Source organism: Poecilia mexicana, unplaced genomic scaffold (assembly GCF_051168715.1).
Source record: "Poecilia mexicana isolate PSO_F unplaced genomic scaffold, ASM5116871v1 scaffold_19, whole genome shotgun sequence".
In the NCBI taxonomy this organism is placed as follows: domain Eukaryota; kingdom Metazoa; phylum Chordata; class Actinopteri; order Cyprinodontiformes; family Poeciliidae; genus Poecilia; species Poecilia mexicana.
The window spans coordinates 25,014,070-25,086,158 of record NW_028263388.1 but is presented as its reverse complement, the minus strand read 5'-3'; the positions used below and the strand labels follow the sequence as shown (position 1 = coordinate 25,086,158).

The following is a 72,089-nucleotide window of genomic DNA, read 5'->3' as shown; positions in this document are numbered from 1 at the left end:
CTTCCTCGTTTCTCATGTTCTTGTTTTCTTATCGGCTGTCCCACCTAATTTGTCTGCATCACTCGGCGTTGTGTTTCTGGTTTGGCAGCAGGCAGGTTTTTACCTGGCATCCACAACCGTTTGTCTTGCACACAGCAGAGCTTGAGTATCTCTGTTATCAGATCATAAAAACTTTGAAGGTCTGCAGGATACATTTCATTCACATCTCACCTTGTCCGTCTTATGATTACCTGGAATGTTTCTAGCCTTTTCACAGAATGCAGCTAGAATATTTAAAGGTCATTTATTATGCTTAGGATAATCACAGGTGACAAAAAAAAGTTACAATTTTTCCGTCAAAATCATTCTTAGATAATGAGATTTCAATCTGCTCAGTTCTGCCTGTTTTTAGCTGTTTAGTCACTTTAAATCCAAATGAGCTGCTCAGGCCACGCCCCCAACTCAGCATTTAGACTCACACGTGAAAATAACTGCAAACCAATGAGCAATTATATAACCATACATCTTTGAAAAGCAGAAGTGGAGCTTCCTGCACAGCCAATAAGAATGCAGGAAGTGGTTTCTGGATGGTAAGTCAAAAACAAAACACTTTAGCTGGTCCAGCAGCCATTATGCAACACATACGTGGTAAAACCAGCTGATGGTTTGTACTGTGCAGTTACATTTACTCAATTACAATTTACTTGAGTAACTTTTTTTTTAATTTACTTTTAGAAGTATTTATACTATGCTGTACTTTGAGTAATTTTATTATGAAGTATTTCTACTCTTGAGTAAAATTTCTGGATTTTCTGCCCGCTGAATGAAAACCAAACATGTTTTAACCAAAACCCAGACACAGACCTGGAGATTTTGTTAAAGTTTCATCATTTTTTATTGAAGGAAACTGATTTGGAAACATTTTCTTCTTTTTGTGTTGCTTATATAAATTATTGCCATTTTCATCATTAAAATGCCAAAATTTTGACTTAACTTTATATTTTGGTCAATCTGATGATGTAATTCTTAAATATTAAATGATGGATCATTTGATCAGTTACTCAGTACTTGAGTCGACTTTTTAATAAATACTGATTTTCTCTTACTTGAGTATTTTCTTAGATGGCTACTTTTTACTTTTACTTGAGTAAAAATAAGTTGAAGAAGTGCTAAGCCTACTTGAGTAAAATGTTTGGGAACTCTGCATGTTAAGATAAAAGCATTTTTAGAGGGAGTCTGAAGTATTTGTAGATTTTAACTATTTATCGGGGGTCGGAATCGGGCCGTTCAGACTGAAGAGAAAAAGTCAGATTCGGATCCCATTTACCTGCTGTGTGAACGAATCCTAAAATATACCCTACAGATTGTTGGAAATATTTCAGGGAGGGATGCGAGTCGAAGCTGATGGTGAGATTGGTTAAAGTCCTGCCTAAACATGAAGATTTCCAACAAGCACGCCTCAGTGTGTAAGACTGCAAGTGTGTAATGATGCATGTGTCCCTGGTGACAGGCACTCTTAGCGACTTACAGTGGCTGTGTGTGTCTTATGAGAGCGAGCGGGGGAGGCGGAGGGGGCAAGCACTTATAAATATGCATCTTAATGGCTGCTCTGTTCCCACCATTCACACCGAGCGACGGCGGGAGCCAGAGAGGCACGGGACGACAGGGAGAAGTGCTGCTGCAGCCACACAGAAACGCATCAGTCAGGGCCGTCCAAACTCGTTTCTGACTCTTCAAGTAAATATTATTCACAGGACAAAAACGTTTAAAAAACAAAAAAAATCAAGCAAATAAAGTTGTCTTTTTTACGTAGGAAAGGGACGTTATTGATCATAGATCCAAAAATCAAAACAGGATTTTTCGTGTTTGCTGTAGTAAAAGAAAGTCTTCAAGTTTTCAACTATTTTTTGGCTTGACGTAAATCATTTATTTTCATATAAGAACAGGACTTGGATCACTTTATTTCAAAGCACTTGCTATATTTAGCTGAGTTCAAAAGTGACCCATTGGTTTTCGTTAAACAGGTTAGGATAGGTCAAAATGTTTATTACACTTTTTAGATAATTACAGAATGAGCTGTTTTAGGGCGTCCTGTCACTTTAAGTCCAAGTAATCTCCTGCTGGCCACGCCCCCTAACTCAACGTTTACATTTGCACGTCAAAATGGCTGTAAACAGATGTACAACTGTACATCTTTGAAAAGCAGAAGTGGATCCTCCTGCACAACCAACAAGAATGTAGCAAGTTGTTTCTGGTTGGTAAGTCAACAACAAAACAGCTTGTCTTGTCCAGCAGCCATTGTACAGCACAAGCAGCGAGAAGATCAGGTGACCAAATGTCACAGAGCTCTGACTGGGTTGCTAGGTAACAGGTGGGGCTTCGCTGGGGTTGCTAGGTAACGGGCTGCAAGGTTTTTGAAATGGCTCATTTTCCAGACACCAAGAAGTGTTAACTTACTGCTGGATATTTTATTAAGTGCTTTGTTTTTCAGAAGTATTTGTTTGAATAAAAGCTGATTTCACAAGGTTCTACTGTTATAAAAGCTGGATTACAAAAAGACAAAAAACTTTGTGACAATATAAGAAAACTATGTTGGTAATGATTTTACCCCGATTAGAAACAAAAGTCTCCATCTGCAGGGAACAAGTTTGAGTCGTTCTTGAACTGCAGCAAAAATCAGTCCAAGGTCACAAATGGCCCCCGGGCCACACTTTGGACACCTGGGGTGTAAAGAAACATCCACAAGAGACAAGCTATGCCATACCTGACTCCTTCAACCGTGGCCCTTTTCAATGGACACACACACACACACACGCACACACGTGCACATGCGCGCGCACACACACACACACACACACACACACACACACACACACACACGCACACACACACACACAGGCCTTAGTAGCTGTAGTATTGAGGAGAGGAGAAGCAGCCTCCTCAGGCAGAAGCTGTTTGTCGCTAAATGAAGGCCAGCATTCTTTGGTTTCCCAGGGATCTGGGTGCCTGCCAGTCCCCCAGCCACTGAGTGCCATTTTATTAAGAACAAAATGGAGCCCCTATGAAAGGAGCCCGGCGCTGAGCCTGCACAGGTCTCACAGAGCCCAGCCTCGGCATAAACAAACATCACCTTAAAGAGACAGGCCTGCAGAAGACAGGAGACGGCGGGGCCCCTCGAGGGCCGTCTGAGAGACACAAGCAACCCCCGGCAGAGGCGGGGCGCGTTATTGATAATCAGGATTCACCTTACAGAGACAAGATGGCGGCCGAGTGGAGGAATGCAGTGATAACGATGTCAGAAACAGTCAGCAGGACGCCCAAGATAAAGAGACGTAGGGCTGCAACGAATAATTATTTTAGCAATTAATCTGATGAAATAAATTGACACATTCTGAAAATGTTTTATTTAACATTAGAAACACATTAAAAGATACTAATAAACTATTAATCAAATCATTTTTAGACAAGAAAATAAACAATTTAACGTCTAAAATGCAACAACAGCATTGGATGTTTGATAGTTTCCAGCAGCTAAAAAACTGTGTGGAAAATAAGTATACAGTCCTTGGCTGTTCTAATTATTATTTTTTGCATTAGCTGGTTAATAATTGGAAAGCAAAGTTTTATTTGTTATTTTTATTTTTTTTCTTATTATTTTACAGATTTTGAACCATTAAAGCTAAAACTGCCACAAGAAACGTTCTGGGTTGAACAAATGTTTTGTTTTTTAACTTAAATGCAAAATCTATTTATTTTTGTACATTAGTTGTTCCTCTCAGGGTGGTGTTTTTTTAGCAAATGTCTTTTTTAGTCTGTATAGTCCAGTTAATGATTAATCAATTACAAAATTAGTAGAGGATTATTTCAATAACTGATTAATCTGATTAATTATTTCAGCCCCAAGAGATGGCAAATAGTCACAAAGCAAATAATTGCCCTGTCTAGTACATTAAAAAAGTCACAATTTACTGTTAAACTGAACATTAAAAAATCTTTAAGTCAAATGATCCTGATCTGGTTCGGCGATTCGTCCGCAGAGTTTTTATCTCATCAACGTTCAAGATCTGCTGCCCTCATGCAAAAGTTCACAGTGTAACCAGGAGGGGTCAGTAAAACAGACTCAGCAAGGCTCCCTGTGTGTGTGTGTGTGTGTGTGTGTGTGTGTGTGTGTGTGTGTGTGTGTGTGTGTGTGTGTGTGTGCGTGTGTGTGTGTGTGTGTGTGTGTGTGAGACAGAGCAGGAGAAAGAGAGAACCTCTCCGGTTTGTGGACACAAGCACACGAGAGGCTGTGGTTTTTCAACAGTACGTGTGCGCTGATACACAAGAGCCTGTGTGTCTGCATACTGTATGAGTGAGAGTGATGCCCTGTCAACCTGAGAGATGACCTCTGACCTCTGGTTATGTGATGGTTTAACAGAAATGACAGCGCTGATAAATGAGCTCACCTTCTGTGTACACACATACAGTGACGTTAAACACAGAAAACAAAACAGCCTCTTTACTTTTGTTTAAGTTCGGAAAAACGTGTCAAATAGGTGATTATCTTCAGCTATTCAAGAAAGATGTTCAGTAAACATGAATGGAGCAACTTTTACATTTTTAGCAACTTCATATTCTATGAAAATGTGGCGGTGCACTCAAAAAATAAATCTTGGTGTCAATATATGATAAGTGTACATCAGTTAGATGATTTTATTTGAAATTTGATACTCACAGGGTTTAGTTATTCATATTAGAACCAGAATTAAAACTGTCAATTGAAATAATTTGTGAAAAAAAGGCTAAATAAAAATAATATAGTATGAATTCCTTTTACATCAGGGATTTTTTCTACTCCACTCCACCAGGGGGCAGAGCTGCACCTGCATGTTAGTTTACCACAACCAAGCAAGCATTGAAAACTGAGATTGGGCCCCCACTATTTCCAAATTTATTTTTTATTATACATTTCTGTTAGCTGAAATCGGAGAATACTTGAATGATGCTAATGGATTGGCTGCTCTGCAAACGCCAGCCAATAGGATGTCAAGTAGCATTGCGCAGTAGCTAGTTACTACTTTAGCTTGTTTGCTTGTAAACTATTAGCAGCCTGTGAATTAGCTATTTTAGCTAAAGTAGTTTAGCTAATCTGGTTTACAAGCTAAATTAGCTAAAACAGTTTGTACAGCTATTTGAGCTTAAACTGCATCTTTTATATATATTCTAGATAAGCTCTTGGAGTTACTTTTTACAGGGGAACCTACAAACTCTGATCTACACTGTAAAAGTAGGGATGCAATAAAAATTCAGTAAAACTAAATTTCCCTTCAGCTCCAGAACTCTGTCTTTTTTCCGGTAAGATTTTGGCATTTCTCCTGGACTGACCCAGAAAAACACTTCCCGACTCCAACAACTGCACAAAATGTGTCATGTTTAAAACGACTTCTGGTTCCCCCATGACTTCTGTGTTAAGGACAGAAGATGTAAACAACAAGACCTCTTAAAATTTTGTGAAGAGAATGAATAGAAAACATCTTTAAATGTTATTTTAAAGTTGTTGGGTTTGCTGAAATGGGCTAAAAGAGCCAGATTTCTTTTTACATCTTTGTTTAGTTTACATTAAATAAACTTTGCTAAGTGTGTGTTGTAGTTTCTATTCCTGCATTGCTTTTATTTTTCACTTCAATGTATTTGTTTTTACATTTCTGTTCAGGACTTTGGTCAGCCTGGGTTGTAATTTTTAAGTGCTTTATAAATAAACTGTTGTCTTAAGTGTGTCATGTTAAATCTGGACAGGAAATACAGGCTTATTTTTCCGGGCTAAAAAAAGACCAAGAACAGGTTGAGCCAAAACATGCAAAAAAAGGAAAAAATATCCGGTTTGATGTTGGATGTGTGTCGGTGCAGATTGCTGTCAGAATCCGTGTCTTAACTGATTTATAAACGCCGTCAGTTCTTTTAGTCATCAGATGCCTTTGGACATCCTGTGTAAAACATGTGTAACTCCAGACTGCAGCTCTGTCTCTAAGTGACATTTCATAAACAGAAAAGTAGCTTGGCATTATAAAAGCAGATCATAAAGTGTTGTTTATAACCTAAGCTAATTATAAATTAGACTGGTGATGGTAAGATACCTGAGACTGGCGCCACGCGTAATGCGGTCCCAAATTTTCTCAATAAGAAGATTTCCCAATGTCTTGACTTGTTCCATTGATCATGAAAACTGAAAACAGATGGACACATTAAACTTAAACTGGATAAATTATGACAACAAAACCATTTTTTGCTTATTCTGAAGCAGTTTCTAGCCTAAAAGGCCTGCAGGAAGGTGTGCATGCATAGGTTTTCTCTGGGCTCTCCGGTTTCCTCTCAAGGCCCAAAACATTACAGTTCGGTTACAAGGCTTCACCAACTCAAATGTAAGACTTTTTAAGACATTCCTACAACCGTTATGAACCAAATTTAAGACCTATGCACCAAGCAGGGTCTCCCCATTAGTGCCTTCACCAGGCTAAGCAATGTTTGTGTATTTATTATACATTTTTTAAAAATAAAACAGTAAAAGTGATGGCAAAGACAAGCTAACGAGTCTCTGGTGAAATTATGGTCAGTGTTTGAACACATAGGGACTCTGAGGTCAGGTGTTTTTTTAATTCATCAGAACGCCATAACCACTTCCTGTCTTTACCAATCTACACATTAACAACTGTGGCTAATAAAGCGATAAGTCACAGATAAACTATCATAAAATGTGGACGCTATTTAGGATTGTACTTTTTTCAACAGAAGTGAAACAGTGGAGAAAGCAAATGTCCTCAAGCCAACTGGCAAAGGATTTGCACTCACCCATGATAGCTAGCTAGCTAACTAGCAAGGGTATGCTAATCAATCAATCAAGTTTAGTTGTATAGCACATTTAAAAGGCAGTTCAAAGTGCTTTACATTGTGAAACCATAAAAAAGTGGGAGCCAAACACAACTTCCTAAGGACCTACATTTGTGCTCTCAACATTTCTCTCCAGAAGACTTTGAGACATTCGTACGAGCCAAACTGACAAAGGCTCTAACAAGTGATCATTACCTTAACAAGCTAAAAGCAAATACCTGGCTGACAGTTTTTATCCACACAACGCTTATGACAGAACATCCAGCTAGAGAGCAAAGAACACTGGGAGGAACATCAGACAGCGCTGAGAGTTCCTTTAAATGCTAACTGAGCTCTGCGATAGTAGTACCAGCGGCACGTTTATGTCCAGATGAAGACTGGACCAGCTGTTAGTGGACTGGACACAGAGCATAGCTGTTTTGGCTGGACAGAGCAAGCACAGCTGGACATTCAGATGCCATTTACCCAGAATGCATTGCAATGTGAACAACATGGCAATGTTTGTGTGACAATATTTTATTAAAAATTATAAAAACTAAACAGCCTACAGTATTATTACTGTATTGTAATAAATATTTCTCAAATAAAGTCTATTGCTACAACTAATAATGGATCCCTTTAAAAGCAACTGACGTTTCTTTAAATGAATTTACGACATTTTAAGACCTTAATTTTAGATTCCTGAATTTTAGACTCTTTATGGCTGTGCGGGCACTTTATGGGTCTCTGCCGTAAGTATGAGAAAATGCGTGTTTGGTTATTTGTCTGTGTGTCGCTCTGTGATGGGTCGATAACATGTCCAGGGTGTATCCCGCCTCTCAAATAAATGACTGCTGTAAATACACAAACCGCTGGAAAATCTTACCAACGCAACTGATCTTCCTTTCAGATCAATCACGTTAACGTTAATGCATGTCAGGTGTGAACTCAAAAGGACTGAATACTGAAACTTACAATGTAAGTTTAGGGTTGTGAACACTTGTGCACCGTTTTATGTTTTCTCCCAAACAGATTTGTTTGTTTTTCATAATTTACGTCACCAAACCCTTGGATTTTAACACTTCTGAGATGCACTGCTAAAACGCAGAACCACAACTGAAGCTCCACTGACATGTGATCATTTTCAGGCGAACATGTGTTCCCGAGGAGCCGCTGCGTATCAGTCACACACACAATAAAAACACACACAGAGCGATGGGACCGGAGCCAACATCTGTCTCTGATATTATTTAAGCAACCGATTGTAGTGGGAGCCCACCAGAACCGCGTCTGGCGCTGAGCGTTAAACGTCCGTTCAGACGTTCCTGCAGGCCGACGGCGTGCTGTTGGCTGAACCGTGTGAGTGTGTGTGTCTGCATTTCTCAGAATGTGACTGCATACCACCGTGCTGTGTGTGTTTCCACAGACATGTGAGAACAGTGTGAGTGTGTGCGGGCGGCTGTCCCCCACCGCAGCGAAAAGCCGCAGCCTCAGACCACATCAGAGGGTGTGTGGGAGACGGAATGACAAGGCCAGGAACCAGCCAGCGTCGGCCTGCAGCCACACACAGACACACACACACCATCACACTCGTGCATTTACGACACCAGCTCCATCTACTTATTGACACATACTGTCCTTTACAGCCTGTCTCCTGCTTTCCCCCCGTTCTGACACATGCGAATGCATTTAACACCAGCCATCGTTACACCACAAACCCGATCCAGTGGCCACCGTTTAGGCCGGCGTGCCGCTCTGTTGGTGTTTGCATATTTTCTCAGAGGCCGACAGAAGCTGCGCTTCCATTAGCTGTTATGGGAATAAACTCGCTTAATGGAAACACGCTAATTTAAAAAAATTTTTTTTTTTGACAGAGTTGCTGCGTTAGGATGATTTTTTTCCCAGCCACAGTAGAGCAGTTAGTATTTTTTTCAAACAAGTCACGATACTACTGGAGAAAGCGACAAAGAAGATGACAGGAAGTAGTCAGAGGATGATAGTTTGCACTGCAAAAAAACTAAATCTTACCAAGTATATTAACCAATAACATGGGAAAATGTTGTTAAAAGTGAAATAATCTGCTAATGGAACAAGAACTTTTTCATCTATTATTTACTTAAATGCGTACACCTAGCTATAAAGCTACTTTTAAGTTAGTTTTGTCAAATTTCAAGCATACTGAGATATTTGCACTAGAAACTAGACCAAAAATACTTTTTAGTAATACGTTTTTTCAGATAATCTATACAATATATATCATGACAGACGCGATTAAAATCAATAGATAATACAGCTGATAGAATATTCACTGAACTCTGATCCAGAACCGCACAGCATTCTGGGAGGTGTAGGCAGAGGAAAGGCTTTACCTGCTCAACATCTCACACCCGCTAAGCAAGACTGGCGGCATCAACCACCTCACTCTTCGGTTACCTAGCAACAACCTTCTGGGTAAGAAACACCCAGGAGGCGTTTCTCCCTCCAACCGTTGCTAGGTAACGACCTCAGAAGGTCGTTGCTAGGTAACGACCTTCATAACTACTTAAAAATAAAAAACAACGGTGTGGAGTGAAAACTGTGGATAAAACAGGAAAAGCAGCAGTTTGGCAGAATTTATAATTTATTACATTTATAATCAATAATTATCAATATCTCATGTCGGTGCCATGTTTCTTAATGATTTATCGCATAAACAAGCTTATTTATGTGATTTTGATTTCACGTCTCATTGTAACATTCTATTTTTTTTTTACATGAGAGGAGTATCGACAAAGATTTGAGCACATTTGTAATAGAAATGCAGGTACAGAAGGAAGAGAGAGAAAACAGGCCTGTTGAGTTTTCAAACTGCACAGTTCAGTCGTAGTTACATAAAAATATCTGAATTAAATTTAACCTGGTGGAGACAGAAATAATCCCTGAAAACCGGCAGGAACACAGAGGAGAGCGACGAGACGACTGCATGCCTCTTTGAGAACACAAACACATTGCTGTGTCCGGCCGATGCATTTTCTCACGCTGACACACACACACACGCACGCACACACACACACACACACACACACACACGCACACACACACACACACACACAAAGACGCAGGTCATCCATGGGTGAGTGAAACCCAGACGCGGTGGGTTTTTTCTTCTTCTTCTCCTCCCTTGCGGTGGACACATCACTTTTAGGGAAATTGCTCGGCCCATTATTGGAAAGTGTTACCGGAACGTCAATTAAGGGGGAAGTTTTTAACCTCGTGCTGCAAAAATAAACAGAACGAGAAGCTTATTAAAGGCAGGGTCAGCGCAGACAGAGAGTCTGGAGGGATGGATGGAGGGAAGGAAAGTAGGAGTCACAGAGGGATGGAGGGATGAGATCTGGACTTTGACTAGGCCATCAGTCTGGAAATTGCAGATCTTAACTGTGGCTAGCTTAGCTTTTGCTTCTGTGTTTTTGTACCACAGAATGAAAAATGATTTTAAAAAATCAATTAAGTTTAGTTCATTTTTATGTTATAAGGGTGAACATGACATGTTTTTCATTTTTCATAAATATGAAATGATTCAAGAAAATAGCTTCAACTCTTCTGATGAGTTTGACATCTTTCTTTGTCATACTGAATTTCTCCTTTCTATTTCATTATGTTTTGATCTCATTGCATCGTATCTCTTGCTGAATTTATAGTTTTATTTGTGAAATAATTTATGAAATCACACCTTCATCACTGAGCAGCTGAAGCGGTGACCTCTCAAGGAAATCCACCAAATGAAGTTGGTGGATTTGATGACAACAAATGCACAGATTTTCCATCACTAATCATTATTTTTAAAATTACTTATTTCTCTCAGACATCACAATCATATGTTGGTTTGTAATATAAAATCTCAACAAAACAAACTGAAAATTTTAGATTCAACATGAAAAAAAGTCACAAAAACGCTGTGAATTTCTATGTAAAACTACCAACAGAACAGAAAAGGTGGATGCAAATGGAGTTGGAAGAAAAAAGAAAAGGTGTAAAAGTCTGCAAACAACATGTGTGTAAGTGGAAGAACGCAGGTGGGTGGAAAGGGTGAAAAATGTGAATTAAGGAGGAAAGGAAGGTGAAGGGCAGATGGAGAGGGGCGGCGGAGCCGAGGCGCAGTTTGTTCTGTGCAGAGTTACTTTGAAAATACAGTGGGTTCGGAGCAAATAAACACTGTGGGCGAAAAGGAGGCAGAGTGGGGGCTGCAGACAAAATGCTAGCAAGCATGTAGTCAGAAATATGACTTTGAGAAATAACTTCAAACAGGAGAGCAGAAGATGAAACAACCAGAGGGAAAAAACAAGTAAAAAAAAACTGACAATGGAAAAAACACAGAATCTCTCGGTCAATAAACGTCACTGTATGCTAAACAACAGAAATCATTCGTTCCACATCACTTCTCTTTCTGTTTTTGTTACTAACAGTTGAATAACTTCATCATCTCTTTACCCTGAACTGTGTTCAGCATTTACCTAAACACAGCTGTGGAACATGGTGGTGGCAGCATCATGCTGTGTTAAAGCTGTTCCTCATCAGGGCAGCTGGTCAGAGTTGATTGATTTAAACCGTCTAGTTGTAGCTCTGGCTGTATGCTTAGGATGGCTGTCCATCTCCCAAAGGACATTCGTGTGTTACATCGGCCTAGTTAAAGTCCAGACTTAAATACAACTACTTTTTACCCATAGATGCTCTCCATCCAGTCTGACTGAGACTGAGCTGCTCTGCATGGATGAGAGTATAAACTTTCATAACTGTAATAAGAAATCAGGGCTAAAATGATTAATTGTTATTAATTGATTTTTTAATTAATTGTCAACTAATTCAGTAATCGATTAATCATTAACTGGAGTATCAAATTAAAAAAGGCAATTTGCTGAAGAAAAAAAGCATAAAAAACAGTAATTTAGTCAAAACTGCATAAAAGTATATATGCATTTTGTGTTTCAGATAAAAACACGTTTGTCTGTCAGGATGTTTGACCCAAAACTTGTCAGGTGGATTTTTTACATTCATTCGGTTCAAATTCACCAAAGGAATGGTGTTAATGTTTATTTTCTTATTTTAAAAAGTCTGATTATTTGTTTATTTCCATCTTTTAATGCATTTCTAATATTGTACAGAAAAAAACTTGAGGTTTAATGAAAAATCTGGTGAATGTGCCTTTTTTTTGCCAGATTAATCGATTAATCATCAGAATAATTGATTACTAAAATAATTGTTTTAGTTGCAGCCGTAGTTTACAGAGCATATTTGTGGTATTTTAGTTTGTAAATGTTGCATGGATGATTTGTGCTAGATTTTAAAGATGTGTCTTCATCTCAATGGTGATGGACAAATATCAGTTGTTTATCCCATTAATTGATTAATCGTGAGGATAGTCAATCAATAAAATAACGTTTGTTGCATTAAAGTTTGCAGTTGTAAAGCAACAAAATGTGAAAAGTAAAAGGATAACGGTTATATCTGCAAAGTTTGCCTGCACTTTATTAAGGCATCTGTTGGTTTTATTAAAGAGCATTAAAGGTCCAAAATATCCTGAAGGTGTTTACAGAGCAGGAACAGATTGAATGGCAAAGAAGCTGATGCTTTACTGACTCGAGCCTCCAGAACTGGGTGGAGTGTGATCAGATGGCTCCAGGGGGTCTAAGTCTGCAAGCTCACAGGCATGTGAAATGCCTTCACACAGCCAGTGTGTGGGCCTCTGTTTAGAAAAGGGCCTTGCCAAGAGCCCCATCACCATAACAGACCAACAGCTGCTGAGAGGCGGCCTGTTCCATACAGCTTGCTAGATTACACATTGGACACAAACAATGAATTTCTCCTCTCGCTCTGAATGGAAAAAGAAGAGGCGTGAGTGTAGCTGAAATAATAAACAAACCGGCTGGGAGCAAGCATTATCTCCAGAGGGAGACAAGTTCCCACTGACACCTTCAAGAAATATTTCAATGTCAAGCAGATTTAGGTGGAATGGGACATTTTTCCACAGCAGCAGCAGGAAAAACTAAAATTAACTACAGCAGGAGTCACAGATCGATAAAAAAATACTGAGAAAATGAAAACACAAAATAAAACCAGGAGGAAATAAAGTGGTGCGGCGCAAATTCACTGAACTGGGTATAAGGTGAAAATCTTAAGAAATGATGAAACTCAGATTTTCCTGCTGACGCTGCGATCCTAAAATCCAGTCTGGTAAATGAAACAACTTCAGGCCAGGAGCCGTTTTCTGTACGAATATCAGCACATAAATGACACGTTCTTCCGATATTTCCCATTTTGAGGAGCGGTTAAAAGAAACGGTCCTTTAGTTCACATTATATTTACACTAAATGGAGGCAGGAAGTCAAATTACCTTTAAAGCTCATCTGATTCCCAGATCAACTTTAAAAACTAAAGCTTACATTTTAAAATATGTATTGTGTGTATTATAACCTATGGAAGACAATCAGGGCCACAAAAAGAAGGAAATCTGACTTTAATTACAACATTCTGAGTTTTTTCTTTTATTGTAATTCTGACTTCAATCTCACAATTAAGACTCAGATTCTAATGTTTTATAGCTTTGGCTTTTTTTCTGGATAAATTTTGAATTAAATATGAAAATTTTGATTTTAATGTCAGACTTTAGTCTCTCAATTATGACTTTTTACCTCGGAATTCTGAATTTTATCTCAAAATTTTGACTTTTTTCTCAGATTTCATAATGAGAAAAAAGTTTGGTCTAACAATTCTAGAAATTCTGACTTCAATCTCAAAATTTTTATTTTAAATCAGCTACTTAAAAAAAGAAATAAAAAATCACTTAAGTCCTGACAAGTTCCTCCAGGAAGTTAGTTTCCTCTCGTCATCTCACACTGACGCTCCTCCTTCCAGGTGCTTCTCTGTGTCTAAATGCACGAAAATTAAGGTCTGAATGTGTGAATTTATTCTCCAGAAAGTATTCTAGTTTCAGGATCAGGTTTGGTTGAATACATTTAATATCCCCAAAAGGGCAGGAGATGAAAAACGACGTGTTGAAAATAGTTTACACTGAGCAACACTCCTCAAAGTCCGGTCTCAGCTCGGTTGCACTTGTTTGTTTATGCACATTAATCATCTTTACCGCCACATCCATCCGTCTTCCATCTGTAACTCGAGACGGACAGAACAAGTCGATTCAGAACCACATGTCTCCCAACTTGAAGTGATTGTCAAGCTGATGTTCAGCACAGGAATGCTGAGCGGACAGAAGGAGCCGGCTTCTCTCTGCTCCAAGCATCGTGAAGAAGAAGAAGAAAGAGGAGCAGAAGAAGAGAGCGCAGGCGAGCCGCGGTTGATGTGGTTCGGACTGCGGTCGTCATCCCAGGATGAATGAGTCACCAGGTCCAAACGCCACCCGGTGCCGCTCAGCCACAGCTGCTGCTGCGGGGTGCAGCGCGGCGTCATGCTGCCACCATGTGGTCAAAGAGCAGAATGCACATGAGCTGGGATTTCACATTTTTAGTCACAATGCAATTCAAACAAAAAACAAAATAATTATTTCTTTAGAATGAAATGTATCTTTATTACAAGGATTGTGCATTAAAAGTTGACACTTTTAACTGACTTTTAATGCTATTTTTAAGGGAACGGCATTAAAAAAGTGTCTATTTACTAAATAATGCAAACAGTGACACCTTAATGCACCTTAAAGCCTTAATTTTATTTGAATTTTTTAATTTTATTTGAATTTTCATAGAAACCATTCATACATTTTTATGTTTTTTTTTAAATACATATATGAATGATTTGTTTGAACCATTCATCCATTAGTGTTTTAAGTAATAAATGTATGAATGGTTCCTTTGAAAAGTCACATGTTTGTATATGAATAAACATGATTTAAGCATTCAGGTCAGGAATAAACAACCAACCAACCAGAAGAAAACAAAGAGAAAAAACAGATAAAGGCTCTCAGACAGCCACAATAGAAACCAATTACATTTCCTTTAATCTTATTTACCAGGGTCACACAAATCTTATATTTAACCTTTTAATGGACTTTTAACTCAACTTTGCATTAAAACTGTCACTCACCGAATGGCCCTTCATGACTTCGGCATTATCATAAAAAGTGTGGGAATCTGTTGATTTTCTATAACCATGAAATCACAAAAAACCGCAGAGATGCTTTGATTTGATTCATACAACAACATTTAAGCAGAAATCTGTTCTGAGCTGCAGCCAAGTTTGGCCACCAGGCCTCCAGTTTGACACGTTCATCAGATATTCTGCATCATTTACAAATAAGGATTTTGAATAAGAAGAAAATGGATCTCATCATATCATGTGGGAACATAACTGTTTCTTTTAGCCTCGTCAAAATGGGAAAAACCGGAGAACTGAGGCAGATGTGTGCTGATCTCCATAATCCAGGAAGAAGAGCTCCAATGGAACAACAGCTGAGGAAGGGCCCAGTTGGTCTTTCCAGCTCACAGTCTGGGGAGACTGGGAGAGAGAACTGCAGCAAAGAGCGCCATCTTGAGGTCACAGAGTCGCCATAACCACTGGGTGCTACCTACATGCTAAGCTTTTCGCAGTCATTTTAACCAGTGAGACTGAAGCTGCACATAATTAGATGAGCTGAAGTTTATTTATTCTGCACTGTAAGAGATAATAACACAAAAAGATCTGAAGAAACAGGCGTGTTGAGGCAACAATAACATCTCTGCAGACCACACACATCCTGGACACAAACTGTATAGACTTTCACCTTCGCCCTGATTGTCTCCATGATGAACACAAAGAACATCTTACTTTCTGAAAAGTCTGGAAAACAAAATATGGTCACAACTGACCTTTTTTTTGTCTTTGCCGAAAGTTAATCTGCGCTGTGAGCGCTTGCAAACCAAAGTCCAATTCCTCCTTTTGTGCATCTACTTATGCAGATTAAAGCCATTCTGATTCTGATTCATGTGGGAAATCCTCAATGGAGCTAATTACGGCTAATTAGCAGCAACAAGTCAACACACAATATGACAACTCAATGTGAATAATCATATGTGCATCGTTCCACTTCCTGGAGAACGACGACAATCCTGCGACGGCAGACGGGATCGAGCTGGGGCAGAAACAGCCCCGCTGGCTGAGCTGGGGCAGAATCAGCCCCGCTGGCTGAGGTGGGGCAGAATCAGCCCCGCTGGCTGAGGTGGGGCAGAAACAGCCCCGCTGGCTGAGCTGGGGCAGAAACAGCCCAGCTGGCTGAGCTGGGGCAGAAACAGCCCCGCTGGCTGAGCTGGGGCAGAAACAGCCCCGCTGGCTGAGCTGGGGCAGAATCAGCCCCGCTGGCTGAGGTGGGGCAGAAACAGCCCCGCTGGCTGAGCTGGGGCAGAAACAGCCCAGCTGGCTGAGCTGGGGCAGAAACAGCCCCGCTGGCTGAGCTGGGGCAGAAACAGCCCCGCTGGCTGAGGTGGGGCAGAAACATCCAGAAGCAGTGCAACTCATTTCACCCATGCAGGAAAAAAAAGTGTTTTTGTTTCTACAAGGCTTCAAAAATCCTGTCAGCACAAAATGCATCAATCTCAAAGCTTCACCTCAGAGGTTAAACTGCGTCAGTCCAATGTTTCACATGAATGTGTGTGTAGCACGTAAAATATACCAGGGCTGATTAATCATGATTAATCGATTCTTCAAATAAACATCAACTAATTAATTTAGTAATCGATTAATCTCTAACTGGAGTTTACAAAATATACATTTAGCATTTAAGTTAAAAAAAATTTCACTGTAAAAAAAAAATTCAAGCCAGACATCCTCATGTTTTAGTTTCACTTCATTCAAGTTCTGAAAAAAAACAAAACATTTCCTACAAACCACCTTTAGCTATCCAATTATTAATCGATTTATCTGAAAAGTAATCAATAGATCAGATCATCAAGCAGAAAGGGCTGAGCTTTTCACATGTTGACGTTAGAAATATTTTTTCAGCTGCAGATACATATTTTACTACAAATGATCAGGAGTAAACTAAAGGAATGCTGGTGATGCATTTTAGGCAATAAAATGTTTATTTTCTTATTTTGAAAATGAACTAAATTATGTTTACTTTATGTCTAATACTGTATTAAAAAGGCCTAAGCAGTTAAATGAAAAGTATGCAGAATGTATACATTTAAAAAATCTGATTAACCATCTGAAAAATTTATAGAATAACCGATTACCAAAATACTCGTTAGCTGCCGCCCTGGAATAAAATAAAATGTAATTTTTCAATGCACAACTTTTAAACTTTATATATCAGATGTTTACATTGGTAAAGTAACATGCAGCTCCTGCATTCGCACAATAATATAATGTAGAAAAAAGCGTCCAGGTCTGAGGACGCGCTCCGCATTAGACAGAGTGGACAGCTGAGTCTCTCCATGTGAGACGATTTATGGAAATAAAAGTCACGTTTCAACAGCTTCACATTAATGCTCAGCAGTGTAATGGCTGGACTAGCCCTCCCGTATTACCCAGAGCACACCGAGACGAGCCTGTTGTGGTGCGTGATCTGCTCGGCATGTTAACGGGGAAACTGGGCGAAGGGAGTCGTTTATCTCACACAAGCAGAAGCAATTTTGCAAGAAACTGGTGAACCATAGTGGTAAATATTAAGCTTTCATTCTGTGATGAGAATTAAAATGCCATGTCTGTTTTACTGGGTCGGGTTATTAGACACCTTCATCTTTCTCAATGTGTGATCAATTCACAATCAGAAAATGTTATGTGTGAAGAAGCTTTTTCTGTGAACACAGCTTCAGTTTTTTAAAGGTACATTTGCATGTCTAGAGAATAATGTTCTGAACATTTTCTTTCATAAAATAGCTCAAGCCAAGTCAGAATACATGGATTTTTAAATTTTGCTACAAATCCAGTTGAATTTATATCTATTACTTTGACTAGGCCATTCTTAAACAGAGCTATATCTATTAAAAGCCACTTTTCTGAGAACCACTGCACGAATACACACATTAATACTAGCAGAAATGTAAAAAAATAAATCCATTATCCATTGCTACAACTTCACTGGTGTGAATGTGTTGAAATTTTACTGAAAAATTAAAGTTTCCAAGTTCAACGTTTGAGTTTTTTTCAGAGAAAGTCTGAATTTTCTCACCAACTTTATTGGTGTCTTTATTTCAGATCAAATCTAAATATTGTCTTCAATCAGAGGCTTCTTCAAATTCGCTGTAATACAGACTGCTACAGGAGCTCTTTCCTGCCCACAGCAATATCCATCCATCCATCCATCCATCCATCCATCCTTTTCCAAGATTGAAAGAAAAAAATCATATCCTAATCCACAAATGTAAAACAATGTTATTGTTTTAGTTGTGACACCAAATGTTCTGTTTGTTTTGAATAAATCCATTTTAATGTATTCCTCCTCGTTTGTTTATTTTATTCTTGTTGCTGTTTATTATCCGGTTATTTACTTTGTAGATAAATACAACATTTTGCTTTTTGTGAGTCCGTAATGTTGGTGAGTGAAAACATTTTTTAAAGTCTTTAAATGAATTAGAACATCATTTAATTTATTTATGATGTTTAAAATATTTTTCAAATGTTTTATTTGAAAATTTTTTTGAAGTGCATCACTAATAATCCTTTCCCTCCATCTCACAATGATGCACTTTTTTCTGCATCTATCAGACAAAATAAAATAAAATAAAAAAGTCAAAGGCCAAAACCGATTTAGCCGTTTAGCTCAGAGAAAGTGAAATTGCAGCTTTCATTTATTTGACTTGTCTAGTTTAAAGGATGATTAGTGTTTATCTGCTGCTCATGTTGGATAAGTGAAACTGAATCATCTGAGGGGAAATCAGATGGTGACTTAGCAAAGAAAACAAGCAGAAAGCTCTGAATCACTGAAAACGGCACATCGGGTCCAAAACGAGCCGCGGGCTGGACGGTTTTCCAGAGACGCTGCTCCGTCTAAATCCTCAGACATGTAAAAAAGATGATCTTATATTAAACCAAACTGCAAAAACACAACATTTACTGAGTATTTTTGGTTTGGTTTCTGCTAGAAATATCTTAATGTACTTAAAATAAGACAAAACTAACCAAGAAGTAACTTTCAGCAAGATATAGGAGATTGTTTTAAATAAATAATTCCTTACTATTGATAAAAAACTAAAAAACATTGGCAGATGATTTAACTTGTAAGTTTAATTAACTTACAAGTTAATTAAAATGAATTATTCCAGAATTTATTGAAATAAATGATAATTTTAAAGTAATATAATGATAATGGCAAAATAATAAAGCAAAAGCAGATTCTAAATGGTCAGTAAACTTTAAATTCAAATGAACATTTAACACTGGAACTGGAAGACATTTTAAATGTCCAAAATAAAAAAAATAAATAAAATAAATATTTGGAAATAAGATTTCCTTCAAAATAAGAGCTGGTTGAGACCAAAACACCAAACTGAAAACTTTTATCATCCAGTTGTTTGTAGAAAGAGAGAAAAAAACAGAAACTATAAATCATACCAATGGAAAGAATTTTGTTTTAGCGATTAATTGATTTATTGATTATTGTGACCGGCCTGCTCCTATGTTTGCTGAAAAGTTGCTCATATGTTAGTTTTGTCTGATTTCAAGCAACTAAGACGTTTGCAGTAAAAACTAAACTAAAACCACTTTGTGTTTTTGTAGTACAAACAGATGACGGGTCAGAGTCAGAATGATGGAGATGAATGGAAAACAACAGCTTAGCAGAACCGAAGTGAAGGAAACGTTCAGACGTCAGAGCTCAAGTTGCTTTATTCCTCCTGCCAATATCAGATATTTGAATGAGTGCAAGATGCTCTCTGTGTGTGTTTGTTATGTCACTGCAGGCTCTGCGCTCGGCTCTTTACGGCAGAAACGATCCCAAACAGAGAGCACTCAACCACAGGAAGCCTTCGCCACTGCACAAAACTCCAACGCTGCTCTTATCACCAAAGTTAGGTGCTGAATATGATTTAGTTTATTAATCGGTGGTGGAACCGCTGAGCTCCCCGCTTGCAGTGCATCACTCAGTCCTGGATGTGTCTGAGGTTTTATTTCTCCAAATGATTTGTCTGATAAGAGTCTTGCAGTGTTTCCTGTTGCTTTTCCAGCAAATCAGGAAGTCGTGACAAATTGCTATTTGCATTCGGTTCTTCCGTGGGTAAATTGACTCCCCTTGTTTCATTTGTTTGAGAAACTTTGTGAGTCATCAGAGGATGTGTCAGACTGAGGCGCAGCAAACAGGCGAGGACGGGGCATTATGTCGTTACAGCCGTCCAATCAGCAGAAATTATACGCTCCGTTCTTTGATTAGGAGCTTTGGAGAGCATTTGCACATCAGACGCGCCTGTGCATAAATAAAACATCCACGCAGAAACCAAAACACACTTCGTCTGCAGGGAGTCGGCAGATTAAACTGAGATTTGGACATTTCTGTTAAAGATTTCTGCAGTTTGTGAGCAGCACAGCATTCCAGGTGGACGATATAATAAAACACACACACACACACACACACACACAGTCCTTGAAGCATCATCAGGACAATTCGTGGGTCTGGATGGAGATCTGAGCCGTGTGACGCACTGTGAGAAACTTGCTTTGCGTCACAAGTCTGTTAATGTTCGTTTCATAAGTCAAGGCCGAAAGGTGATGAACTTCTCAGTCGGTGATTTCTTTAAAAAGGAAGTCAGACTTTTAAAAGCAATCTGCATTTTCCACACGTTGGTCTTTGATTCAGAGTTTCTGCACAAAGCAGGAAGATTTTCAGGTAGAGAAGAACTAATAACTAATCAATAATAATAAAAAGACATGTCGTTAATTTGATTTTTCTCCCACTTATGGTGTATTTGTGTCTGGATTTCCCAAAATCATCAAAGAGGATCCTCTGTTCTTTCTTTTCTTTCTCAGAGATTTAATTTGTTCTTCACTCATTTGTCACTTTGTCCTGAATTTCCACTAAACGTCCCACCAGAGCTGAAGGAATGAATGACTGGAAGCAAAAGATACGTGGATGAAAAGTTACTTAAAAGTCAGTTTTAACTTATTTCAACTGTAACTAGATTTTATGTTTTTGCAGTGCAGAGAATGATGTTTTAGTAATCAAACTAAAACCATGATAATATTAAGTATAGGATGCTAAATTGTGACTTTTAAAATTTTTTAAATAAAATAATATTAAAACCCTTTTATGCATTAACTACTCTGGCTAACACAATAAATACTTTTTACAGAAAAACCAAAATAGGCTCAAATCAGCAGCTTTGTAAAATCACTTAATGAAACCTGGATGTAAACTGCAAAACACTAAATCTTACCAAGTATTTTTCTTTAGTTTCCAGTGAAAACTTCTGAGTAGACTTGAAATAAGACAACAGCTTATAAGTAACATTTCAGAAAAAATATATGAGATTGTTTTGAGTCAATTTCTTAATTTTGATGATAAAATACCAGTTCCAGTGTCAGAGAAATTAACTTGTAACATGGGAAAAATGTTTTGTTATAAGTGAAATAATCTGCCAGTGGAAGTAAAACTGGGTTGCTAGGTAACGGGCTGGGCTTGGCTGGGGTTGCTAGGTTACGGGCTGGGCTTGGCTGGGGTTGCTAGGTAACGGGCTAAGCTTGGCTGGGGTTGCTAGGTAACGGGCTGAGCTTGGCTGGGGTTGCTAGGTAACGGGCTGGGCTTGGCTGGGGTTGCTAGGTAACGGGCTGAGCTTGGCTGGGGTTGCTAGGTAACGGGCTAAGCTTGGCTGGGGTTGCTAGGTAACGGGCTGAGCTTGGCTGGGGTTGCTAGGTAACGGGCTGGGCTTGGCTGGGGTTGCTAGGTAACGGGCTGGGCTTGGCTGGGGTTGCTAGGTAACGGGCTGAGCTTGGCTGGGGTTGCTAGGTAACGGGCTGAGCTTGGCTGGGGTTGCTAGGTAACGGGCTGGGCTTGGCTGGGGTTGCTAGGTAATGGTGCGAGCGGAACTACAACTTAGTACACGCTGCTATTTCCTGCTGAAAAGTTGCTTGTAAGTTTGTTTTGTCTTATTTCCAGTGAACTAGGATATCTGCACCAGAAACTAAACCAAAACTACTTGGTAAGAGTTTGTGTTTTTGCAGTGTTGGATTGTGGTCAATGCATTTTTAATTAGTAAAAACAAAAACCTGGCCTGTGCAGGTGAAGATGGAATGACTGTCACCAGACATCCTGCAGTCTGTGAGCATGTTGACGTGAAAAGCAGCTTAAAAAATGTAAAAGTGAAAATAAAAAAGCTTTACTTTTGTCACAAACCGCTGAGGCAGCAGCAGAGACAGACACATGGATAGTTCAGAGGATGGATTTCTGGAAAGGAGATGATACTGTTACAGAAAGTAATTAACTTTTACCATAATGCACAATTTGGCAGCCATACAAACACAACAATACATTCACTCGCTGTTACCTCACTGCCAGCACTTTCTCCTCCGTCTGCCTGAACTGCACACAAATCATCTCACCCAGCCGACCACGTTTCCTCCCAGATTGGAATCTCTCATTAAATTCAAGGAGATTAAGAAAGGTCTTCCCGATAAGACGAGTCCTCTGCGTCTTACCGGTGGCTTCCTTTCAGGCCTGCAGGGCCGTTACGCTACAGTAACGCTCAGTCCGCTCTGAAAACACGACCAGCAGGCGGTGAACTCAGCAGCTCGACCTCTGCAGCTACCAGATGTTGTCGTGCTAACCAGTAAATCTTTACGCTCCGTTTTGATTTGTCGTCTTCGCTGCACACAATAAAACAGAGTTTCAATGGGAACTGATTAATCGATAGGCAATTATCAGAGAGAGAAACACAATCAGTGGATTTAATTTGACTTTGATTTAGTCGTAAACTTGTGTAATTTCCATCCTGTCAGTGATGCTGAGCAGCTGTGGAGGCTTGTGGCGTGTTGGAGGAGCAACGAGAGGCAAAACAAACACAAAGATTCCTGTTTTCTTTATGTCATTTTTAAAACGACACAAGAAAAGTTCACTTTACGAAAGAAAACCTCAGCGAAATAAAAATCAGATATCTTTAAGTCAAGGATGGATTACCAGGTAAAAGTTGTGAATAATTTACTCCTTTACGATTAAATACAGTTTGTTGAATGTCATTATTACCATTGTGTTACTGGAACAACAACATTATCATTTATCACAATAATTTATGGAACAATTTACCGTCCAGTAAAATATGTTATCATTTTAGGCCTCGTCATAAGTTCAGCATTCAATTCGACACAACTGGAAGATAAGACGCGTTGTTGCTCCATGTTGTGTGTTCATGTTTACACGTCTTCCTAAATCAGATTATTTAGCAGCCGGGCGTTTCGGCCGTCGGCTCCGCCCAGAGCGACCGCTGCCTCCGTGAGGCTGAGCCGAGTTTTCATCAGAGTTGAGCAGCAAATAAAATCCTGCTCCCACTGCAAATTTCCCACACAAAAAGTCAATTTTTTGGTTTTTGCACCAACAGAAAGAAATGAAACGTAGTTATAACCGACAGGAAGTACAGATGAATTATTAAAGACATGAAAGATCTATCCGAGGATCAGTCTGGAAAGAGTTTTAAGAACAGAAGCTTCCAGTGGTTTTACTGGTAAACGGAGGGAAACGTGATGGCCTTATGTAAGCTGGATAACGCTTTTATTTTTGCCGTTTCTCCCAGGAGAGGTGCTGTTTTTGTGCAGATGCACAAAAGGGCTGCATGAATAAAAGCATCACCTGATGCATTATCCTGCGTAATGCTTCAAACCAATTAACGTAATGCCACTGCTATATTAAAAACAGGATTTATGCATTAATAAGGCGTCTCTGTAAGAGCCTGTGATGTTGCCTGGCTGAGCGCTCACCCCGAAACACCGGCGGCAGGCCATCACATCCAGAGCCGTTCCCATTCCTCCCTCCACAAATAAATCCAGGCTGCTCCGAGAAAACACGAAAAATAAAATGAAAAATCCGTCTGAGGTTCAGTCAGCAGAGAAAAAACATTGAGTCCAGCAGAAACAAGCAGCTGCCGTCCGCCTGCGCAGGTGTCCTGTTGCTCTTCTGCCTTGAAGAGTCGATTACGAAGTTTTTGCTGGTAATGAGGTCTAAAGTTTCCTGATTAAATAACCAGAGGACAATAAAAAGGTCTTTAATGTTTAATGGCTGCAGCAAACGGAGCCGAGTCGCCCAGACGGCCCAGAGCGACGTGCACGACGCTCGTTTAGACTCCTCATTAATTACAGGAGCCCAAACGCTCCGGCTCTGCATCTATACCACATTAATAAGATATTTTATCATTTAGAAGGAATTACCTGCAGATTACCTTCACCAAAACTCCTGGGTTCCTACTAATGTTTGTTTTATCTCATTTTATTTGGATTTGTGTCGAAACATTTTGCATACGTTTAATTTTTCAGTTTTTCCCTTTAAAATCCTTTAAATTACATGGAAAGATTTGCCTATTCAGCAGTTTTTAAGATGCTGATTCCCACTGAGATTCCAATTTTAGTCAGATTTTATTTTCATTTCCACCCGTTGCAATCTGAATAAAATGTCCCGTCTTACTGGTTTCTGCTAGATATCTTAAAATTTACTGTAAATCAACGTATTTGCATTTATAGAGAAAACTTTTTTCCTGATAACTTAAATATTTTTGGATTAAAAAAATTATAGTATTTGTATTATATAAGAGAAATATTACAAATTAAATTCATGGGACTGGGCAAAAAATTTAAGTTAGATTTAAAAATGAGAAGACTTTAATCAGTAAAACTAAAATTAAAGGAGTTAAAACTTCATAAATGTTTGTTTTGAGGACGTTAGCGCTGCTATTTACAAATAAGACAAAAATATATAATATGCAGTAATATTTCTACGTTTCTTTAATCCAAGGGATAAAGATGGAGCGATAAATACTGTGTACTGTAAAAGAAAATCTTTCGTCTCCTGCCTACAAATGTTTAAAGGACTTAACGTTCTGTTTGCTTCATGCAAATCGGAAAACAAGACACACATAAAGCTGTTTAAGCAGCAAACAGCAAGTTTCTGCTCATTATATCTGAAACGGCTCAGCTGGCTTAGTGTTGATCCGAAGCTGCAGCCAGAAAATGTTCTGGACCCGACCACCTGCATCCAACCGGCCAACAGCTTCACTCAACAACAACCATCAGGAAACTGCTTCATAAAACTGTGTGTGGTTCAACATTTCATTAAACCAGCGACTTTAAAGCTGCTTTTTGAATATTCACTGTTTAAAATAAGATGCTGAAAATCACAGGCCACAGCGCTGACTCATCAGTAAATAAAGAGATCAGGTTTATCAGGTTCCCCCTTTTAATATCTGCTAAATTCATGACTTCTTTCAGGTAACTGAACTCAACAAGTCAGCAGACGACATGGAGGAGGTCCCACCCATGTTTGAAAATACAAAAAAAGACTTTTATGCATGTTGTGTCCATTTCCTAACGCATTTTTTCTGACTGATGCGACTTAAACTCCAGAGTCAGAATCCCAAAATCAAAGTAATAATTCAGAGGGAAATAAAAGTGTCATTTCTGAGATTAATTTCAGAATTTCTAAGAAAAAAAGGGAAAGGGAAAAAACTTAGAATTTTAAATTTAAAATCAGAATTCTGAGAAAAATATTAAAAATTATTCAGAGGAAAAAAAGTCTGAACTGCAGCAGAATCAAACATCTAAATTTGAAGAAATGAGAATGCTGAAAAAGTCAGAAATCAGAGAAAAAGCTGTAATTCAAAGCAAGTCATAATTCTGATTTAAATAAAAAGCTAAATTTGCCAATTGTCACAATTTCTAAGAAAGAAGTCAGAATTCTTGAGTAACATCAGAAAACTGAGATTAATGTTAGAATTTCAAGGAAAACAGTTAAAGTCAGCATTCTGAGAAAAATATCAAAATTCCGAGAGAAACAAAAGTCTAAATTCAGAAATTAATGCCAGAAATTATAAGAAAAAATTCTGAACTATGAGATTAAAGTCAACCTTCAGAGAGAAAACAAAAAATCAGACTCCAGAGTGACTAACAGTTGGGAAAATACTGTTATCTTTGAGTTTTGGGCACTTATAGCAACGTTCTCACTGAAGAGTGCAATGCTGAATTATGTATTGCATTTAATACAACAGTCATTTATCTCCATTTCTTTTGCAGGCCACATTTTAACTGTAATGCCTTTTATCCCACCTGAAATCAGAAACAATCAAAGATCCGCACCGAGCAACACTGAAGCATCTTCTAAACAAAAACCCAACAAACCGCGAAGCACTCACACTTACAAATTTCCTCTTGAGCTTGCCCTTGTTGCCGCGCGCCGTCTTGGCGGAGCTGTAGTCCAGGCCCATGTCCAGGTGGTCGTCGGCCGACATGCTCTTCCGGAGGTAGGCGGCCCGCGCCCGGAAGTGGGAGAACGGCGACTGAGAGCGCGGCTGGGCCTCGGTGCCGCCGCTCTGCTCCGTCTCGTCGTCTCCCTCCACATCGTCCTCCAATCGCCACAGCTCCCCTAGAAGCAGAGGGGGAAAAAAACAGAGACAGGTAGATAAATGAGAGCAAGACAAATTGGACGACACAATTATCGGAAGCTGTCATCCGACGACGGCCTCCATAAAACACGCCTGGAATGTAATTTAGCTTCCCTTTAAGCTCAGCTGCTTTCTAACCATATTATTCTTCGCCTCACTTATGAACAACTTGATTATGATTACAGCTGCTGGACAGAAATGATGGCTCATTTACAACAAAGGAAGAGTTCTGCAGCAACGCTCGCGTTTTTCTTCCATGGCAGAGACGGATCTGTGCTGTCGGAGCGAAGCTGTGCTGCACCAATCGCGTCTCATCGCTCTCCATCCGACGTTTGTCAGACATCTTCCCACAGCGCTCATTAAACTGTTAACGAAGCCTCTTCAGCCAATGCCAGCGTCAAAAACAGTCAATATGTTGTAACAACACAGCAATCTGGTCTCTATAAGGACAAACGATGCAGAAATTATCGTGATAAACAATATTATTGTTGCTTTGAGATCATTTCCAAGTAAATTATTGAAAAAGGTTCATGTCACATTCTTCCGATCAGAAGGTCTTTAAAACTCGACAAACGCCATTATTCTGCGTCCTGATACCAGAGGATCTAGTGAGGAAAGATCAGTCAGGATCAGAGCTGGAGCTGCTGTTCCTGTTTCCCAGCTCAGCTTCACGTCGGTATTTAGCTATAAAGATGCTACGAGTCAGAGCCCAACATGCTGAAAATGTATTTTTCTGAATGTGAAGGGAATATATATGTATTTTCTATTACACGTTTGGATAATTTCTCTTTTTTCCTTGGCTTTAGCCTGCAAACCAGGCTGTCTCAGAAGCCATTGAGTTCTCCCAGTGTGACCAGCAGACTGAAGCCTCTGCCCAGTGTTCCCAGTATAATAAATAAATGTTTTATTCTTTCACTTTTTGTGTATTTTAAATATCTCAATCTGAAGTATTAGTGTATTAATACAGCTTATGTAACAAAATAAAAATAATTTACTCTGTTAGAATTATTTTCACTCTTTGCTGTCAGTAGCAGAGTTGACATTCTGTAATAAATATTTTTCTCTGGAAAAAAGTAAGAAAATTATGTAGTTTATTGTTTGACAATGACTGATTTATAAATCAAAAGTCATTTATCAATAATGTATAAAAATAAATACAAGAAAATAATTTGTTTCTTGTCTTTAAACATTAAATGTACATTAAATTATGGAATTGTGTAAATATGTTCTTTAATTAAACACTGTAAAAGCGTCTGTTTATCAATATCATTATAAAAATGGTCAGAATAATTTCTATCAAATAAAAACATTGTGCTCTTTATTCAGAAATGCCCCAAAACAATTAAATAATCACATCAAAAGTTAGAAACTCTCTTTAGTAATTTCTCTGTTTACCAAATATATTAATGTTTGTGAGAAAATGTATCAATGACAGGTAATAACTTAAAATACTTTGTAGAACGGCACTTTGTGAAGTTCGGTCCATTTACTTGTATTAGCTTACTGGCACATATGCCACATTCAATATGGCGGACGCTGTTACGTATCGCAGCAACGGGCCGACCCGCTCCATGAGGCGTCTACGTATTTATGTCTATGGACAAAACACTGAGCGCACTCTCTATGTGTGACATTATTGCGCCCTCTACTGCACATGCGGGACACTTTCAGGTCGTTTGCAGTTCACACACGAGATCACATACAAGTAGAATATATTTGGAAGTGTGAACGTCCACGCAGAAAAAAAATAATAATAAAAATAATATATATATATATATATATATATATATATATATATATATATATATATATATATATATATATATATATATAAATTACATAATCAGACGGACCAAAATATAAAGTTAAGTGGAAATTTTGGTATTTTAAGGACGGAAATGACAATAATTCATAACAAAACATAACAAAACCACGCAAAACAAAATCTAAATCAGTTTATTTCAATAAAAAACGTATGAAACTTTAATAAAAACCGTAGGTGTGTCTGTGTCTGTTAAATATGTTTGTTTTTCATTCAGTAGAGAATCCAGACATTTTACTCAAGAGTAGAAATACCTAATAATAAAATTCCACAAAAGTAAATCTAATTGAGTAAATGTAACTAAATGTAAATGTAACTAAGTTACTACCCAACTCTGGAAAAAATAGTACTAAATTTCAAACTTCTGCTTTACAGTAGGCTGCTTTTTCTTTCCAATATTTTACATAAACGCTATATAAAATCTGGAAATAGCTAAATTCACAAATAATTTTAAGTACAGAAAAATCCATGAAGAGGTGAATCTGTGAATACTGAAGTGCTAACAGGCAGGGGTCTAAAACTTTCCTTAACATCTGTGCATGAGACCCGGTATGGGGCAGTTTATGGAGCAGAACAGTCAATTTAGAATGACGAGCTACCCCAGGGTTCATCTGTTTGGACAGAACAAGGAAATGGAGAACCTGGAGAAAACCCAAACAAAACAATGATCTGCAGACATGTTGGTGTGTGTATTACTATTGTTCTGGTTAGTTAAAGGTGTTTTTTATCTGTGTAGTACATGTATAATTCAGAAAGTATTCGACAACATGCAGTAAGATGTATTTTCGTCTGTCACAGCTTAGTTACGTTGATTTCCTGAAGCTCTGCTGGCATCTGCATGTCAGCAGAGCTTCTGTCTGTAGACATAAATGGCAGTAAATGCTGCGGCTGCTGCCTGCGCTGCTGTCAGCGTGAAGCGTCCTGAGAGAGCAGCTGAAGGGAGGCTGAGCAGCACAAACATGGAAATTAATGTGTAGGAGAAACGGTTCCTCTGAGAGGCGACGCTTCCTGAAAATCTGGAGGAAATTAAGATATGAAACCAAAACTTTTGAAGAAAATGGTGGTAATTTTTATTTTTTTTAACATCTTTATAAACAGTTTAAGGCTAAGATATACGAAATGGTGCCTAGCTAAATTTTTACCACAAACTCCAGTGTATTTTAGTAAAGGGAACCTATTATGCAAAGTTCACACTTTGCACATTTTTGTTATTCAATTTGGGTCTAAACCACTCCTTGTTTTTTGGCAATAAGCTAATGTTTTTTGGTGTCTGGAAAACAAGCCCTTTCAAAAACTTCCTGATCGTTGACTCAGACTGTGCTGTTACCTAGCAACCCAAACTGTACTCCAGTTGTGAAACTTTAATAAAACATGTTTGTTTTTCATTGAGTGGGTAGAGAATCCAGAAATTTTACTCAGTAGAGATACCTCATAATAAAATTACTCAAGTCAATCAATCAATCAATCAAATTTTATTTGTATAGCACATTTCAGCAGCAGGCATTTCAAAGTGCTTTACATGATTTTCAAAACATCGTTTGACAAGGAAACAGTGAGAAAGAAAAATAAAAAGAAAGTAAAAAGAAAAGATGAAATCGTTAAAAAGATTAAAAACATCAAATACGTTGAAAGCATTAATTGCCATAAGCAACTCTAAACAGGTGGGTTTTAAGCTGAGATTTAAAGGCACCCAGTGTTTCAGCTGTTTTACAGTTTTCTGGAAGTTTGTTCCAAATCCGTGGTGCATAGAAACTGAATGCTGCTTCTCCTCGTTTGGTTCTGGTTCTGGGGATGCAGAGCAGACTAGAACCAGAAGATCTGAGGGGTCTAGACGGTTGGTACAGCAATAACAGATCTTTAATGTATTGTGGTGCTAAACCGTTCAGTGATTTATAAACTAGCAACAGTATTTTAAAGTCTATCCTCTGAGCTACAGGGAGCCAGTGTAGGGACTTTAAAACTGGTGTTATGTGCTCTATCTTCCTGGTTTTAGTGAGAACAGCAGCAGCAGCATTCTGGATCAGCTGCAGCTGTTTGATTGATTTATTAGTCAGACCTGTGAAGACGCTGTTGCAGTAATCAGTGCGGCTAAAGATAAATGCATGGATGAGTTTCTCTAGATCGTGCTGAGACATTAGTCCTCTAATCCTGGAGATGTTCTTCAGGTGATAGAAGGCCGACTTTGTGACTGTCTTAATGTGGCTCTGAAGGTTCAGGTCAGAGTCCACCACTACTCCCAGGTTTCGGGCCTGATCGCTGGTTTTCAGTTGTAATAACTGAAGCTGTGCATTAACTCTAGTTCGCTCCTCTTTAGGTCCAAAGATAATAACTTCAGTTTTGTTTCTGTTCAGCTGGGGAAAGTTTTGGCTCATCCACACATTTATCTGTTCTAAGCACCTATTCAGTGATTGGAGGGGTTCAGAGTCACCTGGTGACATCGTGATGTAGAGCTGTGTATCATCCGCGTAGTTATGGTAGCTGATCTTATTTCCTGCTATAACCTGAGCCAGTGGGAGCATATAAATATTGAAAAGAAGGGGTCCTAGGATTGAGCCTTGGGGTACCCCACATGTGACCTGTGACCTCTCTGATGAGAAGTTTCCAATTGAAACAAAGAAATCCCTGTTCTTTATGTAAGATTCAAACCAGTGGAGCACTGGACCGGAGAGTCCGACCCAACTCTCCAGTCGATTCAGTAAGATGTCGTGGTCAACAGTGTCGAAAGCTGCACTGAGGTCCAACAGTACCAGCACTGTGGTTCTCCCACTGTCTGTATTTATATGGATGTCATTGAACACTTTGACTAGGGCCGTCTCCGTGCTGTGGTGAGCACGAAAACCAGACTGGAAGGAGTCAAAGCGATTCATTGTTGTTAAGAAGTTATTTAATTGTTTAAAAACTGCTTTTTCAATAACTTTGCTGATGAATGGGAGGTTGGAGATCGGCCTGTAATTCTGCAGTAGTGATTTGTCTAGATTGTTTTTTTTTTATCAGTGGTTTGATAACTGCTGTTTTCAAAGTCTGGGGGAAAACACCTGAAGACAACGATGATATTGATATTGATCAAGTAAATGTAACTAGTCTAGGGCTGTTGTAAACGAATATTTTAGTAATCGAGTAATCGGATAAAAAAAAATTATAAAATGAAATATTGGTAAATCTGGCATAATACCGGTGTTACTATCAGATATCAATATCAGTCCAATTTTTCATATTTGAGCATCCCTAACAGTTGCTTTTTTGTAGTTTAGAAAACTAACCTGTAACAATAATAGCTCACTTTCTAAGTTAACCAGAAGAAAAGTTATAGAAAAATCTGAAATTATATTGAATTTAATAACAAAGAGGCAGGCTCACAAATATGCTTATAAAAAATGTCTACAATCCAGCTTTTAGTTTATGTATTCATCTTCAGTGAGTTTAATAGATTAATTAAACTCACCTTGCCACCTAACCTGTCACGCTTTGGGTTTGAAAATACGGGAAATGCCGCCTGGAGTGGGAGGAGAGGGCGAATGAACGAACGTAAGATGGGGTGGAGGGGAGGAAATAGACCAGCGGACTGACGAACCGTTAGACCGGGGGACGAACACGGGGGAAGCAATACGGGATATTTACGACACCTTCACTGGTCACACTCAGAAACTCATCTACCAGCCATGTACGATGCGCTCCGCCACCCGTTTCTTCAGACCGGGATATGAAATTTATTGTGTGGTTCGTCGGTAAAGCTACATGTACACGGTAAGCATCAGCTACTCAGCCGCCCGCCCTGTTCAGGCTATCCGCTCACCTCAGCGCTCTTCCCGCCGTTCGCTTTCAACCAGCAGCCCCGGAGGAGAAATGCTGCCGTACTCCAGGCATTCCCCCAGTCATTTTAAGGATGCTTATTGGTTCTCCAAAAACGATAAAAAGTCGGGCATTATCATCAATCAATAAAATCCCCACGGGCCAATCTTGAAGATTGGACTTTATGCCGCTGAGACTTAGCTTTTGTCAACAACTCAGGCGGAAGTGAGAGCTCCGCGCAACGCAAATGAAGTCCCGGCCGGAACACGGTGCGCTAACTAATAAAACATAAATTAACGAAGCTTCGAGGCAGGTAAATTTTCCTCGAGGAATTTTAGTAATCGAGGTACTCGAATCATTCGAGGAATCGTTTCAGCCCTAAACTAGTCACTACCTAACTCTACTGGTGTAATGTCAATAAGGATTATCCTATTTCACAACTACGTGTTCTAAAAATCAGCAAACTTTGTAGTTTGAAAAATGTGAAACAAATCCAAGCAACTTGAATGGATTTTGTAGCGGAAGCAGAGACAAAACCAGACGGACCCTGATAGGTACTTTTTCTCGAACCTATATAAAAGAACCACAGACAACATATATGAATTTTATGACAAAGCTTTTCCAAAAGGAGAAATCTCCATCAACAACTTCTCCAAGCCGTTCACAGAGAGTTCTGATCTCCTTCCACGCGAGCCCCTGTTTTATTGTCCAAGCAGAACAGCCAAAAGGGGCAGTCAGGAAGAACAACAAAGGTCGTAAAACTTCTAACCTAAACAAACCAGCCAGGTGTGATATCTGATCTACGGTCTGAGAAACACAGAGTTAACTGTTTCACATGAAGATGAAACAGACAGTCCTGACCTCCAGGTCAGTTTATACACACATAAGGAAGAGAACACTTTAAACAGAAAATCACAATAATCTATAGACTGAATGTGAACTAAAGTAATAACAAAATGATAATACCGAAAATTCTCTAACAGACCTGTTTCTTCCATGTTAGCTGAATTAACTATATCCAGAAGTTCTGCTGCTGCACGCACTGCAAAAACACAACATTTCACCAAGTATTTCTGGTCTAGTTTCTACTGCAAATATCTTACTACACTTGGAAAAAGACAAACAAACTTAAAAGAAACTTTTCAGCAAGACATACAGCCATCGTTTTAAGGAAATAATTCCTTAATATTGAAAAAGTTCTAGTTCCTTTGGAAGATAAATTAACTTATAACTTAGTGAAACAATTTGGCAATGGAACCAGAACTTCTTCATCAATATCAAAGAATTATTTACATAAAACAAGCCTCTATATCCAGCTACAAAGATACTTTTAAGTTACTTGAAATAAGATAAAACTAAGATACTTGCTCTAGAAACTAGACCAAAAACACTTGCTAAGACTTTGAGTTTTTGCAGAGCCAAAACACCAGTAATTAACAGATGCGTGACAATTCTTGTCCACCTCTGTAACAAACTGCAGAACAGCTGGCTCAAATTGTTTGCTGTATTTAAAAAGGAAATAAGAATAGATTGCAAGGCAGTCAAACATCAAACTGATCGTAATCACACGTCTTTGTAAGAAAAATAGAAAAAGAAATGTTTTTTGTTTTTTTTCCCAGTTGGATCAAATGCAAAACATGTTCAAGTACACACCTGGCTTCCACAGCTGGATTACACTGTGAAACCAGACAGAGAGGAAGAGAGAGAGGCTGGTGAATTACTCTCACTAATATCAGCCGCGGCTTAAATCCCTGAATGAAGTGCGGCTCGGTTATTAAACCGAGGAGCAGCGAGGGAAGGAAAAAAAAGAAAGAAGTTGTCTTCCCACTCCTGCAGGGATAAAGAGTGGTGGAAAGAGCGAGGTCGCATCATGGTCGATGACAGTAGTTGCTAGGCAACAAGGAGCCACGTGAGACCAGGTTCTTTAATTTGATATTTGCATCGGAGCAACAGCCGAACAAGAGGAAACAGAAGAGAGACAAAGGCGGTTAGGATGTTCATAAAATGGCAGAACCTGGGTCCGAATCCGGCGACGGTTCGGTCTGGGATCGTTAGAACGCAGCGGTGGGAAGGATTTATTGGATTAGGGCATTGATGGATGGAGCTCAGGCTCCTCTAATAAAGTGGGTTTATTGATAAAATAATCAAGTCGTTGTTCCAACTGAAGGCCATGATGGTCCAGACAGAAGCAAAGAGATCATTTCTCCTTACATTTTTTTTTTTACAAAGTATTAAGCATTAAAATTACCAAATTGCTGTGGAATGAATCAAATATTGGCTGTGATATTTTTAGAACATAGAGGGAAAAAAAGCCATCAGAAAAGCTCAGTGAGGTTAATGGAGTTCTGCTTGTCCTTGGCATGTCTGAGCGAAACCTGTGTGGAATGAAATTAATCTCTAAACAAGGTCATGTCAACTTTGATTCAAATTTAGGCCAAGAAAATGAGAAGTTAAAAATTATTTGTCTACATGCTGCACGTAATCCCACCTTATGTTGGGTCTGCATGACTAATTCAGTTAAATTAAGCCTATTTGGATAAAGCACATTGATTAACATTTTTGTAAATGCGCCAGAATTAGCCAAAGTGATGTTCCTGTTCAGAAGCCAAGTCAGTATAAGATGCATTCGTGTCACTCTGCTTGATTTTGATACTTTATTACCACTAAGTCTTTTTAGATATTAGAGTCACCCCACAGCATGATTCTGCCACTGCCATTTTTCACAATGTGTTAATGTTCCATATTTCCCAAAAGTCTGAACTGGAAGTGATCTGCGCCATCTTGGTAGACAATCACATGCACAATCCATAGTGGAGCCATGCGCGCTGAGACCAACAAAGAGAAAATATGGGGACATTCTCAACCAATGTACGAGAAAAAGATATATGATGAACAAAATGGCTGCTGTCAGGATCGACAAAGAGTCGAGATATGAGACAGAGAAGGAAAATATGTCAAACGATGTGGAGAGGCTAACAACTAGCATGCCTCAGCTGGTCTCACACAATTCGTACTTTTTTCTTTGCTGTGTTGTACTTAGACTCGGAAGTCGGAGCGTTCCAGTTAACTAACGTTTAGCTTTACTTTCCCTGAGAAAACACCACTTTGACTTTGCTCAGTTTAGAGTTGGATGTGGTACATGTAACACTGATTTTAGACGTATTCCTACATGTGCATAATAAACGCGTTTCCGCCACAGCTTATTGTTTATCATGATTAATCTGATTTTAATCAATTGACAGCACTACAGATGCATCTCTGCTTCCAACAATCAAAAGGCTGATCAATAACTTTTGCAAAGGTTATTAACCATTCGTTTGATTCAGATGCGTTTGTGCTAAAGCATCATAACCCACTGCATGTAGGTCAATACTGAAAAAGAACACCGACGCTTCCCACAGCATTCATTACGTCTCTCACTCTTGGGTTAGGAATGTGTCTTCTTGAGAAATAACAATGAAAAAATTTATTTTCTCTCCAATAATCTGTTTTATTTATGAATCCCCGCTGTACGCAATCCTTTCACATTACCTGTAAGTGTTTTCTTAACAAGGATGGATTTTTCTTTTCAAATGAAAGCACTCTCTGTCAGGAGGCTTCAGCTTCAAGATTCTCCATGACATGTTTTCCCTCTCAGGTAAGGGAACGCCGTTTGATTTACAAGCAAGAAGGAGAGGGAGAGACGAGAGATCAAAGAGAGCGAGATAGAGGGTGTACCACATCTGCTGCCTCTGAGACAACTGGATGCTGCGCGCTCTGTCATGTGAAACAAATATCAGAGAATCAGAGCAGCAGACGCCAGAAAGGTGAAAGAAATGGGTCATGTTTGGCATATCTGAAGACTTTAGTTTGGGCTTTTATGTACTTTACAGTTTTGTACCAGCAGCTAAAGATTAGCACAACACCATGTAGCCCCAAGTTCAAGATGCTATTACTTCATGAGTCAGTGCTGTCCAAACGTTTTGGCAAGGAGGTGCTGTGTTCATTAACAACATTTAGGGCTATTTGTAATTTAGACGCACAACAAAAAGATAGACTTGAGTCCTACTGCTCATAGCATAGAGTTGCTCAAAAGAATTGAATTGCTTGTGAACGATACAAAACTCGCAGCAGGTCTGACTTAGCTTCCTCCGATTATATAAGTATTCCTGCTGTTGTTTCCTTTCCACCGGTATCTTCATCTTTTTTTGAGTGACCTGGTTTTAAGCCACCTATCAATTGTTTTTTTTAAACACAATCCTTTGATAAGCTAGCTTTAGCGTCGCACTTTCAGCCCAAGTCATGGCAAATAAATGGTCGTCCACACAGCAGTAGTCCATGGACTTCCAGTGGTGCGGGGACCTCCGGTGGTGCGGGGACTTCCGGTGGTGCGGGGACCTCCGGTGGTGCGGGGACCTCCGGTAGTGTGGGGACCACAGTTTGAGAAAGACTGAAATAACCAATGCTCACTGACTAACTGCATCTTAACACCTGAAATAAAATCATTTATGTTGGGCTATCTACTGGCTGAAATAAAATGTTTGTTTTTCCCAAAGCAACTCAAGTCTATTCTAAACTACAAATAGTCTTAAAATGTTATTAGTGCACACACTGGTAGTTAAGAACTTTTTTGATTTCCATGTGTTTTATATCGTTGGAAAGTTTGAAATCCATAAATAACTCAAAATGCTCTGAATCCACATGTTCATGAGTTTGTTGTGGCCAGTCACATTTACAATACATCGTCACTCTTCACATTCAGAGGACCAAAGACAACGAGTTAAGAGACTAATATTTTTCCTTCAGGTTGTATATATTAAGATGCGTTATTGCAGGGGTGAGTGTTTGTTAAATGAGGTAAACTGAAAAAGTTGGAGAAAATGCTGCTGTTTACCTGCAGGGGGCAGAGTGCAGGCCTTGGATTGGCTGGTGGCAGGTGGAGGGTTTTTCCTGCGGGGTGGACTCCCACCTATCAAGTCCGAGTGGTGGACCCTGGAGACGGTTGGTGACTGAGGGATGCTGGGGAGAGTACGCGACTTCGCCAGTAGGGGTCGCTGCAGCTTCCTTTCCAAAGACCTTCATAAATAAGACATGAAGAATCAATCTGTTTGGTTTACTGGTATTTTTGACAAGAATATAATTACTGTAACAGAGAGAGCTGCAAATTAAAACTGAATATGATACCATTTTAAATATACAACTAGGCCTGTAATAATAAATAATAACTCAGTTAATTGCATGATAAATTAAAATGAGCTCAATAATTTCCATTTGTATGATTTATCATTTTCTCTTTTCTCTCTTTCTACCAAAAACTGGATGATAAAATCTGGCACTTTGGTCTCACCTAATATTGTTTACAGAGACTCCATAAATAATCTTATTTGTTTTGTTTATTTATTTATTTTGGATATTTAAAATGTCTTCCAGCTCCAGCATTAAATGTTCATTAAAATTTAAAGTTTATTGATCTTTGAGAATTTGTTCTGCATCATCATTACATTATTACCACTATATTACTTGAAAATGGTCTCAAAACTTCAATATAATTATCAAAATAACTTCTGGACATTTTATCATCAAGAACAATTTATTGTTACATATCTACAAATATACAGCAATGCATACGGACTCCTATTAATGACAAAGAGCATCGTCAGGGATCAATCGGTTCCAGCTCTGCTTAATCAGACCCAGGTTATCCAGATGACTAAAACTATTGATCCGTCATAGCAGCCAACATCATCACATCAGAAATCAATAGAAACAATCAAGCGAACAGCTTGGCAAAGTGCTACAACAAAACACATACACAATGCAATTTATTCATTTATTTAGTTGGGTTTTGCACACAAATGTACGGTTTTAATTTATTTCTCTTCACTGTAACTAAAAACCTCAAGCTGGAAAGCGATGGTCCTATAAGGAAAACATACTGACGCCACAAAACATTTCAAGAAACAAGTTATATAAGAAGAGAAAGAAAGAAGTGGGAAACAAGAATGTGAGATTCTACACTGTGGAGGAACACTGGTGATAAATATTCATACACTAGGTTTTAGAAATTAATCTGTATCTTAGAAGAAAGATAAAAATATTCAACATGATTAACTACTCTGCCAACCGATTCAGTGTTGAATAATTATTTCAAAGAAAAACTGCAGAAGACATTTTTTCTGTGTACATTTCACTTGGAGCTGCAGAGATCCGGGATAAAAAAAGCATTTAACTTTTTATGAATGTTAAATATCCTGGAAAAGGCTTATGAAATATACATAATAAATAACATGAGTGTAGAAATGAAGCAGAGCTGTTAATGTGGCTGTAAGCAGAGGCTCTTTAAGACAAAATGCCTGATGATCTCATGTAGAAAACGGATCAGAAAAGCTTTTAATGGCTGCAGCCCTGTTTTACATTTATATGGCAATAACAGGTTTTAATACCGCTTTCTCACAATTCAACCACAGGCTTCCCTTTATTTCAATGGCCTTTTATGTGATAGACCACCAACAAGTCAAATTTCACTCAAAAAAATCTGAACAGTGTGGTGTGCTCCTCACACACCCCGTTTGGTGTGTAGGCCAGAAGGTCCCCACACTTCGACTCTGGAAACAGAACTTCTTCTGACTTTCTTCCAGTCTCTCTTCTCTGAATGCCAGATTTGTTGACACTCTCACATCAAGAAAACATATCAGTGTTCCCTAAAATCAAGCTTGTTGCTGCTGGATGCAAACCGGTGTGAGGCAAAGTGTTTCCACCACAATTTAGCGAAATACACAAATTTAAATATGGCCAAAAAAAACCCACCTCATCCTTAAAGGTGACATATTGCACTTCCTGAAAGAGGTTAGATTTATGGGATACACAAAACACGTTTGTTACATTTTTTTGTCCAAAATCATAAATCCGCCCTAATGAGTTGTTTTAGGGTGTCCTGTCCCTGTAAATCCAAATAAGCGGCTGCTGGCCACATCCCCAACTCACCTTTAACACTCACACATGAAAACAGCTGCAAACAGATGAGCAATTATACAACAGTACATCTATGACAAGCAAAAGTGGAGCCTCCTGCACAACCAACAAGACTGCAGTAAGCATTTCATAAAGCCATTGTAAAGTGCATACAGAGGTAAATCCAGCTGACCAAAAGTGCTGGATCTTTGCTGGGGTTGCTAGGTAACGGCACAACGACTCAACAATGACGTTTTTGAAACAACTCGTTTTCTAGACACCAAAAAACATTTAAAAAAAAAACAGCTGGATTTTATTTTTAAGTGCTTGTATTAATAAAGTACAAAAATGTAACACTGGTTTTTAAGTCCAGTCTTTATTTTTCATAAGAAGATATGTTTTCATAAGTTTCCCATTTATTTATTTATCCTAAGTTTTTTGTAAAAGTGGGCAGCGAAGGAAGCAATTCTTTTCCCTCCTCTCTGTCTCTCTGTGTGTTCTGCAGTTTATATTGCAGGCTTAAGTTTATCTAACTCTGGGGATCAATTAGATAAACCGAGAGCAGAGATCAGCACATCCACGGGTCTCAGAAGCTACGCCCAGACATCAGCGATTAAACTCCAACCTAGTGGGAAACGCAGGGCTGGAAATATTTAGACCCACCGAAGGTGAATCCTGCTTTTCAGCTTTCTGTGCACATGTAGGGAGGAAACACTTTGATAACAGCAGAAACCGACAAGTTTCTCACTCCTTGGCGATCCATACAGACGTGTGTGAGGGAAAAAAAGTATCTGCCTGAAGCGCACTCACTCACTCACTCTCTCTCACACACACACACACACACACACACACACACACACACACACACACGCATACACACACACTCCTTGAAGCTGCCTGGAGGTGAAGCGACTAAGACTCAGCTTGTAAACACTTACAGCCAGCCGCACTCTCTTCATTTGCACAAACACAGTTGTTGGCCTCCCACCGGCACAGCGTGATGATAACGCACACAGGGTTGAACAGTCGGCCCAGGCCGCTCTGACAATTTGGGTTTCACTCATCCAACAGACCTGTTGCTAAGCGACACTGACTACAAAAAAGGGGGTGAAAAGAAGAGGAGAGAGCGGAGATGAGGAGTGAAGAGCCTTGTTTTTTGTTTTCCTTTGCCTCCCAGCAGCAATCTCTACCATCAGGTTGGAAGAATCAACAGTTTCATGTCCACCGATGTTCTGGAGGACAGCCACGTGTCGTGTTTATGTGTCACACAAACTGGAAATATGCAGAGAATAAACGAGATTCACTATGAATGACAGACAGGAGCAGAATTAGTCAGAATGTGTGGAAAAACACTGCAGGATTTGTAATTTTTTAACAGAAAGGTGTTAGAGAAACATGTCATACAATCTATCTCGTCAGTTTGAAGAAAACTCTAGAAAAGCTCCTGTTCTCCGTCTCGCCGGCGCCCCCCGGGGGAAATGTGCCATTCTCCCACATCCACAGGCCCACGCTCCAGATCCAGACAAGCGCAGCGGTTTGTATTAGTGACCCATTTTAAGGCTAAAAGTAGAACACGCAGCCCTCTGGCTCCAACGTCCAGCCATCCGTCAACCCGGACGCTTTGTGAAAAAACAAAAAAATAAAAACGGACCATAACTCAAAGACGTTTCTGAATGCAGAACGGTGCTGAATGTATGCAGAACCGCCGAGTCCAGAGTGATTCACAAACACCTTTTGGCTTTAACTTTCAGTAAGATTAATATCAGTTCAGGTTGGCTTTATTGAGAAATTGCCGTTCTTTTTGTTTTTTTTAAATGCTTACTTCCTGTTGAACTGGAAAAAAAAACGCAGACTGGAGTAATTAATTCAGTTTTTGAACATTTTTGTTTTAATGGCGAGAAAGAAAAAAAATCCTATTTTTTATATTTGCTTTTGTTTTTTTTTAGTTAAATTTGCAGTTTTTCCAAGCATGACACAAAAACTGGATCTGCTGCCATATCACCTGCTGAAGATGTGTAAAAATCGTAAAGTAAATTTTTAGTCCAAAATGATTGAAACTGAGGCATTTTAAGGATTATTTCCACTAATGATGGGTTTTTATCACATCTGCTACTTTTGATTTATCCTCATCATGATACATTTCAGTTATTGTTGGTTAATTAAAAAAACAAATTGATTAGTTCAATTACAGATTCATGTGTAGATGCATTTGAAACAATCTAATGATTTTGTGGGGACTGAAAAGCCGATCTTTTTCAAACCGCTAAAAGCGGAGCAAACAGGTCAGACCGACGGCAACGCTCCTGGGTTCAGAGCTGCTGCTGAATGAACGAGACTCGCTCGGCTGTGCGGCGCTTAAAAACGAAACACAAAAGGTGAAAAAGGAGACTGCGGCTTTTTCAAAGAGATTTCAGTCAGTAAGACTGAACAGGCGATCATGTCTTTAAATTAAACATCAGGGGGCTCAGTAGATTAGTACATGTTTGCAGTGGGTTTTTGTAAATGTTAAAGGAGCAAAATTAATAAAAGATGCATTAATCTAAATCGTAACAAAACTAAAAAGTTTTTATCTCAAACATCAAATTAGACATAATTATTTTTGAAATGATCTTGTAGAAAAAACATAGAAAAGGATACAGTTTGAAAATACGAAGCATTAATGTGCCTGTAAGTCTTTTTTTTTTGTATGAATAGCCACAGAACATTTCCACCAAATAAAGAAAAACACAAAAATGTCACATATTTGCAAGTAAAAAGCCGACTTGTTATATTTTCTGGTGTTAAAAAGTTTTTACATTTGAAAGAAAAATGAGAATTTTCCATGATTAAAGACTTAAATTCACAAATTAAGACTATGATATTTGCTGACATTGTGAATGTAGAAATTTGCTGACATCATAAAGGCAGACATTTGTGACATTTGTGACATAAAATGTATTTTGGATCCCGTTTGCATGGCAAATCTACACACAGAAAACTTCATCCAAGACCAGAAAAAAAATTATTTCATGCCAATTCCCAACTTTATAATGCCAGAGAATATTTTAATTCTAATATTGTAAATTTATTCCTTTAATCAGGGAAAATTTGGTTGGAAATTTATGCCTTCTGGACAGAGATAATCCAGTTTTTACTTGTAAATGTTATAACTAAAGTAGAAATAATTTTTAGCTTGAGTGAAGCAGGAAAACAGCTCTGTAACTTCAGACTGTTTTTGCTTCATTATGTTAGAAATATTTTACTGTTAGGCAAAATATATTGTCATTTAAGATGAATAAAGAACAATCAAAATTTGATAAAAGTGTTAAATGTTGATAGAGGCATGTAATTTATCCTTATTTTAATAAAGTATCTAAAAAAGCAGAAAATTTCTTGTATTTCTTGTGGAGTTAAATATGTTTTCATCTTTCCACCAGGGGAGATAAAAGCAGATTTACTTTGGTCTCTGGATGAGAAAATCTGGGAGCAATACGTTAAGAGCCAATTAATCTTCATCTTCATCCTTCAGTCATTCAGCAGACACCGGAGTCAATAAAGCAAATAAATTGAGCGAAGCTGCATTGATCCGCTTTAATGACGAGCTGAAGTGTGTGGACTTTCTGTGGCTTTCAGGCTGGACGTTTGCTGGTTCATCACAGACGGTTCTCAATCACTTCGCTCCACCGAAGGCCGTTCATCTTTCTAATGAAACAGCAGGAATTAAGGCTCAGGCTGCAGGAAACTGCAAAAGTCTGTAATGTGGTTTTCATAGGAAGGAAACCGGCATCCATAAAACATAAACTCAGTTTAAAAACAGAATCACTTTAAAGCCCCACAGTTTGGTTTTAATGTGAAAGCGAAACTTATTTAATATATTTTATTCAGACTAGGCGTGCCTGAATGATTTGAGTTCCCTGACTGTTAAAATTCCTCGGGGAAATTTATCTGCCTTGAAGCTTCGTTAATTTATGTTTTATTATTTAGCGCATCGTGTTCCGGCCGGGTCGTTATTTATGATGCGCAGCGCTCACTTCTACCCAAGAGTCCTTGCTAAGTGATAGCAGCATAACGTCCAGCTTTTAAGTTTGATGATGATGTCCAGGTTTCTGTTGTTTTTCGGGGGACCAATAAGGAAATTAACTGGAGCGACACCTGAACGGCGGGAAGAGCGCTACAGGTGTGTTTACACAGGGGAGCAGATGGACTGAACGGGCAGCTGTTAGTTATTTGATTGTTAGTGTGACTGCAGCTTTATGGACGAATCTGAAAAATAAATTTACCACCATCCCGGTCACAACAAACGGGTGGCGGATTGTAGCTGCTGTTTGTGTTTTTATGCACGATGAAGGAACCAAATCCCGTCGCTAACATAGACATAAAGGCTATAAACATTTTTGCAAAGTGAACGTTCATCTACTAAATTGACTGAATACATTAACTAAAAACTGGTTTATAGACATTTTTTACGTGTCTTTGAGAGCCTGCTGCTTTACTGTTAACTTGAATATTATTTCATATTTTTGTATAATTTTGTTCAGGTTAACTTAAAACTTTTAGTGTTACAGGGGATTTTTCTAAACTACAGAAAAGTAACTGTTAGGGAAGCACAGTTATGAGAAATGTGGCCGATGCTGATATCCGATAGTAATGCTGCTGTTATGGTAGAATTTACTATTTTTACTTCATCAAATTTTTTATTTGATTACTTGATTAATCATAAGAATAATCGACAGAATACTCGATTACTAAAATAATCGTTTACAACCCCTAGACTGCAGTCTTTAGGCCAATCTTTAAAAATCCTGACCAACCAATTCCGATTTTGGATGACACCAATTTTTCTTGTCTGAAATGTTGCTAAAAATAGAAAGAAAGTCTCTCAGTTGGTGTGACTGACATGACCAGGAGAGGATTGTGGTCGGTTTTTAGATAGATCGGCTTCATGTATAAGTATCGTTAAATTGGTGCTCTCCTAAACCAGACAAAACAACAAGAAGTTTGAAATTTCTCAAAGGGAAAACCTGAAATGTACAAATCCAGTGTTTAAATGAGATGGTTACAGGGATATCTTCAACATTAGAAAATGCCAGTAGAGCGCAGTGTGCACGGCATTGACAAAACACTGAAAACAGGTGATTAATGAGGACATGAGCAAAATTTCCTTTTGTTCACTGAGACTCCGTTTCAGTGCAGCCCTCCCTGCTACAGCTGATATTCGGTCCTGATTCACACACACGTGTATTAGCGGCGTAATGAGATCAGATCTCACAATATTAAAACTTTTCTGTACAATTTGTCACAAAGCAATATTAGCTGCTGCCAGCATGTGACGCTGTCTGCTGAGGTAAAGGTGCCTTTATGAAACCCGCATATGAAGGAGAGCGTATTGACATTCAGGACTCTTATTTTGAAGAAAAAAAGGAAGTAGTTCTTGATTTTCTCTGTTCTACTGACAGCATCTATTCACAAAATAATCGTCAACAACCAACGGTTGAATTAGAACTGATGAAGGACTCAGACATGATCTTTTTAGCATCTAGGGGGCGATAGTGTGCTGCTGCATGGACCTCATTCGTGTTTTTATTCACATCCAGAAATTTCATGCATGCGCACAACGCTGAATGGCGAAAAGACGATTCTTTTACATCGACAGAACAATCCCGTTACCTCAGTGAAACCTGAGCTGTCATTAATTTAGCGTTTTGCTTTACAGCAAAGGGAAAAATAACGCAGAAAAACCATTAAAGAACAACTCAGAACCACTTTTTTCTCGCTCTCTGTGTCAGCTACACTACACGCTGACTCGTTGCCATAGCAACTGACAACAACGCCACTTCATGTTTCAGGATTTCACAAACAAAAAAATAAAATACTCAAATATTTCCCACGCAAAGAACAGGACACTCAGGCTGTTAGAGTTTTATGTTTTCAGACTTGATGTTTATTTTCCGATTATTATTAAGTGATTGCTGTGGTAGATTAGCTAACGCTGCTACTAGTTAAGCTAACAGCACTGGTTGATTAATTTAAACACCTGCTTTACTGATGATCTGTCAGAGTTGGTGTGTGGGTCGCCTTTTTTTATTTTGCAGCTGAACCGAAAGATACAGAATTCCACAGCACATCTACATGTTAAAGTTTTCATAGTCAAGCTAGCATAGCCGACCTACTTCCCTCTCCCTCGCCATTGTTTTTCTCAAAAGAGTAGAAGAAAAGAACGTAAAAAGAAAAATTAATGATTTTTTTATTCATTCACGTTGGAAAAACATCTGTTTTTTACAGAACTCCTCCTCAATTCTACAATAAAATCGTGTTTCTTCTTTTTCTTATCTGCTGCATTTGGTGCCACCTTTTGACTGGGAGTATTATTGTGGCAGTCCACAAGACACAAATATCTGGGTTACACTCAGTCATCCACAAACCATACTTATGTCAGTTATGCAATTTTTTTGTGTAAATCCTGTGAAACTCTGTTGTTTTTACTTAACGATATCGAACCATGAAAATCTAACGACTGTGATCAACAGCTGTTGGATTAAGGCCTGTTGACCGTTGACAGCATGTTTCCACCTGGTTTCATCCAAATAAAAACAAGAGGCAGAGTGTTAATGTGTTGGTGCGGCTTTGAGGGAACTGGTGTAAGAAAGGGCGACAGAGAGAGAAAATGATAAGTGATGGTTCGATAGAAATGGAAAGTTTCTGAGAGAACACACGAAAAGATGGAGAGGCGTAGGAAGGGGTGACTTGAGAGAAAGAGACGCTGAGTGGGAGACAAACTGTGGGGATGTGAGGGATTCATAAAGGCAGGACATCTTGAGTTGTTTTCCACCCACATTAACACTCTGTCTGTGAGTAAAAAATATAATGTTTGGAAAATATAAAGCATCAATTTTCTCCCCCAAAACACTCCGTGTTGGACACCAGAATCATAAATGACATTCATATTAAAGCTTTGATATTTGAAGAACAAACTCTCTGATCTACTGGAACAATCAAAAAGATTCATCACTATATGGGCATTTGTTGATGTTAATCTGTTAGTTTACGCACTTCCATGAAAAAGACAAACATAATCTAAATTTATATGACATGTAGATTGCAAATATTTTTCTCATTCCATGCAAACCAACCGGATAAAATGTAAAATATGACCAACACCTTTGTATGGTCATTAATTAAATTGCTGTTAAACACACTGAAGTCTGCCAAAAATAAAAAAATGTAAAAAAAAAATCACTTCAGCAGAGCCAGTCTGACAGCATAAAGCTAGCCAAAAGCAGCTAGCTAAAACGCTAGCAGCGCTAACGTTAAAGAACTAATCAGAAGCTGTTCCACTAACATTAAAGCACTATACCAGCATCCTGTTTAGCAGAAGCTAATGCTAAAGTGCTAAATTCAGCCATATTCACACTGACCATGTGTCCCAAGAAGAATTAGCAAAACAATAAATTAACTCAACTATTAGCGCATTTGCATTGAATGTGACACCGTTCAATCCTTTTGGGAGCATCTTCACCAGATTATCTGGGTTCATGGAGTTTATATTACAGATGTAAGATGTTGAATTTGTTCAGGTTTTTGAAAACATTTAATTTATTGACCGAGAGCTTTGTGTTGTATGCACAACATGATCCACTAAGTTTTACATTCATTTTGGGATTTTTTAAATTTGTTCTAACTTTGTAAGTATGTAATGGGAACACAATTTATACTTTATGGTATATTTTTGATGCTGATTATAATACATACATATTAATAAAATAAATATATTTTTTAAATTAGCGCATTTGTGGATTAGCAGAACCCCTAGCTAACAGCATTGTGCTCCGATTGGTAATCAATAAACATTCATCTCTCAGGCCTTCATATCTTCTCTGCATCATAATTCAAAGGTTTTTGTAGGGCATTATTATACAACAGTGAATTATTTACAATATACATAAAATAACTGTTGTTCCTTGACTTTATTGGAGAATGATTATGACTCCGCTGCAGTAATTTGTCTCTTTGTTGTATCATAAAATATAACATTTATTCTGTTCAAACAACTAAATCCTACATATGAACATACAGCAAGTCCAAGAAGAATTAACAGAGGATGTAAAATATGCACCACCAGATTTCCCTTTTTAATAATTCATGGAGCTAATTAAAGAGCTGTTATACAAAACTAAAAAGTGTCAGAAAACGGGGTGAAACTGTGATGAAGTGGAAACTCTAACTGGCGTGATGAGATCATTTTTATGCTGCATACGAGAACGCTGACAAAATATAATTGAACGGTTTTAATCAACTGTGTCTGCTGGGATGGTTCAGTGTTTAAAGGTGATACAAGTAAAGCGCAACAGTTACTGGCTCCCCGAGGGAAAAAAACATTCAAATAAATTCAGCTGCAGGTGAGTTTCACACCAACAAGGTCAGGAAAATGCAACATTTCATTTGATTACATTTATTCAAGTGGTAATTATTACCACTCAAAATACTGGCACCCATAAAAATCCCTTTAATGAATGCAACCAAGAAATTTTAATACTTTATAATTTGGGATAAACAAAGTATTTTTGAACTGAATTCAATCGATCTTTGCAAAATGTACAGAGAGAAGAACAGGAAGAGAGGTTAAAGTAATGAAGAAAAAAATGGTGCCTTGGGCTCGTTTCCATAGCAACCATCACAAACGTAAACGTCCACTTTAACTGCAACTTTGCACCTGGTGTATACTTTCAGGTAAAGTAGAGGATGTGTGATGCTGTGGGCCTGTTTCTAAACCAAGAGCCCTGGGAAACTTCTCAGTTTCACAAACTCTTTAAAAGAAAACAGAAAATTTAAACTAACCATCTGGTGACGATCTGAAAAATGGGTCGTCAGTTGGTCCAGAAACATGACGAAATCGATCCATAAATGGTTCAACGGCAGCCTCCTTCAGACCCAAATCCTCCAGTGAACCTGCAAGGTGGACTGGATAAAGAAGGGCTGCAACTAACAACTACTTTACTTATCGATTAATCGATCTGTTCTGACGATTAATCGATTAATCGTATAAACAACTGGCAAATTTTGCAGATTTTTTTATTGAAGTGTTTGTCTACATTATTATAAATTCATACAAAGATGCAAATATGTAAATTATTCTTTAAATAAAAAACTAAACATCTTATTGCCTAAAATGGAAACACAGCGTTCCTGTAGTCAGCGCTTGATCATCTGCAGCAGCTGCAGGTAAAACATTGAACATCAACATGTAGAAAACTCAGTTTTTCCTGCTGGACGCCAGTGCAGGGCTGATCTAGGTGTTATTACTGGATCATCTGATTGATGACAAAACAAAATGTGCTTACAGGAGAATTTTCTTTACATAATTTTAACATGTGAAGCTTAAACTATATTTACAAAGGGATGATTTTTTCATCTTCAATGCAAAATACAAACATACATCTTTGTGCAGATTTTGCTTAATTACTCCTCTGAGTATAGTGTTCCTTCAGCAGTGAGTCCATTTTTGATTCTGTATGATCAAGTTAACAATCAATTGATTGATACATTTATTGACGATTATGATCATTATGACGATTAACCCGATTAATCATTTCAGCTCTATAATAAATTAACCCAAATTTCAGATTATGGACATATATACAAATGTAAATTGTATATATTTTTGAGCAGATGTGCCTTCATTACTGCTGTAAGTATAATGTTCCTTGAGCATTTAGTCAGTTTTTGAGTCTGTATTCCCCAGTTAATTAATCGATTAATAAATTAAGAATCTTATGATGAATCTGATTAATCATTTCAGCCCCGTAATGAACAGATTATGCTCTGAGTATATTGTTCTCTCAGCAATTAGTCCAATTTTTCGATTCTGTATATTCCAGTTCACGATTAACTGATTAATAAATTAGTTGACGATTAATCATTTCTCAGCCCTATAATAGATTAACTCAAATCTCAGAGTATGCTACTGAAATTATTTTATGTATAATCAGTTTGCCAATCTGTTTGTATCTAGTTATTTACAACCTCTAAATGTAGAATAAATCCAATAAAGAAGATTTCATTCTTAATTTTGGATTTTTTTATCTAAAAGATGAAGGAGTATTTATAATTTCCCCATTTCTCTGCAGTCAGTTTGCTGTAAATCCACTTCCCTGCCGCTGAATGATAAACAGCAACACATCCTGAGTGCAAGTAGGAAGCCGACGGTGTGAACGTGTGAAGCAGATGTGAGCTGCTGGCTGCTTCCACCTCTCCCTCCACGCTCCGTCGTTCCACATAACCAGCATGTTGACTCCACGCTTTTCTCTTTCTATCTATAGAAAGACGCTCCGCGTTGAGTCAGTGGGAAGGACCTATAGTGGGCTCCAGCCTGACAGCACGCATCCACTGCAACCTCCACACTTATGTAACAGCGCACACAAACAGGGAGCCACTACGAAGCAAACACCTGTGATTCTGACAGGTGTGTGTTCAGCTCAGCAGGTGCTCTTGGTTTTAAACGCAGAGAAGTGATGGTTTCTATAGGGTGCCATTTAGGCTGGCATGCCTTTGCACACACACACACACACACACACACACGGGGGTTACCTGGCCTCTGCCACTGTGCAGCAGTAGCTGCCACTGCGCCGCGAGCTTCTCCCCACCCGCAGCTCTTCTCGAGACTTGCGGCGGTTAAAGTAGTCGGTGAGTTTCCCGAAACTTGCCATTTCTCTTTTTTCCTTTCCTTCCTTCCTTCCTTCTTCTTTCCTTCCTTCTTCCTCCGCCTCTCAGGCCCCTTTTTATTCCCTCCCACTCTTGGATAAACCTGGAAAAGTCGGGATTCAGCCCCTGGCGAGAGTTCCTCCAGACTTGGAAGTGTCCGTTGCGGTCGGATGCTTGGCGCGGTTCAGCGGCGGGTCCGAGGCTTCCCGGGCATCACCTCCATCTTTTCCCAAAGCGTCTCAGGAATTCTGCGCCTGGTTTTTGCTTTTGTTTTTTTTTTTGCTGCCTCGACGGCTTGCCACTTCGCGCGGAGCGTGCACACTGACTGACTCTCTGAAAATAGTAACGTTTGTAACTGCCTTCCCATCGACACAGCAGGAGCGCTGCCCCCTCCTCCCCTCCGCTGGAGAGCAGACGAGAAGGAGGAGAGAGAGGGGAAGAAATGAAAGAGGGAGGGCGGCTGAGCGGCGATCTCCTCTCAGGCTCGTGGGAGAAAATGATGCTTGTACCGAAGCCCTCCCCCTCCCCCTCCCCCTCGCTCTCTTTTTTTATTGCATTTCATCTTTCATGCAGGAGTTTTTTCTGAAAACGCGTCTCCCAATCAAAGCTGAAGAGCGGAGAACATCCTCCATCTCTCTGCTCTCTCAATCTGGGGACACCTGCGCCACAATCCAGCTTCACCTGTCAGTCCGACTGACTGCAACTCTATTTCACTGGAAGGAAACAGAAGCAGAGGAAGCAGAGAAAGAAGATGGAAAACATCCAGTGATCAACAACTTCCTCGTTATTTACAGTTTCAGGGCAGCAAAATCATTTTAATATGTTGGTTTTTGTTGTTTGAAGTGAATAGAAAAATAATCTGGTTATTTTGCAGTTCTGGGCAACAGGAAGAAATCCCCAAAGGGCTGCACTGATTGGTGCCGATTTTCTTAATTTTAGGTGATTGACTGATACTGGCACATAAAGACAGTTACAAAGTCGGTCTTCTATCACCTGAAGAATATTTCCAGGATGAGAGGACTAATGTCTCAGCGAGATCTAAAGAAGCTCAACAATGTGTTTAACTTTACCTGCATTGATCTCACAGCGCAGCTTCAGAAAATCAGTCAGAACCAGACGCTGCTGCTGGAGTTCTGACTAAAACCAGGAAGACAGAGAAGATCATCCAGTTCAACAGTCCACTGAGAGAACAGACTGTAAAATACCTGGTTAGAGTTCCTTTAGAAACAATAACCAATGAAACAATAATCAATGATCTGATGTGTAATGATGGTAAAATGAAATGCTTCAGTTGTCGACTGCATTTCTGTGACTTTGTGTTTTTATGATGTAAAGCACTTTGAACTGCCGTGTTGCTGAAAGATGCTAAACAAATAAAATTTTATTGATTGATTGATTGATTAATTGAAGTCTTATGCTCCTAGATTATCAAATAACTCAAGAAATCACAATATTTTTTTGAATATCTTTGCTTTCAGTTCCTGAAAGATGTGCTTCCAAGCAGAATAACATGTTGACAAAGATTTTCCTTGTATAGAATCTTAAATTAAAATATGTTTTAGTGCATTTCTTTGCACAGACTCTGCGTTTTGATTGGTTTAGGCCATAAAAAGTCTCGTCTGCTCTGCAACCTTTAAAAATTGGAATCGGCAGGTTAGGCTTTTTAAAAGATTGGTAATCGCCGATCGGCCAGAAAACTGCAATCGGTGCACCCCTAATCTCAAAGACACAATATTTTTTAAATATCTTTGATTTGAAAAATGTTCCTTGTAAAGTCTTTCAGCCACTGATAAATGTGTTTCAGTGCATTTCTCTGCGTTTTCATTGGATCAGGCCATAAAAAGTCTTGTCTGCTTTGCAACCTTTAAAAATATGGTCACATTTTCAGACTTCCTGCTTCCGTCCTCAGACTTGCTCTCTGACTTTCTGCAGCTCTCCTGAAGCCGCTCCTTTCGACTACCGAGCCCGAGGTCCGGCCCGGCCCAGACCCGCTACTGACAGGCATCCCAGCTGATTTGGTCACAAGTTGACAGCTTTATGTAGGAGTGTGTCGCACCCGGCAGTGAAATCTGTCCTGAATGGTTACAGCTCTGATTGCAGATAAACAGGGAGCCACGTCAAACAGTCAGCTGGTGGCGGAGCAGCAAACAGGATGACAGCAGCTCTTCTCATGTCCCCTCAGCATCACTCACCCAAACCGTGTCACATTTAATCCATCCTGACTCACCTGGGTCACATTTATAACAACAAGACGGTTTCGCAGACAAACTTCAGATTCTTTCCTTATTGGATTTTCTGTCGTCCAATTTAACTGAGACAAAACAATCAGTCAGGCTGAGATCTGATTAGATAAAAAGAGAAAAAATTCAGTGCATTGGGGCATTTATCGCATCGTTTATCGTTTATCATAAGAATTTTGATTCATCGTTGTCCCAATAAATTTTAATCAACGATAAATTAATTAAAAAACAGTTTGATGCAAATCTGAATGTCCTTAAAGGGCAAGTTGAGCCAGAATATCCTGATAAAACCTATTAAACTGTTAAAATATGAATAAGCAGTGATTTGTTTCAGCATTCAATAAGTGTTTCTTAAAACACTTATTATAATCTCCTAGATTTTGTGATTGGTTTGCAATCAAAATCACATTTGCTTTATTTGTGCCAATATATGATGCTAAATGTGACTTTTTATTAATCGCCGTATCGATCACGGACTATAACTTCACATAAAGTAAGGCTGAGCAGCAGCCAATTAAACCCAAAGTTTTTGGCTAATTTTGAGAGAAATTTGCGGTAAAATCAGAAAAAATGTGGGGATCTGTTGATTTTGTCTGGATTTGTGAAAAACTGGAGGGACTTAGTGATGTAATCTGGAGTCTAGAGGACCACATAAAAAGCTACGGCTGGCCAGATTTGGCCCCCGGGCCTTGAGTTTGGGTTTTATCAGTACATTCTGACGCACCGGCCCTTTAAGAACATTAATCAGTCGTGGTGTTTTGATGCTGAAGCTGCAGAAACTTTACCAGACACCTTTTTCTCCTGTTTCCTGCTGTGTACCTGGAGTAAATAAGATACAGCCAAAGCCTTGGTGAATCCCCCAAGAGGAGGAAATTAGCAGCTTAATCGCTGCGGATTATGTGGGCTGCACCAGAGAGGACAGGAAGCTTCAGTGGGAAAACCGCAGCACTTTCTTTTCATCCAGTCACTCTTACCTTCTCATTTCTGAAGGTAACTTTTTAATTATATACCCTTAACATACTTTAATTAGTCTGACTTTAAAGAAGGTAATGATTAAATGTCTTTATCTTTTAAGATCAGGAGTTGGGGTCTTAAATTTTCTGTATTGCAGTGTTTTTACAGACATTATCCATGTTGTTTTAGTCAGGAAGGAAAAACTCGCTGCAGGTCCCTTCAGGCTATGCACTTCCCTGAAGATGAATGCATTTCAACCCTGCTTACCTCGGTTGTTGTGTTTATTCTGGAAATTTGCTACAGCCATTTTTAAACATTGTAAAAGCTGAGTCTATGGTATTTTCACAGCATGCGTTTTCATGGTTGAGGTATAAAAAAAATATTGCTGAGCTGGGAGGAAGATTTGATGCTGCTGCAAGTGCAGATTCACCGTCACGGATCACTGGCTCACTAAAGCCCACTGAGCCATAATTTATGTTTTAGCTTCACCCTGTCCTGATTCTTACTCTGACAAGTTGAAATAACGCACTAATTTTAATGGAAATGATAATATCAGTGTTTTTCTCGCAACTGGGATTCAACTCTGAAAGAAAAAGTAAAAAACAATAAAAAAGTTGAAATACTTTAAGCACCTTTTGTTATTGAACCAAAAAATAATCAGCAGATTAGACTATAGTATATTTTTAGCTGCATCTTTTCCTACAACTGAACAAGTGTACGCTAAAGCAGTGGTGTCCAAAGTGTGGTCCGGGGGCCATTTGTGGCCCGAGGACTGTGTTTTTGTGGCCACCAGCTGCAGTTCAAGAATGATGCAAATTTGTTTCAGTGGAAAATGTTAAGTACAAAACAAGATTTTATAATAAATCTTGTTTTATTATAAAATCTAGAAACTTTTTCTGAAAAATTGACTATGCTGCACCCAAATCAGCTTTTGTTTTATTTATTAAACTTGGATAAATGTAGCAAAGATTTTGACAATCGAGTCCAAAATAATTTGAAAAAGTATTGTGTAGAAAAGACTCAAGTTGTTAAATGAAAAATATGTACAACGTGACAACAGTTTTATCCGATTAATCGATTAATCGTCAGAATAATAGGTTAGAATTATTCTGATGATAGTGTTTGGTATTTAAAAATAAACAGGAAGGAAAGAAAACACATGAAGCTTAAAAAAAGACATTAACCTCAGTTAAATTTACTTTTATTCACACGTCATGGAGCTCTGCCCTAAATGCTGAGAAAGTACTAATTTTGCTCACATGACAAAAAGCTTGGACACTAAAGGAAGGCTATGTTAATGCATGTTAGGCAATATCATTTTAATATCCAAAAAATAATTGAATTATTTGCTTATTTTCATCTTTTAATGCATTTCTAATATTGTGTAGAAAAGACTCAAGTTGTTAAATGAAAAATCTGGACGATGCGACAATTGTTTTATTGATTAATCGATTAATCGTCAGAATAATCAGTTACTAGTTGTTACTAATCGGTTACTAGTCCTTCTGATTAGTTCAGATCAGAAGGACCAGAAACAGAAAGGAAAGAAAACGTCTCAAGTTAGACAAAAAAGACTTTAACCCGAGTTAAAATCACCTTTATTCACATGTTACAGAGCTCTGCCCCAGATGCTGAGAAAGTACAAATCTTGCAGTCATGCTAATAGCCACTTATGTGAAAACGTCCAAGCAGCAGTGGAGGTACTTTTAGATGTGAGTGTGGAGTTGAAGTGTGTTTGAATGCATTTGCCTAATAGGTGTAACTGCTACTTTTACTGCCACAGCAGGTGTTGGTGGAATTAGTGCTTGAATCAAGCTGCTGTGTTGCATTAATTTTCTTTTTTTATGTCTGAATTACAGTGCAGTCTCTGGTTTTGCTGCTTATTCACAATCTGTGGGCAGCTCACAGACTGTTATGATCAAAAGGCGTCGACAGAAGAAACGAAGCTGAGAGTCTGAGGATGAAAGACTGGAGGACGGCGAAAAAAACACGATGTTTTCTTAAAGTAGAAAAGGAGCTGAATGTCGCAGCTGGAACACGTCTGCACGCAGACGGGCGTTATCCTGGGGCTGCTATGCTGGGCCTTTAACTCCTGACTCATAAAGAGCGTGGCGGTGTCGATCCCCGGCATGCTGGGAGACGGAGCGATTACGTCTCCACAAGGATATCAAAGATTCCTGTGATAATAAAAATGGCAGCATTCACTGCACTGTGAATACTGTTGTAAGGCCTGCCACAATAAACCATAATGATTCATCAAAATGAGTTGGATAATTTTCATTTGCATGATTTATCATTTTTCTCTTTTCTCTCTCTCTACCAAAAGATGGATGATAAAAGTCTTCAGTTTGGAGTCTTAGTCTTAACGCATCCTTTCTTGAAGGACAATTTTGTTCAGAATTATTTTCATTTGTTTTTTCTGTTGTTTATTTTTATTAAAATGTCTTCCAGTTCCAGCGTTTATATGTTCACTAAAATTTTAAGTTTTTATTGTGCCTTTACCATTATATTGCTTAAAAATTGTCTCAAAACATCAATATTATTGTTTATTGCAATAACTTCTGGGACAATTTATCGTCTCGTCCAGTTTAACTTGTTATTGTTTCAACTGTTGTTTTTGTGCATCAATCTACTGATTTCTGCAGAAAACGCTGCTGAGTAATTACATCATTTTGCCATTTTTTAACTCACTTCTTCACTTTTTAACTTGTAATATAATGCATCAGGAGGACAATATGGATTTAAAGTTTTATTGTGATATTTTGTGGAAGTATTGTGATAATGACAAAAGTGACAACAACTATTTATTACTATTTTTTAGTGACTGCATGAAGCAGCATTCATAGCCACATAAATACTGCTCTTGAGAAACGCTTCTTTAGGACTTCACAGTCAAATACAAATTATATACCTAATATGGTATTAAGAGGACTTTAATCTGTAAAATCATTTTTAAAAACTGCAGCTTTAAAGCCACAACTGTTTAATATTTGGTATAAAATCAGAACAGTAACCAAAACTGTAAGAAAAGACAAAGATAGGTCAGATGTTTGGACTTATAGAATGATAAATATCTGCTTACTCTTGTATAAAAGATGAACAGAATAATTATTTTTGAACAATTCATACAAACTCTGTTCATGTTTGATATTTGATATTTTTCCTTTCAGCTGAAATGCTGCGGATGTTTCCAAAGTGAAAATTCATTTTGCTTTCTGACTGAAAGTAAACACAAAAAACAGCAGTGAATGAATTATTCATCTGCCAAAACTATTTTGGAGCCACACAGAGAGGAAAGCTATCAGTAGCTGGAGCTCAGCTCTTCCTCCTTGTGTTTCTGAATTCCCTTCAGAGGTTTGACGTTCACTCCCCGGCGCATGTGTTCATTTTTATAACCGTTTCTTTCTCTTCCCTCCGAACCATCAGCCTGCCTGACTTTTCTCGGTTTTTTCTCTGCCGTTGTTTCAAACAGAGACCTTTATTTGTCAGAATTAAAGTTATAGACAGAATATCTGAAATAAAAATAATCTTCACAGGACGGATGTGTTCACGTGTCTTTATATAGTCTTTCTATATTTGATCATAATGCTTTAATTTAAACATTTCTGTTGCAACTTTGTTTCACTCACTATCCTGCACTGCAAAAACACAAAATCTTACCAAGTATTTTTGGTCTAGTTTCTAGTGCAAATATCTTAGTTCACTTGAAATAAGACAAAACTAACTTCAAAGTAGAACTGTAGATATAGAGGCTAGGGCTGTAATGATACACTAACATCATAATACAATGCAATATGCGATATTCTGTTCACAATACGATATGTATATATATGTCACAATATCACAATATTCAGCAAACAATATGGTTCAACACGATTCAATACTTTCTTATGATTTTCTGAAAGAGTGATTTTGGTGATATTTTGTAACTGTTCTATAGACTTGGATTGAATTAATTGAACTGATGTAACACTGTGTAATAAATGTTTTTGTTATATATTTGTTATACATTTGCTTTGTTTAAATGTTAATTGTGTGGCTTTGTGTATTTGGTTATGCAGAAAAGGGACCATTTTTGTCTTATTCACTTATATTAGATAATGTAGTTTATCTATTAAATTTCATTAATTAATTGTAACTGTTTCATTACATGTCATTTTTAATGTACATGTGGGTAAAAAATGTCATTTGTGATAGCTGTCATTTAATTCATGACAAAACTCAAAGTAGGATTTAACGTATTGATCCCCGCAGATGAAAAATCGATACTTTGAGGGAAAAAAAATAGTGATGTGTATCGTAGAATCAATAAAATTACACAGCCCTAATATAGGATTGTTTTAAGTAAATAAGTCCTTAATATTGGTCAGAAAGTTCTAGTTCCACTGACGCCGTTACCTAGCAACCCCAGCCAGGCCCAGCCCGTTACCTAGCAACCCCAGAAAGGCCCAGCCCGTTACCTAGCAACCCCAGCCAGGCCCAGCCCGTTACCTAGCAACCCAGTTCTAGTTCTACTAGCAGATTATTTCACTCATAACAAACCATTTTCACATGTTATAAGTTAATTTATCTGCCAAATGAAACAAGTGCTTTTTCATCAATATTAAGGAATTATTTATTTAAAGCAAACCTCTATATCTTGCTGAAAAATTACTCTTAAGTTAGTCTTATTTCATGTGTACTAAGATATTTGTACTAGAAACTAGACCGTAATTACTTGGAAAGATTTTGTGTTTTTGCAGTGAACTTTATGTACTTCAGCTGTGTAATATAAATACTATTTAATCAGTAGCGTTGTTTCACGCTCTTTCCCCGGACAGCAAACCACCACAGTTCAAAAAAAGCTGAAACTCTGCGACATAAAACTGTAATTCTGTGGAAAAATTGAAGAAGTGAGGAATGTAGCAGCTTTAAGAGTCTCTGATGTTACAGCACGCTCCACCTTCATCTATTCCTGTCCTTTCAGTGTTCACTCAGAGACTGGGACTCAGAATATTCCCGAGCCTGCTGGGCAGTACAGTCGGACCACTCTCAGATCAATGGGCTGTGGTGGCGGCGGGGGGCGGCTCAGGCAAGGGGGGCGGCAAAACAAATCATGACCGAGAAGCGGGGAATGAAGAGAATTCAGACGGAGACGGATGGAGACAGGAGAGGCCGATCGATAGGCTGAACACTTCAGCACACACACACACACACACACACACACACACACACACACACACAACCCACACCTTTCACACATTAACTGCATTGAGGGATCCCAGAGCAGTAAATAGCAGCACGCACACACACACACACACACACATTTGTGTTGCTATCTTTGTGGGGACTTTCCATTGACTTCCATTCATTTCTACAGCCTAAACCTGACCTTTACCCTTTTCCTAACCCTAACCAACCAAAACTCAATTCATACCTTAGCCCTAGCTCTGACCCCTGACCCAAAAACAGGGTTTCCCCTCGTGGGGACCAGGCTCCGGTCCCCACGAGGAGCAATTGGTCCCCACAACGTAGTATATGTCAGGAAAATCGTCCCCACAAGGTATTACAAACACACACACACACACACACACACACAGCCTGAAAAAGGCCAGACATCAATCTTTACCTGCAGATTCATTCCTGCACAAATTATAATCCTGGTAAATTGTTTCAGGAAGCGTAGTTCATTAAGTCGTGTAGTTTATAAAGCAAACGCTAATAAAAGTTGCTAAATTCTGGTAAAACATAACTCAGAAACACTGAACGAAAATTATTTTTTAAATTACCATCAGGCACGGCGGCGAGAACAGCTTGTTTCTGTGGGAGGCTTCACCCAGTTTGTTTCATCAACAGGGCATTTAATTCTTGCACAGCAAAAGGAAATTTGCTTTTGGTTGATTTTGAAACTGATTTAATAATCGTAGGGCAGAAATTCCTGCTTTTAGGAATGTTTTTTTCTCTATTTTATTTGATGTTTCGTATCGTTATTAATATAACTGCAGATATGAGCAAGTTTTCAGGTAGTCATTTCTAACTAGAGCTACAACTATCAATCGTTTATTCAACCGATTAATCAATGGATCTGATTAAAACAAATCTGGCATATTTTGAAGACTTCTCATTTAATCACTTAGGTCTTTTTTATACAATGTTAAATTGTATTTTATTGCTTAACATGCAATAACAAAGCAATCCATTAATGTACGCTTGAACATTTGTAGATTAATTAATTAATTTAGCATTAACCAATTAATAATTGGAAATAGAACAATAGTAAAGAATGTGTGAATATGTTTTACTTTACTGTTCTTCTGTTTTGTGTGCATTTGTTTTATATTTATTTTGTTTATTATAACTTTGTTGTGGTGATCTGTGTTTTCTGTTTGTTTATTTTGAGGTTTTTCTGTGTTTATTAGCCCGTTCCCCTGAGAGTCTCTGTCTTCCCTGTTGATTGATCCCAGCTGTGTCTCATTTCTTTGATTACCCTCCCAGTGTATTTAGTCCCACCTGTTGTCTTTGTCTCTTGTCGGATCCTCGTCATGCGTTCGTTGTGCTCCCCGTTGTTCTGCCCCATGGATTATCGTCATTAAATCATCATCCTCATCACTTTACCTGGGTCTGCCTGTGTCCTCCCTCACCTCACCAAAACCCCAGATCATGACTTTTGTTCATTATTTTATTACTCTATCAGGGCTTCCCTCAGTGTATCATAGGCCTGGCGGGCTGCCAGGCTTTACTTGTGCCCCACCAGGCTAAGCATTGTTTATTTGTTTTAGTTTTTTAATGACTGCCTTTTTTAATACTTTATAGTTGGTGTTTAGGTATTAATCTTCCAGTGTTCCAATAACACATAATGATCAGGTGATATTTTCAAATTTCCTGTCAACTTTAAACATTTTTTTTTTCTCAAAACACAGCGGACCGCTGGATGAATGACCAGGCTGAGCAGGGGGAAACCCTGCACTATGTTCAATAAAGTCAAACCAAACCAAATAATTTGATAGCAAAAGTTGAATAATGGGAGATTTTGTTATTTTTACAGAATTTCACATATAGCCTTAATAAAATGCATTATTTTTTGACTGTACTGTGACATACTGCAGAAAAATCCAAAGGTTATCAACATTTTTGCATGGTAAAAAGTCAAAGTTATCTTTGAAATACAAACATAACTGGCTGCTAAGCTAGTTTTATTTAGTCAACACCGGTGTTTCTGTAAGTTTTGTATTAAAGCCAGGCTTTATGAGGCGTTTTATGCAAAATTTATCTCCAAATTGTGACAAAAACAGTTTGTCCTGTATCGTTTTCCCCTAAAAGCTGCTAAATCCGTCTTATTTTTCCACGTCTCTCAGTTTGTCTGGTTTAAGTGAGTCACGCTCACGCAGCGAGCGAAGCCGTCCGCTGCTGTCTTTGTTTTGAACATCCTCAGCCTGTTTTGATGGACACTGACCGCTGCGTCTGTTTGCGTCCACGTCCAGCTGACCCTCCGTGATTCATTATGCGGCAGTTCGGCGCTGAGTGTCGCTCCTCATTGTCTCCGTTATCTGAAAGGCGATTAGGCCGCCGCTGCTCAGCGTTGCGTCTTTTTTATTTTTGTTGAAGTGGAATTCATAATGTGACACGAGAGCTTCTCCAAACGTCGTCACAACAAGAAAACACAATCGGCATCACTTGGACTGGAAATACGGAACAAAACACAGACAAAGCAGCTGATGCATAGAATAAAATACCAATAATATCAGCACAAAGAGAAAAATGCAGTGAAAACAAATTATAAAACCAATACAATTTAATGAAGAGGTCAAGATCAAGAGGACGTAATTTGACAAGGACTTGAATTTATTCATTTTAAGTTGAGTGATTTGTTTTGTGGAAAAAATGGAGCAGCAAAAAGGTTCTGGGTTCAAATCCAACCCTGGAGTCTGTCTGCATTAAAAACAACATGACCATTAAGTAGGCCTGCAACTAACAGTTATCTTAGTTATTGATTAATCAGTTAATCAGTAATTCTAACGATTAATCAGTTTTAAAAAAAATATGTATTTTTTATATAACATTGGAAATACATTAAAAGATACAAATAGGTAAAATCATTTTTAGAGTCTGTAAACTCCAATTAATGATTAATCGATTAGTAAATTAGTTGATGATTAATCAATTAGTCACAGATTTACAGATAGTTTATTCCCCCCTCATCTTAAATGCAACAAATTTATATATATTTTACAGTTTTGGCTTAATTACTTCTCTGACTGTGTTGCTCTTTCAGCAAAAGAAACTTTTTTGAGTTTGTAAACTCCACTTAATAATTAACTGATTGCTGAAATAATCGTCAAATAATTTAGCAATCGATTAGTCACGATTAATCGATTCAGCCCTACTCAACAGATTGTTGCTAGGTAACCGAAGAGTAAGTGAGTTAGTTGATGCCACCAGTTTGCTAATCCTGGCTAGCTCCTTTCCTCTGCCTGCATCCCCCAGAATGCTGTGAAATTAATGTTTAATGTAGTGAAATTATTAAATATTCTATCAGTTCTATTGATACTGATCAAGTATTTATTTCAATATATATATTTATAGATTCAGTTCGGATGCACAGGGTTGATTTCTCTAAGAAACCATCTTTCCTAGTTATATTCGATATGCTACATTAGCTTAGCACCAGAAGAAATTCTTGCTTTACTCATTAAAATTAAAGGAATTTCGTCATGTTATTGTTTTCAGTTTGGTATTTTTCTGCTCATTCGATGGTGTTTTTCATAAGCAGTACACGCCGTTAGTCCTTGTAAACACAGAGAGGAGGCGTTGCAGTTTGCTGCCTCAAACAGTCCGACTCAGAGGAAAGCAAGAGTACATAAAGACGCAGCAGAAGATGAAGCAACAATCTGTCTTCTGAATCCAGACGCATGCAGCAGATTTCCCCTCAGAACGGCTGCAGAGCGACGAGATCAAGCCAAACCGGCTCCTCAAGTACTCAGCTGTGACAAACATATAACAGATAAATATCACAGGAACAGCAAAAACAAGTCACTGTGCTGACGTCGGAGCCATTACCCAAACAAATCTCACATCTGCAATTTAAGAAAACAGCAGAAATGATTTTTCCTTTGTTTTTAGACATCTACTTTGTCACTGTCATCTAGAGAGTGGTGTTTGAAGCTTTTACCGCCCGGTGTGGTGTAATAAACAAGCAGAGAATTGGAGCTAAACCACCAGTGAATCATATTTTAAAGTCGTTTCCATCAAGGCCAAGTATAACAGCACAGGCTTGTTTGTGCAGCCCTGACAGCTCAGATCCAAATGACCAAATTTGGCCAGTTATTTCTCCAACAGCGATGACAAATATTATTTATCCAGTTCATCACTTTGATGCATAAAAATTTAATCCACCTCTGAAAATGCAGATTTCTGCCTTTTTCTCTAAGACAAACAGGAAACGCTCTACTGACCTACTTTGCTTGGTGATAAACAGTTAAATTCAGTCGCATTTATTATCTTCATTACCCTAAAAACCCAAAATGACAAATTAGCCACATCACCTGCAGCTGGTACCTTATCCTCTACACAGGAGATTTTGCTTTCGGGGTCATTTGTCACATTTTTGACAGCTTAGTTTTCCTAACATCTCTGATGCTTTCATTAAAATACTGACATATTTTTCCACACCTGGTGGAAACGTGGAAAACCCCAAAACATTTAGCAGTTGCATAATCTCACCCTGGAAAATAAGCTTTTTTTTTCCAGATTGTGAACAACATCCGTTTACAAACCGTCTCAAAATCAGTCAAATATCATTGAATAATGATGCACTGATCCGATATTAATATCTGTATCGCTCATATTAAAATATATGTTAGATCTTTGTGACAATGTTCCTGATCCATGAAGGCAGATCTATTCAGTCTAACTCTATGCTTTCTGCTCTTACATCTACAATTCCTAATTTCACTTTCTAAAGCATTTGAAAAAAAAAAAGTTTGTTGCAGATTATTTTTTACATGTCTGAGTAAAGTATTCTTTATTATTTATTTTACATTGGCTCTTCTACTCATGATTGCACTGAATGAACATTGTTTTCACATATTTGCCCAAGTTTGTCAAGATATTGGTGTATTTAAGCTGGACTGGTGCAGAGTTATCAAATAAATTAGTAATTCAGAACATTTATGTTTGTGTTACAAAACAAAAATAATTTAATTCAATTCTGCTCTTTTTGTGTATCGAATCGCATCGGCTCAAATATCGGTATCGGAAGTGTTTTTTGAGGTAACAAATAAAATTAGTGAAATATTACAAGATATTAGTGTAAGTTTCAGTCCATTGTCCCATAAGTTACCGCAACAAATGATAACTTTTCTGTTTTGAAAGCATTTTCATGAAATATAATGGTAAGATAATACAAGTACAACCTCTTAAAGATCAATGAACTTTAATTTTTAATAATTCGCTGGAGCACAGACTGCTACAGGAGATCCTTGCTGCTCACAGCCATCACCATCTACAGCAACTTTTGGAAGAATCTTATGTGATTTCAGTTTTAGTTTTCCTTTGGGATCAATAAAGTATTTTTGAATTTGAATTGAATACTTAACACTGGGACTCTAAAACATTTAAATATCTAAAATAAGCAAACAAAACAACAAAATTGTCCTTCAGAAAAGAGGCTATTTGCCAGACTGAAGACTTTTTCTACTCAGCATTTGGTAGAAAGAAAGAGAACAAAACAATCATGTTTATAGTTAAACAGTGTCTGATCTTAAAGAGGAAAATTTTACCCTGTTATGGTTTTGAGAACATAGAAAGAAACGTTCTAGAAGTTTAAAACCAAAAGAAACGGGATGAAAATGTCAAACTGAGCTGCTGCTGTGGCATAAAAAAAAAAATCAATAAAAAGGCAAACAGTCAATTTACTGGATGAATTGAATTCACAGTAATAATGTTAGTGTCGCCCCCTGTTGGCTGAATGCGCTAATCTAATTCACCTGCACTAAAATAACCCGCCGCTGTCATTAAGTTCAGCTTTAACAGAATTGCGTCAGCAGCAATTGGAATGAACCTGATGACTGGCGATTACTGTTCAGGTTTTATGAAGTTCATCTAAAAAAAGAAATTAATTTGAATAATTAGTGTAAGTGTGCGTGAGTGGAAGTACGTAGTGGCAACAACACGCACTCATAACTTTTATTGCGTTTGCCCACACGTTCTACAGAAACGTCAGCAGTTGTTGACCAACATGAGCGCGTCTACCTACACACAGGAATGCATTTATAAAGCTCCTTTCCCTCTGCAGTGACTCATCACTGAGTCACGGGTCCCACAGGAGACCAAAGTTACCCCCCTCTGCACCCTGCAGCTTGGCACCGAGCGGCAACAGGTTTGTGACGTCACTTAATCATTAAGGGAAAGAAAGGAGCCAGAAGGGATGATTCACCCATCACTGGGGTGACACAGTCAACCCGACGTACGAGCGGAGAGCCAGGGGGCCGGCTGTGATGCACCTCGGATGAAAACTTTCACCCGACAGGTTTGGGGCGTAGCATGTAGGAGGGACAGCGTGTAAGCACGGATCTGTTTTTAGGCATAGTCACAGGTATGAATTATACATGCCGCTTCAACTCTGCTGAAAGACGAGTAATGAAATGCCAGGGAGCGTGTGTGACTCACACACACACACACACACACACACACACACACACTTTACTGTATGTGAAAGCAGGCCCGACGTACGGCTGAGTTACAGTCATCTGCAGAATGTGCTGGAGGGGGGCAGAGAGGACTCCCACGGCTCTTATCGTTCTCTGCCCAGCTACACGGCACAAACAGCGAGGGTTGGGCTGCAAAAGAAGTTTCTGTGCTGGAAGAACAGCAGCACAGGTAGAAAACCAAAATGATGAAAGTAGATAGAGAAAGAGGGATGTGGGGTTAGGCAAATCCACTTCCTGGAAACTTTAAGAAAATCCGTTCAGCTGTTTTAGTTTCACGCAGATAATTTTATGTCCTCACTGAAAATGACACAGGAAAGCTGAAAGGCATTTGTAACAAATATTCCCCGAATGAAGGCGCACACACCTCCAAGTTGTGCATTAGATGAACAGTGAGGTTTATTAGAAATAAACCCTTAGTTTCACAGTAAGAGCAGTATGTACAGACACACACACATACACACACACACAGCGTAAGCTACACAACCACACTGACAACCGTAATGTCTGTAACTAAAAATAGCATTTACCACTAAAAATATCAACTATAATTCAAAAACTATACCGTAGAGCAAATTCACAGTTTTAACCGATCAATATTAGAAACATACCATATTTTTCTAATTTTCATCTCCTTCCTTTTGAAAACTGATATGATCCGTTTCTAGTGCTACATCTTATTTTATTTTGAATTAATATGATGACCAAAGTTAAAAACATATGAAAGGGCATAAAGTACATCCAAGTCATGAAAATTGTTAACATTTCATGGCTTGAAAGGCTCAAAAATGGCAGCCATCTTGAAAAAAAATGTCTGTCATCCTGAAATTAAAGTGGGAAGTATGAAAACCAACTTTTAGCTTGTATCCACACTTGAAGGATTTTTTACAGTAAAATGCTCCACTCGATGTCCGTCCTAATGCCAGGCGTACAGCCGGAGCGTGGGCAACGACATTCCAGGAAGTTTCAGAATAGAGACAGGAAGTGCATTTAGGAAACACAAAGCTTGTTGATGAAGCAGCTCTTACTCTATGAGTTGGTCCATCCCAGCACCCTGGGGCTCCGCTGGCTCCCAGGTCTGAGGCGGTGATCTTTCTATCCCTCTCTGCTTTCCCTGCAAACAAACAGATATGAAACACTTTGACCTCGTCAATCTGGGAAAACAGAAGGAACTTATGAAGGAAGAAAGATATTGTTTAATCATCAGGAGAATCCTGTTCCATTTTGAAACTGACACTTTCTTTAATCTTTGTGGAAGCAGAGACGGCGTAGGATTGTTCACGCTGCTGTCTTCTGTCTGAACTCTGTCAGCTGCTCTCTGAGGCCTCTGAAGCCCCTCTGATCCCCAGGTGTTGAGTTTCAAAGATGTTCTCACATTCTGTGATTTATGATTGGAGCAGAGCAAGACTTGGCTCCACTACAAAAAACACACAATCTTACCAAGTATTTTAGGTCTAATTCCTAGTGCCAATATCTTAGTACATTTAAAATAAGACAAACTAACTTAAAAGTAACTTTTCAGCAAGACGTAGAGGCTCATTTTAAGTAAATAATGCCTCCATATTGGTTGAGGTTGCTAGGTAATGGTGCCCATGTTATAAGTTATCTGCAGTGGAACAAGTACTTTTTCATGAATATTAAGCAGTTATTTACCTAAAATAAGGTTGTATATCTTCTGTATATTTGAAGTTACTTTTATGTTAGATTGTCCGTTTACAGGCAGAAATGTTATTTCAAGTGTACTAAGATATTTGTACTCAAAACTAGACCAAAATTTCTTGGTAAGATTTTGTGTTTTTGCAGTGTCTCTCCTGTTGTTTTGTCCCATTTTTATCCAAATCCTTCACTTAAACGTGAAACAATTGGAAAAGAACAGACAGACAAGTTTTATAGACAGATCTTCAACCCCATCAACCATTCAGAAAGATTTCCTTATCAGCCTTTTTATGCTGACCCAGTTTTCACCTGAGGAAAAAATAAACAGGAATGTAAATCCCAAAATCTATGCTAATGTGAGGTAACTCTGCAGAGCTGCAGCACCTGGATAAACTCTGTTTGGGATGTTAATAACGCTCTATTCCTCCAGCCAGCATGGTAATTAGCCTGAACATCTGGCGAGAAGGAAAACCCACCGTTCACATGAATTCGACTCAAGTCCCCTGATACTGTGTGTTGATGTGTTTTTTGGAAGGTGAAGCTCAGGTAAGCTGAGGACGTGTGTATCTCCATATGCCAGGACCTGCTCCTGTCAAAGGCGATGAGTAGCCGTCCAGGAGAAGCGATGGCAGCGGATGCTAAGCATTCAGCTGCAAGGTCAATAAATGCAAATTAACCTGCCTGACATGCTCCTGCAGTTACCCAACATTAATCCTGACGGATTTTATAAATGAAGTGTCTATGTGGTGCGACCTGTGTTAACCTTACTGGGTTTTAATCTCTGGACTGCTGCAGGAAACGTAAAGGTGAATATTTAGAGTTTATTGATCTCTTTAAAAGGTAAATCAGGTTTTCAAAGCGGCATTGAAACAACCAACGTGTTTTTGCATGTACTTATTAAAAAAAATACTTAAATATACTTTAAAGTAAAGCTAACCAATGTGAAACTAAGCTAAATAAATCCAAGACAAGTTCTAATTGCTACATTTGTGTAACTTTAAAATGTCACTAACCCCACAGCAACAGTGAATTTACAGTGGATCCAGTAAATTAGAATATTCTCTATCGGATTAAAAGTACCTTTTCAAAATAAAAGCCTTTAAGCATGTATTAAGCATACTTTAAATTAAGCCCACTTTTTTGCATTAGAATGTTTTTTGTGTAATATCTGACTCTTAAAATATTCAAAATTGACAGAAGTGAAGATTTAAAACATGAATGATGAAATTGGGTTGTTGTAATAAAGTAACTTTCCAATGACATTCTAAGTTATTCAATATGTCTGTATATTCTTTATTTTTTAATCTATTTTCTAAAGAAACTTTTAGCCCTCCACTGTATGATCAGTATGTTTAAATCTTTTTTTAGTTCTACCTTCTGCTGCTTTACACAGTGAAGCAGGAAACTACTTTTAGATCATTATAATGTATAATCAGGACAAAAAAAATAACTTTTTCCACAGAACACCTGCTGAAGCTCTGCTCCTAAACCCAAACATCATTTAAGATGGTCCATAAAAATGATCCAAAACAGACAAAAACACATTCCTCTTGTTATAAGTGTTTTTTACATATCTGCATCGTTGCCACATCTTTCCGAACCCGATCCATCCACATCCTCTGCCTTCCCTCCACCAAGCCATGCATAATAATCTGCAGAGTAACCTGCAGCGGTGGCCCGCCGCTGCCTGCCTGTCCCATCAAACATGCATGAGAAACAGATGTATCTTTGATGTACGTTTGTTCATGTCGTCCCACGTACATGAGAGAGTGAATGAGTGTATAGTATAAGCGTGTGTGTATTTTATGTGTCTTATTCAGAGTGCTTCCAGCCCCTGCGGGTGCAAGCTGGGCCGGGGAGATGCAGCTGCATGCCCCGACACAGGCGGAGGGGGTGGGCAGCCATAGATCCTAGAAAAGACAAATAACCCGCACAGCGCCTGAACTATGCTGCTACACATTATGTTACACCCAACCACTGCTTTAAACATTAAGGTTAGCATTATGCATGCAAAGTGCAGCTCGTTTCATTCAGATGTTTTTCTGCAAGACGTTTTACAGACAGAAATGTCTCCAACAATATTCAACTAAAGACAATTCCTTCTAAGTTGTCCAGAGTCTCTGACGCACTCTTCTCCTCAGCTCATCCCAGATGATTTAGCTCCTTGGAGAATAAGGTAGATTTTGATTTTGACCCTCCATGGACACATAATGACGATTACAAATTATAAATGATCCTTTTACAGCTGGAAACCATTGTCCAGGCCACATAAAAGTAGTTACAAAGTCGGCCTTCTATCACCTGAAGAACATTTCCAGGACTAGAGGACTAATGTCTCAGCGAGATCTAGAGAAACTCCTTCACGTGTTTATCTTTACTGTTTCACGGGTCTGCCTAGAAAAATCTATCAGATCCAGAACGCTGCTGCTGGCGTTCTGACTAAAACCAGGCAGACAGAGAATATCACCCAGAAAAAACTTTAAAATGCTGCTATTAGTTCATAAATCATTGAACAGTTTAGCACCACAACACATCAGAGATCTGCTGCTGTTGTCCCAATCTTCCAGACCTCTGAGGTCTTCTGGATCTGGTCTGCATCCCCAGAACCAGAACAGAACATGGAGAAGCAGCATTCTGCTTCTACACACCACAAATTTGGAACAAACTTCCAGAAAACTGGAAAACTGCTGAAACACTGAGTTCCTGGGCTAAAACCCACCTGTTGGTAGCTGCCTCTAGTTGATAACAACTGGAGCATCAGAGAGAGAAGTCTGTTTTTAAAATCTGGTTTTGGTTTCCTGCTCTTTGCCATAGCAGTGTAATGTTTTTAATTTTTTGTTGTTTTATTTTCCTTCTAATCATTGAAGTGTTGAAAATGTGCTATAAAAATAAAATCCCCTTGTCTGTTATTAATGTTCTCCTTGTTCGGGCTATTGGTTTAGGTTGAGGGCCAAGCCTTGATGTGTGTGGAGTTGTGCAATGCGCTCAGATGATGGATCAAATGGAGCTCTGTGAAAAAACTGAATGAATCCACAGCCGTCTGCAGGATCCAGATCATTGTTGTTTTCTTTTCCAAATTAATTGCACAACTAAATCAAAAGTGCATTCCTCCATAAATTAGTCGCTTTTATTGTTAAGTTCCCTCATGATTTGGTATATAGGAATATCACACTACTACTAAAAACATATCTTCACACTTTAATTTTTCTAATAGTTATTAGAAAGAGTTCGGTACTGAAAATGTCATTGAGGGTTTTCTTAGTATCGTGAGAAAGTTTCGTATTGTGAAAACAAAGATTAAACAGCGACTAAAAACAAACTAAAACCGACACTTTTTAAAACTTTCTAAAAACATTTAAATGTGCATCTGTCCTTTCCCTTCATAATGAATCTGAATAATGAATCAAATCTAGACAAAAACTCATAAAAGTTTGTGGAAAACTTCACAGGCGCTCCAAAATGTTTCATCCTAATAATAAAAAACAACACTAAGCTTCAAATTTCTCCTTTAAGTAAATATAAACTTTAACTCACCAGTTTCTACTTTTAAGTACTACTGGTTTGAGCTGCAGGAATGATAATAATGGACAGTGTTGCTTGAATTACTTGCAAGCGCTGCACTCCGTAGTAAGTATGGCGCTGGTCCATGACTATGTCATACTTTACCACCTGGAGTTATGAAAACTTCCCTTGCACAAGACTGTAAACAGGTATCATAAATGTGAGTCACTGCAGGCGTGAGCTTACCCTGCTTGTCATTAGCTTCATTCATGCCTGTGTAGCTCCTGATCAGCCCTGCATATTCATGCATGACCCTGTAAAGTGACCCTGACCTGATCCTCCTTACTTCTACACACGTGCACACAACCTCATATACTTTTTTTGTTCCCATATATACCCTGTACACACACACACACACACACACACACACACACATTTTTCCTTTTCCCCCCAAGACAATTGTGTTGCTCATTCTCCACTATTGTGGAAGTCAGTCATTTCCACATGTGTGCTGGCCATAAAACAGCAAAGAGCCGACTAAAAGCATCCCTTTCCTGAGTAGCAGGGTCACAATTGGTCTCGTATAAACACAGGACACACCTTAGCCCAACAGTTTTCACATATCCTTCTGCTTCTGACCCGTTCAGTGACAAATAAAGAAGCCTCGCTTTAATTAACCGTCTCTGTTATCTTCCGAGATGTTTTTCTCCGAGACACAAAGTTTTATAGCAACGCTCCAGACCGCATCTGGTGTCTTTTGTATCCCCCCAACGTGCCTCGCGTTGGGTTTCCTGAGGATCGTCATGACAACAGTGAGCATGGTGGCCTTTGAAAACAATACTCCAGACACAAGTTGAGAGAAGTGTGCTGGCCCGAGGAGAGCCTAAGCGCTTCCTAAAAACTTCAGACTCTCGGGAAATTTCCTCAGAAAACGCAGAGAGGTGTCAGATACAGGAGCAAGAAGCGTGCATTCATTTTCTTACCCTTACTTAACGAAGAAAGTTTGTCTTTACGCCTTTTTCCCGGGGCTGTTCTTGCCTTGGCTTCCGTCCCTGTCTCCTTTAGATTTATTTTCCGCAGCCCAACGATAATAAAAGGCTTGCTTCTCTGCTTTAGTGTGTAGTTATCCCCGTAGAGGCGCTGCGAGTCTCAAACCATGTGTGAAATCAGCGTCCAGCCGTGGGGCAACTTCCTCCGCCCAGACTCATTCTCTTCTCTTCTGCCTGCTTCTGCCAGGGGATGCTTTACTTTGCTTTGCTCCGCCTCGTTCAACACTGAAGGTAAATCACTGCCATCTAACAACCCTACGTTTTTCTAGACTAAATGACGAGAGCATGGCTCTTTTCCAACTCTATACTGTACCACTGAAATCTCCTAAAACTGGAACTAAAGTGCTTAAAGCTACTTATAAAGACAGATAGATTCTTTTATAATAGTTTTCCACCTACAGCACAATATGCCGTGCTCAGTTTTTTTCTGTATTTATTTTGTTATTTTGTTGTAAATCACCATTTAATCAAGGTAAAACCTATCGCCCCCCCCAAGAAAAGTTTATATTCTGGTGACGTCACAGAAGTCAAAATGGTGCATTCCATTTCCAGTATGAACCCGGAAATTCCGACTTCCCCTTCGCAAAGTTGGACTTCCCACTTTGAAAGTGGGAGCAACTCCAACAACCCTCAGTTACGAATTTAAAGGCTTACTTAGCGTTTCAATATGGCCGCTAATGTTAATATGTCAACAGTGTATGCTTATGAAAAGTAATGTTTGCAACATGGACGTCGCCATGTTGAAATCCCAACTTCCCCAACTATAGCCACGTTTCCGTCAATGTTTCTTTATGCGCATTTTGAAGTATCGCATTAGAAAAGGTTGGTGGAAACGGCAAATTTAAAATTAATTTTGCAGATGTTTATGCAAACTAGAGGTGGTTTCTGGCTTTTCTGAAAAAGTTGATATGCAAAAGAGGAGATGGAAACACATTTGAGGAATAAATTCTGCCTAGGCCTGTTGGAAACAATTATTTTAGTAATCGAGTAATCCATAAATTATTCTGGTGATTAATTGAGTAATCGAATAAAACAATTGAAATTGAATATTGGTAAATACTGACAGAAATGCAATATTATTATTGGATGTCAAAATCACCCCAAATTTTCATATTTGTGTATCCCTAAAAATTACTTTTCTATAGTTTAGAAAATGAAACTGTAACAATAATAAGTCTCTTTTTAAGTTAACCTGGACAAAACAAAAATCTGAAGCTGTATTCAGTTTAAAATTAAAGCAGCAGGCTCACAAATACACTTCTATTTGAGTCAATTTAATGAATAAAGTCTGGCTTTGACCTGCCATTTATAACTTCTGTGTCCATGTGAGCAACGGGATCTTTGGCACCTGCGTCACACAGAAACACCCATAGACATAATATAAGGATAGACGCCTCATGGACCGCTCTCGCCTACTGTCGCTGACGAGATTTAGG

General features: G+C 38.6%; 1 protein-coding gene across 1 annotated transcript; it reads right to left on the bottom strand.

Annotated features, from left to right (window-relative positions):
• Positions 1 to 25,149: 25,149 nt before the first annotated feature.
• Positions 25,150 to 70,858, bottom strand: LOC148153780 (uncharacterized). Its single transcript, XM_088000882.1, has 4 exons — positions 70,588 to 70,858; positions 65,476 to 65,561; positions 36,836 to 37,017; positions 25,150 to 26,332 (listed from the first exon to the last, which is right to left on the bottom strand). The coding sequence occupies exons 2-4, from the start codon at positions 65,490 to 65,492 to the stop codon at positions 25,992 to 25,994; spliced, it is 540 nt and encodes a 179-aa protein (XP_087857008.1). The 5' UTR covers positions 65,493 to 65,561; positions 70,588 to 70,858; the 3' UTR covers positions 25,150 to 25,991.
• Positions 70,859 to 72,089: the final 1,231 nt, after the last annotated feature.

Coding starts and splice junctions, on each gene's coding strand:
- LOC148153780 (XM_088000882.1), bottom strand. Junction 26,333..36,835: donor CTGCACTCTGCCCCCTGCAG/GTAAACAGCAGC, acceptor CTCTGCTTCTAG/GGGAGCTGTGGCGATTGGAG.